We start from the raw sequence: 72089 nt of genomic DNA on the forward strand, positions 1-72089 counted from the left end.
GGGGGTACAGTACCAGTAGTGAGGGAGGAGTTAATTATGTTGGTGATCATGGGGGAGATGGACGGAAGACATGCTTTGACAAGGGAGGTGGGAAGAGGATCGAGCTGACAGGTGGTGGTTTTGGCTTTGCGGATGAGTTCTGAAACGGTCTGTTCTGTTACTAGGGTGAAGTCAGAGAGGGAGCTGATGAGAGGTTGGCCAGAGGTGATCATCCAGGGTGGGTCATCAGAGGGGGTGCGAGATGAGGCCAGTTGTTGGTGAATGGTGTTGATTTTAGAGCTGAAGAAGTCAAGGAACGCAGTGCATTGGGTGGTGGAAAAGTCTGGAGGGAGAGATTTAGGAGGCTGAAGTAAGTGGCTGACTGTTGAGAAGAGGACTCTGCTGTTGCCTGTACCAGTGTTGATGAGGTTGGAGTAGTATGAGGTTTTGGCAGTAGTGAGGGCATTCTTGTAGTGATGGAGGTGGTCCGAATACATTTGGCGGTGTACAGTGAGTTGAGTCTTTTTGTAGAGTCGCTCCAGTCGACGACCAGTGGCTTTGAGCTGGCGCAGATGAGGAGTGAACCAGGGAGCAGTGTGGGTGAATGAGACTGAACGGGTTTTCAGGGGGGCCAGGGTGGTGAGGGAGGAGGAGAGGCAGTTATTGTAGTGAGACACCAGGTCAGTCAGGGAGGAAGCTGGGGGAGGGTTGGGGTAGGAGCTGATCATGGTGGAGAGGTCTGTGGTGTTGATAAGTTTGATGTTTCTGAAGGAGATGGTCCGTTGTTCCTTGGTTTTGTGTAGTTGGGTATGAATGTCAAAAAGTACAGCTTTGTGGTCGGAGATGGGGAAATCAATGACATCAAGGTTAGTGGGAGTGATGTCAGTTAACCCCCCCATCTCCAGAAATGTCATTTAACAATGAGATGGAAATTCAGCCTGACCCATTGCCACTGCAATGTAGCACACCAAAAAATCCTACTGCAGCACAAAACCAGGAAAGCCCATCGGTTTCACCACTACCAAGCCCTTCTAGAGCTGAGATAGAGAAGCTCAAGATTAAGTTAAGAAGGCAGAAAAACAAGAATAAGGTATTAATGAGAAAACTCAGCGAAGAAAAGCGGAAGGCAACAAATTATAAAAAACTGAGTCAACGGCAAAAAAATAAAAAGCAAAGAGATGAGAAACACCGTTTGCCACGAGGCAAAAGTGCTAAAAACGAGAAGAAAAATCAAGTTGAGTCCTTTCTGCTGTTGGACGAAAACAGCATTCTTCTCCCTGGAAAGAAGGACACCATAGGCAGGAAAGAAAAAAAACAAAGAAGGGTACTGACTAGCTCTCTTAAAGACCTCCACCAGGCCTACATGCAAAAATGTGCAAGAGAACACCGCCTGTCATACAGACAGTTCACAAGGTACAGACCTTTTTACGTGACAGAGGCAAAGCCAAGTGACCGCAACACATGTGCGTGTTACCAACATGAAAATATCTGTCTCCTGGTTGATAGTCTTGCAAAAAGAGGCTTGATAGGGGCAACCCTGGCTATGGAGTAGACGTGTTTGCGGGAAGCTCCGCCTCAACTTTTCTTTTTACCTCACTTATTGTTCTTAATTTAAATTTTGGCGAGTTTGAACTAACAAGAAAGACAAAATGACAAGAAAAGGCAAGGGGTATAAATCTGAAAAAAGCCAAGACGAAGAGGGTTGTTTCGACAACGATGCCGAGGCCACTGAAGAAGCTGGCGCTACTGCAGCTAGCCCTGTAGCTGCTAATGCTATAGTCCCGGCTACAAACGAAGACGTCTTGGCAGCAATAAATGCATTGAAAAGCGCTGTAGATGTGAGATTCGACGAGCTAAAAGGGTCCCTATCCACCCTCAAATCTGCTCTATCAGACGTTACTGAACGTGTGTCGTCAACCGAGGCTGCCGTGGAATCGCACGAGAAACGGCTAGAGGAGTTGGAGAGGCGACACGCTAGCCTTGAATCCCAGTACACGCTACAAGAAGCCAAGCTAGACGACCTTGAGGCCCGCTCCCGGAGGCAGAACATCCGCATCATCGGAATTAAGGAGAAAGCTGAAAACGGTAGGCCGACGGAGTTTGTTGCCAAGCTGTTACCGAAGCTTTTGGGAGAGGAGAATTTTGACCGGCCCGTGAATGTGGATCGTGCACATCGAAGCGCAGCGCCTGCTAAAGATGGTAAATCTAGGGCTATCATTGCAAAGCTACACCACTTTCAGGTGAAGGAGCTGGTGTTGAAGCTTGCCAGGGAGAAAACGCCGCTGCAGTACGACGGGCGCTCTGTGTTCATCTTTCCTGATCTAACGTCTGCTACCATGAAGAAACGGAAGGTGTTTCAGCACATTAAGGAGAAATGCAGAGTCAGGAAAATCAGGTGCGGTTTCAGGCACCCAGCAAACTTTGTGGTCACAGTGGATGGCAATACTGGCACGTTCAACACCCCGGACGAAGCCGAAAAATTCCTGAGTCGGGAGGTACGGGACTGGAACATGAATGTTGGGTCAAGCCGGCAAGTTGTCTAATTTATCTCTGTATTATCAGCAAAAAAAAAAAAAAAAAAAAGACCAAACTCGCATTGAGAATTGAGAGGACAAATGTTTTATTTGCAATTATTATCCACGGTTGAGGTGGAGTCTCTCCCTTGCTTGGAGAGAGGTGAGTAGTTGTTTGCTATCTTGGGCCTTTATTGGCCCCCTGAGTTTAGCTTTAACTTTAAGTCTGGGGCATGGAAGCGTTTTCCATGGGGTTGTCTCTCCCCTTTACTATATTCATGTGTTCTGTTCGATGTTCTTTTTTTGTCTGCACATCTTTTTTTTTCGGTTTACTGTATATTCCTTTTTGCCATGGTCATGTAACAAATTCCCTTATGTAGCATATTATGTCAGATAGACCTACATCTTGTAAACACAGTGAAGGTGGAATTACATTGGTCAGTTGGAATGTACGGGGGATTAATAGCCCTCTTAAGAGAAGAAAGGTTTATGCACATCTACGCACACTCAAGGCTGATATTTCCTTCCTTCAAGAAACGCATATAAAAACAACGGCAGCAAAAATATTGTGTCCTTCATGGGCATCTCATGTATTTCAATCTAATTTTTCTACAAAAACAAGAGGGGTAGCGATCCTTATTAAGAAAACAATAGCTTTTATCCACAAGCAAACTATTTCTGATCACAGGGGCAGATATTTAATAGTTAAAGGGGAACTTAACTCTGTACCAGTTACCCTAATTAACGTGTATGGGCCAAATTTTGATGACCCCATTTTCTTTCAGAATCTCTTCAACACTATACCCGATATGTCAAACTCAAATATAATTTTGGGTGGAGATTTAAATTCTGTTTTGGATCCTGTCTTAGACAGACAACACTCCCAAACCAGTTCATCTAAGAGCAGTGTTACTCTTAATAATTTAATGCAGTCATATAATCTAGTGGATATTTGGAGACTCCTCAACCCCACAGCAAAAGACTTTTCTTTCTTTTCAGCAGTTCACAAGTCTTATTCTAGGATTGATTATTTCATTCTGGATTCTAAACTTTTAACACAAATAGTTGACTGCAAGTATCATAATATTCTCATATCGGATCATGCCCCTGTTTCTGTGAAACTTAAATTGAATTACAAGAGGGGAGAATTTAGCTGGCGCCTAAATAATGCAACACTGAAAAATAAAGAATTTTGCTCTTATCTCTCAAACCAAATAGATCAATATGTACAAATGAATGACACTGGTGAAGTTGATGATTCCACACTTTGGGAGGCCATGAAGGCTGTTATTAGGGGCCACATTATATCCTATGAGGCAGCAGAAAAAAGAAAATCTAAAGAAAGGTTAACTGAAATTGATAATCAACTGGCTGATATGGAAGTGTTATATAGAGAAGGTAACAAACCTGAGTTACTCAAGAAGATCACTGCATTACGATATGAATACAATACTCTACTGTCAAAGAATGTGTCACGTTTACTGGTCCAAATTAGACAAAAATATTTTGAATTTGGCGACAAGCCCCATAGGTTGCTATCCCGTCAATTAAGGCAAACTCAGGCTTCTAGAGCCATACACTCTATTAAGTCAGATGATGGCACTCTCTGGACAGACCCTGAAAAAATTAATAAATGTTTTGCTGTTTTTTATGAACGTGTCTATCAGTCACAAGGAGAACCTGATCCTGACGAGATGGACATTTTTTTTGAAAATCTGGACCTACCTAAACTATCAGCAGAATCATCTCTTTCACTAGATAAAGAAATTCATTCAAAAGAAATAATGGAAGTGATCTCCTCCCTTCCCAACAATAAGGCAGCTGGGCCAGATGGCTTCAGTATAGAATTTTTCAAAGAATTTAGCTCTAAATTATCGCCTCTCTTATTACGTATGCTTAATCACTCAATGTTGAACTCAAGGTTACCTCCCACCTTATATAAAGCCAACATTTCACTCATACCCAAGCCAGGCCGTGACCCTAACTTGGTCTCATCATACCGCCCCATTTCACTGTTGCCTATAGAAACCAAAATCCTGGGTAAAGTCTTGGCTAACAGATTAAAGGAGCACATATGTTCCATTATTCATCCTGACCAATCAGGTTTCATGCCAGGGAGACATATGTATTTTAACTTGCGTCGTTTATTTCATGTGTTGTACACGGAGCACACAGAGGAGGCTGTAGTAATCTCTCTGGACGCACAACGTGCATTTGATCAGGTTGAGTGGCCTTATATGTTGATCACACTTGAAAAATTTGGTTTTGGACCCTCCTTTATGAAGTGGATTGAGATCATTTATTCACACCCAACTGCCTCTGTTATCACCAATCAAAACATTTCATGCCCTTTTGCAATCAACCGTGGGACCCGTCAGGGGTGCCCTCTCTCCCCTTTTTTATTTTCAATAATTATTGAGCCACTTGCTGCCAGTGTCAGACAATGTCAATTAATATCCCCCGTTGAGATACATGAGCAAGAGCATCATCTCTCGTTGTATGCAGATGACATTCTTTTGTTTATATCTCGTCCTGAAACATCAATACCTGCCCTCTTGACTCTAATTAGCAGTTTCGGCAAACTCTCTGGATTCTCTGTTAACTGGGACAAAAGTGAGTTAATGCCAGTGTCCAAGGAGGTTAATATGACGTATTTATTGTCCACTCCCTTTAAAAAGGCTTATGAGCATTTTTCATATCTTGGTGTTATTGTTACGAAAAAATCGGAGGACCTCTTACGAAAGAACTGGAACAGCAAAATTGAACAACTTAAGCAGGGAATTAATTTCTGGAAGACTCTTCCTATTTCTCTCGTAGGGAAGATTAATGCTATTAAGATGATTGTACTGCCGCGTTTCCTCCATCTTTTTCAATCCATTCCTTGCTTTATTGCTCAGTCTTACTTTAAGCAACTAGATTCCATTATTGTATCATTTATCTGGAACTACAAAGCCGTTAGAATTTCTAAAACACATTTATGTAAAGCAAAGAATGTTGGTGGCTTTGCTTTACCAAATTTTAAAATGTACTATTGGGCTACTCATCTATCTATGCTTGCTTGGTGGAGAAGGGGCCCCCCCTCTATTTCAGATTCATGCCCACGCATAGAACGGCTGCTTTGCAAAAAGTCTTCCTTGCTGGCACTGCTTAATAGCCCCACCACAGTCAAGAAGTCATGCTATAGTAACAGCCTTGTAATTCATGGCACTATACGCATATGGGAGCAGATCAAATCTTATATTAAGGCTCCAAAAATGTATACTGACACTCCCATTTGTAATAATCACTCTTTTATACCAGGCATTAACGATGCAGCTTTCTTTGACTGGAAACAAAAGGGTATTGTTAACATAAATGATTTGTATATTGAAGGAAGTTTTGCCACATTTAGACAGCTACAAACTGCTTATAATATTTCTACCTCAAGCTTTTTCAGATATTTACAAATTAGAGACTTTATTCGTAAAAATGTAACGAACTATCAGAGCCTGAATAAGCACGAAACTCTTGAGACAATGAATAAATTTGACCCTGCTACTCGCGGGGCGGTTTCCTTCTTTTACAAAATTCTTCATAAGGGAGCTTTGCTGGGTACCGAGGAGCGTAAGCAGGCATGGGCAGATGAGTTAAATTTGGAACTGAGTGATGATATTTGGGATGAATGTTTACGGAATGTGCACAGATGTTCAGTTAATGTTAGACACAATCTTATACAGTTTAAAACAGTCCACAGACTTTATTATTCCCTGGAGAAGCTAAACAAATTTTACCCTAATGTCTCACCTGTCTGTAATCAATGTAAGTCCATGATAGGTAATTTAGCACACTCATTTTGGTTATGTAGCAAACTCCATTCATATTGGAAAAGTATTTTTCAATGCTTCTCTGAGGCTTTTGGGAAATGTTTGGAACCTGACCCACTTGTGGCAATTCTGGGAGCTACAAGTCCCTTGTCTTTTATTAATAAATACGAGAAGAAGGCTATTGAATTTGGGATGGTGCTTGCCAAGAAATTGATATTACGTGTGTGGAAGTTGGACTCTGTGCCTACATACGACCTGTGGTTAGGAGAAATGTCTAACACACTGCATTTGGAGCGACTGAGATACTATAACGATGATAGAGGAGATGTGTTTGATAAGATTTGGGACCCTGTACTCGGATTCTTTAATGGGTAGGCCGCTCTATAGTGCTTTACTATGCATATGTATGTGTATTTTTCTTTTTTATTGTACTCTGACATTCACTTGACAAAACTTCTGATCCTTTTACTTAATATTTATGTTTTGACCATGGACCGCGGCTGCTAATTTTGATGTGCTTTGTTCTGTATGTTATATGTGTTTGTATGCACTGTCTGTTCTAAAAACTGAAAACTTCAATAAACATATTTAAAATAAAAAGAGGCTTGATAAAAAAGAGGCTTGATAAAAACAAAAAGCCTTTCGGCACTCCTTTCTAAAATCGTTTGCAATTTAGAGAGTGAACGATGCATGTATCGCATGTGCACACAATGCTGCTTTGACGAAGTGCAGCATAGCGATCACAATCCAATTGACACTGCAACATGGGAGCAATGGCAAAAGGAGGATGTTCCAGTTGGAGAGAGAACCTACAAAAATTGGGTTAAAAAAACTAAAACAGGGACACTTGAAGACCTGCAAAAAGTGTTCCAGAAGGGGCTGGAGGATATTGCCAGTCACCAGTTCAACTGGATTCATCAGGTGCGGCAATTCAGGAACATCAAAGAGAACCTTAAAAGCAATGAGATGGCACATTGATTTCTCAGAGAATTATGCCTGTAAACTGAACACTGAGATTCAGGCCTTTCACTTTGGTGGTAATAGGCAGCAGGCAACGATACACACTGGAGTTGCTTACTCAGTCAAAGGCTCCCAGTGCTATGCCACATTTTCGAAGTCCCTATGGCATGACGAAAGAGCAGTGTGGGCACACATGAAGCCAGTCGTAGATGATTTCCGGAAAAGACAAGACCATACAATCGACACTGCACGTCCTGAGTGATGGCCCAGCAACTCAGTATCGTAATCGATCAAACTGCTTCCTAATGAGTAGTGTTCCCTATACATGGGGATTCAAGCGGGTCACCTGGAACTTCTCGGAGCGTTCTCATGGCAAGGGTGCACCCGATGGTGTTGGAGGAGTGTTGAAGCGTAAGGCAGACATGCACGTCCGCGGAGGCAGTGACCTTCAAACCCCAAGCGATCTGTTTGACTATTTACAGCAGAGCACTGAAAATGTCACAGTCAAGTGGATCGAAGAAGAACACATATCTGCCATGGATGAAATGCTCCCTTCTTCAGTGCCTCCAGTGACTGGAATCAGCAGTACACATCAAGTTCTGTCTTTTTCCCCAGGAAACATATTTTACAGATGTCTAAGCTGTTTCTGCAAGTACCCAGTGATCTGCACTTGCCACAAGCCGAAAAAACTTGAGTTTGACCATGTCTCTCCTACCGAGGTGCCCCCTTCCCAGTCATTTGACCATGTCTCTCCTACTGATGTGCCCTGTGCCCAATCAAGCCACCATAGCTCACCCATTGATGAGTCCCAAGATGAAGAGGGAAAGGAAAAGTACATGGAGGGACAGTTTGTCATTGTTAAGTATGATGCCAAACCTTATGTAGGACAGATCATGGGGATAGGTGGGAAGCAGCTGCAGGTGAACTGCATGAAACAAGTTGGAAACAAAAATGCATTTGTTTGGCCAAACAAATCAGATTGCATTTTCTATCATCCCAGTGACATTGCCTGTGGAATATCAGAACCGAAACCATGCAGTCGATTTAACACACTCCTGAAGTACGACTGGCTTACTTATAATAAAGTGTGAACACAAACAGACATTAAGAGACAGACGTAATTAAATGTTTAGAATAAATTTCATTCAATGTTTGAAATTAATGTTAAAAACTGTTTTCAGTTGAATTTGTTAAATTCCTGTTATTTGCAAATGTGTCAAATGAAACGTTTATGAAATCAGAATTAACTTCACTGTTTATCAACCTCACTGTTCTGTCATTGTTTTAATATTCAATACACTTTTTCTCATTGCCAAGTTGTGTTTTGGTTCATCCTATCATTTGGTGTGACTATATCATTTGGTGTGACGTTTAGAAATTATGAGAATAAAAAGACTTAGTTAGTGATGATTCTTGAAAATCTCACTGAAACGCAAGGGAAATATTAAAAGCTTGAGTGACAAGAATTGTGTAAGATTTATAATAGGATTTCTTGGAATTAATGTAAAATATGTCAAAAGACTGAAGGCAGATGTCTTACATTGGGCGATGAAGAAAAAAAAGGAAGCAAAATATAATGTATTTGTGTGAGGTAGTGCTGAATCTGGATATATTAATGATGAAGAATTATGCTGAAGCCAGTATACTTAAGAAATGTATACCCCATTTTAATTTAAATAAAAAAATGTCGTGTCACACCATATGACAATATTGGGCACAAACTCAACTAATTGGTGAATAAATACAGCTTTCAATGATAAATATCAAAGAACACATACGTGTTGTGAAATATAAGAATCATTACAATTCAACTCAATAATTCACATGTCTTATATTTGAATATTTATTTTCAACAATTATTTCAGGCTTATATATGTCATCCACCCATATATATATATATATCTCAATTACTCCTGAAAGTTTTAAGAGACAATTACATTACAATCATTTATATTCTTTTCAGATATACGAAAACATGTGGCCCAACAAAGGCAAAAGAAGGCCTTTGAGCAAGCAAAGGGGAGGAAAAAGAGTTTCTCTTTCAAAAGGGGGGGATGAGATCATGAAGGCCAATATGCGGAAGCAGGGTCGGAAAGGGGGAAAACTAGAGGACAATTGGTCTGGGCCTTACATAATTTCCTCATTGTCCTCCAAGGGTGTGGCGACTCTGACCAGCAAGACAGGTGTTGAGCTTAAACAGAAGCAAAATGTTTCTCAGCTGAAGCCTTTCGTTAGGCCTACATTGAGAGATATTTTAATTCTTAATATTAGGACACTTTGAAACTCTATTCCAAATACACTTTCTTGCACAGTACATTATCCCTCTCAGTAGACTCCTGCAAGCCTGAGCATGCTGTCCCGACCCAATGTGTCACTGACCACAAGTATGCCTCCACTGGAGTTGTCTATTTAAAAACAAGACATCCTGTTCAGGACATGCTGGTATAGATGTCTACTTATTACATAATAATGGAGGGGATATTTTTTCAATGTTGTCTTTTCTGGTTTAAAGTATGTTTTGCAATCTTTCATTTGTAGCTGAACTATGCACTTGACATAAGCAGACCTGGAGGGGAAATGCTTGTCAAGGAGGGGGATGTCTGCCTGATCAGAAAATATTTTTGGAGCTTGGGCCTTCCGAGGAACATGGAGTCCAATGTAGGCATAGTGAATGTTTAACATGTAGGGAATTTTTGTTAGAAATTATTTCAAAAGTACATTTTGTTACTCTTTTTTTTCTGATTGGAAACGCATGTTTTAAACTTGTGGTGGAGGCCGCCCGAAGACATGTGAAACATTGTATTTTTTCTAGAGCTGTCAAGCGATTAAAATATTTAATCGTGATTAATCGCATTAATGTCATAGTTAACTCACGATTAATCGCGATTAATCACAAATAATTTTTCTATGCTAAATATCCCTTGATTTTTTTGTCCCATAATTCTTCTCATTTTAATTCTCTTATCAACATGGTGAAGTGCATCGGCTTGCCTTGTGCAAATGATTTTTTATTGATAACAACATTGGCATATACTGATCAAAACAGGACGATACAAAAAAAGAGCCTATAGTGCAATTAAACGACTGCTTTGAACAAATGTAATTTGAACATAGCAGTCAGGCTACTGCTTCTTCGTTTTGAGCCAAAAAAAATAAAATTCAATAAAATAATTGCGTTAATCGCGCGATAAAATTTTTAACGCCGTTAAAATTGGTTTGCGTTAACGCCGTTAATAACGCGTTTAACTGACAGCTCTAATTTTTTCCAAATCATTTTAATAGTTAGTATTGAGGTTTCCCCTTGGTGCTGCACTAATTACTAGGGCCCGACCGATATTGATTTATGAGTGCCGATGCCGATTATTTTCAGAGAAAAATTACGATTACGATTTAATCGGCCGATAAAAAAAAAAAAAAAAGGCTATAAAACGTAGTTTTTGATACCTTAAATATACTTTAAACACTTTAGACGAATATGTGAATTGAATGCAGAACCTTTGAGTGTTTTAGAATACATTTACAGTCAAAAATGAGTGTAATGTAAAATGTAAAATAAATAACTAACTCCCAATGTGCTGCGCTCGTGAGCAGTGACTAACACGTGCGTGCTGAGCAGTATGGTCTCACCGTTAGAGTCTAGAGTATAACAAATTAACATGGCCTGGGACCTAAAGAAAAACAGGCACAACATGCTCAAACAACGCGTCTTGTGTACATTGGTGAGGTGAGCGCGCAGCTGCCTGAGCGAGCATGCTTTCATGTTGTACGGTAAAATTCTATCTCCTCTTTTTTACTCCAGCTAAAGTTGTTAGTAAGCAAGGCGAGTAGGAGCGCAATCTGCAGGATACTAAGCGCAATAACATTTCTAAAAAAATAAATAAATAAATCGGTTGTAATCGGCGTCTTTTTGGCAGATGTCGATTATTTTCAAAAAGGCTATAAACGGCCGATTAAATCGGCAGGCCGATGAATCGGTCGGGCCCTACTAATTACTATGAATATTTCATCTCAATCAATACAGGGAAAAGACATCCACGTTGTGGATACCTATGTGGTTCCAACATGGAAATCCAAAACAGTGGACCCTTTGGCTGGTCTTCCAGGAAGTCATTATTTCCTGCAAGCTTCTGTGTTGCTTAAGACTGACAAACAGTAAATGCCCAAGAATGTGTTCAATTTGCTAGGGTGACCTGCCTCAGAAGGACCTAATCCTCCCCCCTGTCTTGAGCCGACAGCCAGGGAAAGCAGACCACTATCTGCTTTGCGTGAGTCTATTATAGATCTTCTCAACCGGTGAAGTAAAAATTAGCTGCAGTTTTGGTATATGTTTTCATTCCTAATTATGAACAGTTTGTGATTTGAGCTGTTTTGTGAATGGTTTACAGCTCATGAAACCAGCAGATAGGGAGCTAATTTTGCTGGACTCTCTCGAACCTGAAGTGTTTGGTGACAGTGGTTACCAGGACACTTTTAGGTTTTGTAACATAAGGACAGCTATCAGCCCTGTTCTGTGGCTTTTTATGGATATTGGACAGATTTCATAGTAACCGGATACTATTAAATATAATCAAGCCTCGTTCAAAGGCTATTTTCAAGGTTAGCCCTGTTCAGTGGCTATAAATGCTATTTTTGCTTGCAATGGTATTTCTGAATGTAAGGAAAACCTAAAAAGTGAAACTTATACCAGTATAATTATGATTGATCTTGACAGAGACCTAGCACAACGCATTGCCCCAGGCCAGTGGAGAACTACGCTTCGCAGAGACATCAAGGTACAGTTCTTGCATGCACATGCACTTGCATATGCATGTTTTTATTTCCTTTAGCCCATGTCACAGTGATATTGCCTATCTAACGCCTTGCCTATGTCTTACAGGGTTTCCCGTGCCAAACCACTGGCAATTACTGTGGTGTCCTCATGCTGATGGTAAATATCGTATGTAGTCTCTATTTAAGGTGTGTTGGTATCCTTTGACACTTTCATAACTTCATATGTTTCCCTTTTACAGTATGCATTCTGCATATGCATGGATGCTCCACTACTTTTCACGAGGTCAGTATTTTATTTATGGGAGAAAGGAGACATAAAACCAACACCACTGTGTTGTTTCTTTTTAACATTGAGTTATGGAGACTTTACTTGAAACAGTGACTTGCATGCAAAATGTTTAATGTTGAGCAGAGAAGTTATAAAGTACTGATTATTGGCTGAAAATGACAATTAGTACTCAACCTAATGCATACCCAGATAGCAAGCACACGTTGGCCCAACTGCGGCATTGGTGGGCGACTGGTTGGAAAGGTTGGCGGTGGAATTCCAACGTTGGGCCGCCCTACCTCGGCTTCCGCAGCAGCAAGCGTTGGCGTTTGGTCAGAAAGCCGACGTAAAAAAAAAACGAGTCAGAGGAATTTTTTTGTAAGTCACAGGCTCATCACTTTCTAAACATTTTAACTCAGCACTGTGGAATTGAACCTTTTTTTTAATCCATGGACTTCCAACTTCAACCCACTGTTGGTCCATCGTTGGCCCAACACCAAGCTTTTGGCGTCAAACAACTGACCTCAAGCTTGGCATGAATTATAACCCTCACAGTAGGGTAGGCCTACATGTTTTTCCTTTAGCCTACTTTGAACTCTTTATGCTGGCAAAACAGTTATGAACACCTTTAGGCACACACAGTGGTACACTTTCCAACAAGCTCTCAGGCTGCTTACATGTGTGATAGATGGATTGAGGTTGAATTTGACCTGGCTCAGTTGAATATAGAGCAGGCAATGCTCTATATCAGTGGTTTTCAAACTGTGGGGCGCGCCCCCCTTGGGGGGCGCCAGAGTACTTTAGGGGGGGCGCGACGTGAGAAAAAAATGAACCCGAAAAGAAACCTGAAAGTCGATGATTCAAATCATCAGTCGTACTTCAACTGTAGAAGTAACATAACTAAATACATTTTCAACCGTTTATCTTCGTGCAAACCATTTAACAAATCTACACACTTGTATCTTCAATAATATCTAAACAGAATTTCGATATCATTTAAAATTTCTTCAGAATCAGTTTTAGTTTCATACCGCTTCGTTTTCAGCTGTTTTCATTGAAGACGTCAGCCCATTCTGATACACCTATTTCTAGACATCGTAACTCATTCCTTTTTCAACCGTTTACCATCGTTCAAACCATTACGCAAATCTACACACTTGTATCTTCAATTCTATCGAAACGGAATTTTGATAGCATTTATACTTTTTTCAGAATCACAGTTTTAGTTTCAAACAGGCATCGTTTTCAGTTGCTTATAATAATTTAGGTCACCATAGCAACGCCGGTAAACAAACCCCGCCGAATAGTAGAATCTCTGGACTGAAAAGGCAGATCTGATTCGACTGGCAGTTTACACAGATTAAGATGTTCAAATGAATTTAAAAAAGGTTAAGCTAAAACATGCTTAGATAAAGTTGTTAAATTGTGTTAAGAAAACGCACAAAGATGTAATGTTTCAGAATAACGTTTAAAATGTTTAAAAAATATGTTTCAAATGTTTCAAAAATATGTTTCAAATGTTTGGGGGGGGGGCTCAGCTGAATTTTTTTCTCTGAGGGGGGGCTCACTCTCTCACACTTTGAAAAACCCTGCTCTATATTGTAACAGAAGCAATGATTGTAAACACAGCCTGAACCAATAGGTACAGCAGTTCCCAGAAAAAAAGCACATTTGTGTGAAACGTGTGAAAGCCCATTGGGAAACTCCAACTCCCATTGTCATTGTGACACAGCACTCCACAGCACACAAGTGAACACTGCACACAACGAAATTGCATTTATGCCTCTGGGATACAAGTCTGACACCCTAACCGCTTACCCATGACTGCCCGTTTGAGCTGTACCATTGTAGTTTTTTTTTTACTTTTCAGAAATGTTATACATTTTCATCTGAAAAAGAACATTTTCCCCTTTCCCTTTCATTTAGGCAGACGTGCAAGTTAATGAACATGGAGCAATTGATCTTAAAATCTTAAATATGTAAAACCCAATAGGTACAGCGTGCTGCCCCCCCCCCCCCCCCCCCAAAAAAAGCCATTTCAGCAATAGCATGCTGTATGTTGAGCACACATGATGCAAGACCCCCCCCCCCCCCCCCCCCCCCAAACACCTTTGTTTTTAATGCCTTCTTTATGTAGGCCTATTGTATGCTACAGTAGAACAGAAACCACCATCACAACAGTGTAGCTGAAGTTTGAGGGCTCAAAGCAGTCAGGCTGTTCACTTACCTGCAAAACCAATCTAACAATTTTAATTTAACAAATTGATACAAAAATTGATACATAATTGTCAAAAGAATTATAAACACCTTTGTTGGCCTTCTTCACAATGGGACCCTTTCCCCCAAGCATTAATCTCAGGTGTTTTCGTATGGATTTAAATGGTGAGGTTAATGGCTTATATGGAGAGATTGCATTTGACCTGGTTAGGAACAGTGGAATAAAGAGCAAAGAACCCCATTTAAACACAACGATTGATCGACCCTGCTCACTGCAGGCTAAGATGTTTCATTAGCAAGAAAAAAAGGCAAAACACTGATGTATAAAATTGTACAACGTAAGTTTTAATTGTCATGTGTATGTCAGTGCAAACAACTGATGAAAATGAAATGCAATATATAAATACAATCTTACCATTGCAATTTGACTGAACAGACAAAATAAATAAATGAGAAACTATGTGCAGAAAAGGAGTTTGGGTGTAAGGGAAGGTACCTCCGCAAGCCGGGTTACCGTTCTAGCCGCTACAAAATAAATCAAATATAGCCTACAACCTCTTACGACAGACAGCAAAATAAAAAAAATGCCTGACAGTAAAATAATTGTATCAGAGCGGTCGCTGCGAAGGCACGTTAAAGAGGAATCTTACCATTGCAATTTGACTGAACAGACAAAATAAATAAATGAGAAACTATGTACAGAAAAGGACTTTGGGTGTAAGGGAAGGTACCTCCGCAAGGGTGATTGCTTGAAGGATAACTTGTATTACCGCTTAAAGGGATATGCCCCCAGGTCAAATTGAGGGTCTCCCCGCAGTCGAGACTTAAGTGGGTGGAAGTGCTTTCCTGGCGACTCAGCCAATGCCCGACTCTATCTGACCAGTTTGGTTTCGCGTAGTAGCTGCAGTCTAGTCTGCAGCTACTACGCGGAACCAAATATGGTCAGTGCCGATAGAGTCGGACAATGGCTGGATCGTAGGAAACCGCTTCCACCCACTTATGGAAGTCTCAACTGTGGGGAGACCCTCAATTTGACCTGGGGGCATATCCCTTTAAGCGGTAAAAAGAGTTAATCTCAGGTAATTTCTGCTCAACCCCATGAACAAAGTTCACCCTCAATGACAATACTGCACTGATAGATTCACCCTGTCCACAAAGGATGGGAACAATGTCCTATCACGTGGTGGTGCCACTTTTAGTTCGGAACCTGGAGGACTACGTCAATTGGTGTTAAGACCTTGACTTTAAGATGGTGTGCCTAGGAGTGATAAGGGAGGGAAGGAGGGAAGGGAGGGAGGGAGAGAGAGACCACCTTCCAATGACACATTTAGGACAAAGTTGCAGTCATCCAAAGTGCTATGCCAGATGAGAGACAGACAAAAGTAGGATGTACCACTTTTCTCCCCTTAGGCTTTAAAAGCGGACAGTCCATTACAACACCTAGATGTAGGCTTGGTGACCCAATTTGTGCTGGACTTTGCACCTGGTGTGCCTAGGAGTGATAAGGGAGGGAGGGAGGGAAGGGAGGGAGGGAGAGAGGTGGGGAGGGAGAGAGGGAGACCACCTTACAATGACACATTTAGGTAGATGCGCTTCAAACAGCTGAGCCAGACGAGATCTTTTGTGGAGCTCAACCAGACATATGGTGATACCCTACCTGAGTAAAAACAGACACAGTACACAACATGGAATAAGGAGAGATTAATATCAATGCATGCTCATCAACAGTCAAACACAGTCATGGGCGCACATGAGGGCTTGACATTGGCACCTGCCAACCGGCAAAGCGCTGGTAAAACTTGGTTGTGGCTAGAAACAATTTCGGTCTCAGTGTTCACTTTGACAGGCAAGTCTTTGGAAAGAAAAGTCACAACAGTTGCTAAAAAGCTAATGTCAAACCCTGGAGCGCACATCATTCTCTCTCTACCTCACACACAAGCACACACACACACACACACACACACACACACACACACACTTCATGCTTACTATTAAGTGTGCTGCAACAAGCCTTCCTGTGCTCTTCACATGGACTGGACAGCATGGATTCCAACATCAGAGTTTGGATGGAGGATCAGGTAAGTCTGAGAGATGGGAACTGAAAAGTATTGGTAGATGGGGAGGTTAAGGGATTGGGGGAGTAGGGACAGATAAACCAGGGGGGGATAAACCACATATTAGGGAAATTAGTACAATATAGCACTGGTGCTACCCTGATAACACTACTTTATTGCTTTGCTTACAATATTGCTTCATCAGTACAGGACCCCTGATGTAGCATGTTTTCTTTTTAGAGAAACGGGTCCAAACTGATATGATATGCAACAATAACAGCAATAAGCTCGCGACCATATAACATCTAGCACGCGAGAAAATACAAAAAATAACCGTCAGCTGCCTACCAACAACCAAATTTGATGCCCACAACTTCACATCGTCCAGTAAACACGGCATTCAATGCCAAAAAAAACAAACAAGGAAACCGGTACACTTAGCCAAGGTAAGGCAAACCCCACCCGTTTGACAAAGTACCGGCTAAATTGCTAAATTGCTAGCGCTAGTCGTAATGTTGTAAACAAATTCGCTAACAACTGTAGCTAGCCAGCTAGCTAGCCGCCAGCCAGCTAGCCGCCAGCCAGCTAGCTAGCCGCCAGCCGGGTTACCGTCTAGCCGCTACAAAATAAATCAATTATAGCCTACCTCTTACGACAGCAAAATTACAAAAAATGGCAGAGAGTAAAATAATTTTATCAAAGAGGTCGCTGCGAAGGCATGTTAAAAGAGGAACGGATGCTGCGTTGGCAGCGCTTCATGCTAGCGGGCCCACTCACCTTAACCTGGCCGCTGGCGCAGACACATTAGATACACCACCAAGTGTCCCAGCTTACACCGAAATAGACAACGAAGACGCAATTGAAAGCGGAGATGGGGATTGGATAATGGCATCAGAGGAGAGCGCCTCCTCTGGCGAGGATGACTGGGAGTTCAATGATTTGTCGAGCTCTAGCAGTGGCTCAGATTCAGAGGAGGGGGGCAGTTTTCAAAGGGACTTAAGACATGAGCTCAAGGAATGGGCAATCACAACAAATACACCAATTTCCCACATTTCCAGCCTGCTCTCCGTGCTTCGCAAGCACTTCCCAGATTCCAAACTGCCAAAAGACGGCCGCACTCCTGTCAACCCCTACTTATGCGGAGATAGTACCAAAAGCTGGGGGGAACATGCACTATTTTGGTGTGGCAAAAGGGATCTTGGGCCGAATGCAAGAACAGGACTTAGCTAAAAACCAAACACTAAAACTACAAATAAATGTGGATGGCCTGCCCCTTTTTAAAAGCAGCAGCCAGCAATTTTGGCCAATTCTTGCACTAATTGAAGAGGACCCCATTAGATCCCCATTTCTAATTGGTTTATATTGTGGATACTCCAAGCCAACCGATGCAAGCGAGTACCTCTCTGACTTTGTGGCAGAGATGGGTGCGAAAGGTGCATGCAAGAGGGCTCATGGGCGAACCAATGCCTAAATTACTCCGAAACAGATGCGGTTTTCAGAACCGATGACAGTTTTGCCACAAAAGTCAACCAGGAACATCACAAAGAGGGCGACAGTCCATTACAACACCTAGATGTAGGCTTGGTGACCCAATTTGTGCTGGACTTTATGCACCTGGTGTGCCTAGGAGTGATGAGAAAGTTGATCTGGCTGTGGCAGAGAGGGCCCCTTCCAACCCGCATTGGGAGTCAATCCATCTGCATTATTTCGGAGAACTTAATCAAATTGGGCAAGAGGCTGCCAAAGGAGTTTGGACGCAAGGGAAGGTCCCTCCGTGAGGTTGATCGGTGGAAGGCCACTGAATTTAGGACTTTTTTACTATACACTGGCCCCATTGCATTAAAAAAAAAACTACCAAAACACATGTATCAACATTTTCTGTTACTCCACGTAGCAATAACAATTTTATGCTCCCCCCGTCTCCACCACCGTTATTGTGAGTATGCGGAAAATCTCCTGGTAGTGTTCGTTCAGAATTTTCACGCCATCTATGGGGACCTTCTGGTGTATAACGTCCACAGCTTGATCCACCTGGCAAGTGATGTTAGAAAATATGGCCCACTACCCCAAATTTCAGCCTTTCCCTTCGAAAATTTATTGTATAAATTAAAGAAACAAATTAGAAAGCCAAACCAGACATTACAACAAATTGTTAAACGATTAACGGAAAAATCAAGCATCAACCCAGTCTGTCCATCTTCCCATAACCAAAGTTCACCCTCAACAACACAGTACGCCAGGGCTATTCAACCTCCTTAACAAGTGGGCCGAAAAGGAAAACCACTGGGGGTTCATGGGCCACACAGAGTAGAACGATGTCAATGAATCGCTGCAAATAAATCGTACTTAAAGTAGTGTTAACTTAATATATATAGTACTACTACATGGAATAAACTTGTCAGACGCATTCCTTCCTTCTTCACTTTTAATCGTATCATTAGAAAATATTTTGTTCTCACATATTTTGGACACGTATTTAGAATTCAACAATGTTGTTTGAATCATCACAAAACAGAACTACTGTACATATGAGACATTTTGAGCCAGTGAGTCAGTGAGAAAGATTGCACTGCCTTTTTTGCCTAGTTTGAATCATCCTGAGACACTCATGCAGCTTCTCATAGGTCATGGAGCAGCGTGCCCTTGTTCTGATGGCATTCATATGAGAAAAGCTAGACTCAACGTATCGGTTGAGCCAAACATTGTCAGAATAAGTGATGCCAGTTCCTGATTGTGGGGTACTGCTACTGGCTAGTATCACCGGCTACACACGGAAACCTGATTTGCATGCAACTATGTTTCTCCTTTATTTTATTTATTTTTTGCATGCAACCTCTGGCCAGAAAAAATTAAGAGGGGCCGTATTTGGCCCACGGGCCGCTAGTTGAATAGGCCTGCAGTACGCCACTGATAGATTTACCCTGTCCACAAAGGATGGGAACAACACGGTTTCGTGTGGTGGTGCCACTTTTAAAATAGAGGCAATTAGCAGGACACTTGGTGGTACGTCTTTTGTGGCGAGGCAATATTTAGACCAACGTCCATTTTTCAACCACCCTGTTGATTCAACTGCACTGGGGACAGCTGTGGTTGGGAACCTGGCAGAAGAGACCACGTCAATTGCCGTTAAAGATATTGACTTTAAGATGGTCACGTTAGAATACAAGAACAAACTTGTGGCATTTCCACTCAACCACAACTAAATTAATTTAAAAATGATTCATATTTCAATCAATCGGTTATCTAAATTCAATGTGTTCAACTTTTTCAAAACTTCTTTTCTGTTTAGATCCGAGTCAAACGAGGTGGAGGTTGTGCCTTGCTCGTGGTTAAGTTTGGATGGCAAGGTGTCTTTTTGGCCACCGTATAAAGACACCAAGCGGACGAAAGTTGCAGTCATCCAAAGCGCTATGCCAGATGAGACCTGGGGAGAGTTTTTTGTGGAGGTGGTGAAAACCTTTGGTGAGACAGACAAAAGTAGGATGTACCACTTTTCTCCCCTTAGGCTTTAAAAGCTTTACTCACTTCATTGTTGTCTTCAACAGCCAATTATGATGCAGCGCGTATGAACCTGAAAAAAGCCCAAACCAGGAGCACCCTGACATCAGATGATGAAGGGGGTAAAAGAAGGAGAATGTAAGCACTGTGCAGTAATCTATGCTATGAAAACCATCAGCTACACAAAACAATGCATGCTTATTGAGTGATTTCTTTTCTAATGCAGCCCTTCCTCAAAGCTGAAAGAAACTGTGCCTGCAGATGAGGGGGAGAAGCATACAAGGTCTGATTACAGATGGCCATGCATTATCACTCACATGAAGACATTTTGTGATTGGCAAGTTTGCAGTCTTACAAAACTGTTGTTGTTCATACTCTTGTACTGTTCCAATGTAGGGCTAAGAAAAAAGAAAAAAAGGAGTCCTCCACAAGCCCCTGCTTTCCCCACCTGCTTTTAGATCATCACAGCAGGACATACATAAAGGTATAACACATCATTCCAAATCTGAATTCTATTTTTTTATTTTTTATTGAATCCTTGGGAAAGCAGTGCATTTTATCAGGTCCCATCCCCTCTCCCTTCAGGAGAAATGAACATTTCAGTCGTCTTTTTGGACTGCATCAGTGGCTCTGTCACTTTTGTCTAGCAGCTGGTTATAATTTTCTTTTTAACTTCGACTCTTTCTGGACTAGACATAACCTCTTTGATACAGACAGGCTCCATCTCAGCATAGAGGGAACCAGACAGCTCACCTCAAACTTGCTGAAGCATATAGCACATGGCATCTGACATAGGGCCCAGCCTGACCCTCCCCTGTTACCTTCGTGTACCACTCAACCCCATCAGTATGAGGGTCTTGCTGATCTCTCTCCTCCGAACATTGGAACAATTCCCGTTTTAGTGAGGCCTAGGATGACACGTGTGCACACTTTTCTCAGTGCTAACGTCTCAAACCAGACACCTGCTCCACCATTGGGCCCATCTTCACCTACTCCGGCCATCATGACAGCGCAGTCTCTCATCCCTGTAGTGATTGTAGTGACTGGCCAAACCTTGGCAAAAAGGGATTGTAAACGCTTCCCTCCCCGCGGGTCTGACCAATGCAACCTACAGCCTGTCCCCAAGCAATCTCAGTCTACCACAGTGATGGACAATCACTCACAAACAGTAAAGTTTGCGCTATGGAATGTTAGATCCCTTACCAAGAAGTCCTTTTTAATTAATGATCTTATTAGTACAAATAATCTTGACTTCCTGTTTTTAACTGAAACCTGGCTGGACTCAGTCAACCACTCTCATTGAATCCGCCCCACCAAATTATCTTTTCCTGAGCGTCAACCGTGAAAATAGGCGAGGTGGGGGGATAGCTACAATTTTTAAAGACTCCTTTTACTGTAAACTGTCAACCTATGGTCAGTATGATTCTTTTGAATATTTATGTGGTATTGTTAGGTGTTGTCCCAAGATTCTGCTGTTGACCATCTATAGACCTCCAAATCTATCAGTTGTTATGTTTCTAGAAGAATTCTGTGAATTATTATCTGAAATCTGTGTTCCTTTTGACAGCATTATTATATCTGGTGATTTCAATCTTCACATAGATAAATTTGACAATCCTCACTCAAGAGATTTTCTGGCTCTACTTGACACTTTTAATTTGACACAACATGTACAGGGCCCTACTCACTCTCAGGGTCACACACTCGACTTAGTCATCACTAAAGGTGTGACTGTCTCTTTAGACATTAAGGAACTGGGTGTCTCTGACCACAGATGTATTTTCTTTAATGCCTGTCTGCCTGCCTATAGCAAAACCACCTCTTTGGTCACTTCTAAAAGACTACTTAATGACAATACTAGTGCTCTTTTTGAGCAAGCACTCTTAAAGGTCACTAACCCATTAGAACAGACAGCAGATGGCCTACTAGATTATTTTAACTTGGTTATGACTCAGATAATGGATGAAATTGCTCCATATAAGGTCAAAGCATTATCTGGTAAACAGAAGGCACCGTGGATGAAGAACCCACTGGTCACTTCACAAAAAAGGGAATGTAGGAGAACAGAAAGGAAATGGCGCAAATCTCACCTCAATTGTGACTACAAAGTCCACAAAGAAATGCTCTATAAATACAACTCAGTAATTAAGACAGCAAGGCAATCCTACTTCTCTAACATTATCAACAGTAAAATAAACAATACAAGGGCTCTTTTCTCTACTATTGACAAGCTAACCAACCCCTCTTCTCAGCTTATACCCGAATTTTTCTCTATTGAAAAATGTAATGAATTCGCAACATTTTTCATTCAGAAAGTTAGCAACATAAGGAACCAAATAACCTCCAAACCATATGTTGCTATACGTGCTGAAATGCCAACTAGTAAGGATGATGCTACAACCCTGTCCCACTTCAACTCCATTAACTCTGACACTCTGGAGAAAACTGTGCAAAGTCTAAGTTCCTCTACATCTGAGTTAGATGTCTTGCCAACAAAGTTCTTCAAAACTATTTTCCACCTCATCTCAGCCGATATTCTTCAAATAATTAACACCTCCTTACAGACTGGAATCTTTCCCACGTCCCTGAAAACAGCTGTGGTGAAGCCTCTCCTTAAAAAGGCCAGTCTTGACGCATCAACACCCAGCAACTATAGGCCCATATCAAACTTACCCTTCATAGGTAAGGTATTAGAAAAGGTAGTTTTTACCCAAGTTTCTGCCTTTCTGACTGCGACTTGCTGCTTTGACCTCTACCAATCAGGTTTTAGAGAACATCACAGCACTGAAACAGCCCTCATAAAGGTAGTAAATGACATTCGCACAAACAACGATGCAGGTAAAACCACAGTCCTTATGCTTTTAGATCTTAGTGCAGCTTTCGATACTGTTGACCACCATATTCTCTTACATAGACTGGAACACTGGGTGGGCCTCTCTGGAACTGTTCTTAGCTGGTTGAGGTCTTATCTAGAAAATATAAGTTTTTACGTCGCTATTGGGAATTTTAAGTCAGAACCTATGCCCTTATCCTGTGGCGTCCCTCAGGGATCGATTCTCGGCCCTCTTCTGTTTAACTTATACATGCTCCCCCTTGGCGCGCTCATCAAACAGCATTCCATCTCTTATCACTCCTATGCTGATGATACCCAAATCTATCTGTCTTTATCTCCTGATGATCTCTCCCCCATGGACTCTCTCTATCAGTGTTTCACTGATATCAACACCTGGATGTCCCAAAATTTCTTACAACTAAACACTGAAAAAAACAGAGGTGATAACTTTTGGTAAGGAGAACCAAAGAAATAAGCTTGCTGCTCAACTTAATACAAAGGGTTTTAAGGCAGTTGATTCTGTTAGAAACCTAGGAGTGATTCTTGACAGTGACCTAACTTTTAGCAGCCACATCAAGTCAGTCACTAAATCTGCCTTCTATCACTTAAAAAATATTTCTAAACTGAAAAAATGTTTTTCATATGTCGACCAAGAAAAACGTATTCATGCCTTTATTACTAGTAGGGTCGACTACTGCAATGGTCTTTTCACCGGCCTACCTCAAAAAACAATTAAACACCTTCAAATTATTCAAAACGCTGCAGCCAGGTTACTTACACAAACAAAGAAAATAGATCACATAACACCTGTACTAAGGTTCCTACACTGGTTACCAGTATCATTTAGAATTGATTTTAAAGTTTTATTACTTGCTTTTAAATGTCTTCAAAACCAGGGACCCCTTTATCTTAAAAATATGCTCAGAATCTACTGCCCTACCAGATCTCTTAGATCTGGAGAGCTTCTTATGCTGGTTCAACCCTCTGCCCGTACTAAGCAGGGTGAGGCTGCTTTTAGTAACTATTCGGTCCGTTTGTGGAACCAACTACCTCTGGACATTAAAACAGCCCCCACTGTTGCCACTTTTAAAACCAAACTAAAAACTAAATTGTTCAGAGATGCCTTTAATTAACATGTTCTCCATGATTGTATGTTTTTACTTACATTACTACATTTTAATTTTAACTCTTATTATTCTTATCTACTTGCTACTATTATTGCTTTTGTAACTTCTATTTGTATGCAAGGACCATCCTTTTTTTGACTTGTGAAGCACATTGGGTTGCCTTGTTGTATGAAATGGGCTATACAAATAAACCTGCCTTGCCTTGCTATTCTACTCACTATCTTTTTTGAATGTCTCGAATCTGGGAAATTTGAATGTAATGAACTTCAATACACTGACTACTATATATACTGAAAATCTGTTTAAACTTAAGTCTGTTAATTTTAGCAAAGGGTCTTGACATGACAGTCATGATGTTTTTCTGTCCTGTAGAACGGGATCATGCACTCCTGCGTGCTGTGGAGGAGTTGAAGGCCTTGGTGAGGCAGAACAACCTCCTCCTCCAGGCCCTTACTAGGCAAAAAACTACAGCAGCAGCAGCAGCAGACACTCTATCTGAGGAATTTAAGTTCCCAATGAACTGCGAGGAAGACCTTCAAAGGGTGGAGGATCTTCTGAGGGAGAAATCCCAGGAAAAGGCCCTGGTATAGTCATGATCTATAATACTGATATATTTCAGTTCTTTGCTACAATGCATTACCAAAGATCAAAGTGCATGAAAGTCCTTGTGCACAACCCTTCAGCTTTCCAGGTGCAGGTGTTAGGCAGGGTTTCGAAACGCGTTGTTCGAAACGCGTTGTTCGCTCCTAAAAATAAAGAGAAAAAAGAACAGTATCCAGTGTGCGGTGTTTAATGAACTTTTCGCATTACCAAAGATGTTCATTTTGAACGGTATGCTGACTATAAGCCATAATAAATTATTCTAAAACATTACTTTCCATTCTTACCTGCAGGCAGCACACCTTAGTGCGCTTGGGGGCTACAATCCTGGTGACGCGGTTCGAAGAATCCTTCGCCACATCCTCACCAACCACTTCGCGCTGCAATTCAACTGGCTTGGCAGAGGAGGGAAGAAGCTGGCTTTTGCCTCCTACAAGGTGTGCAATGCAGTAAGAGGTATGTAAACAAATCACTCATTGAGCTATGAATTATGAAATGGATTCATTTCTTTTGAATAACCATGGAGTGTACTGCATGCATCTTGTCATTAAACACTTTGTACCATTGTATTATTGGCCAGGACATGAAAAACGGATTACTAATCTCAAAGGATCTTTCCACCTCAATAAATCAATGTTAAATAAACTAAATAAATACACTTTCTCTGTTTAGGTGCATCGGCTAGCCAGAACATTTCGGCCAGCGACTGCGAGGCAGTTATTAAAAACTGGCTGAAGTGCAGCGGTGACCGGAGTGGAGGAAGAAAGAGGAGAGAAAGCAGAGTGCATGAAGGTATGCATGAACAGCAAACCATCAAATACTGGAAATGAGACTTACATAGCTTTCTCTTGAAGCGTTTGAGGGGCAAGAGGGATGTGCTGAACCTTTTACAGTTCGATGGAGCTTTACCTAACATGGAATTTAAAAGTTATTCTTCAAGGTGTTTGATTTCCTGTTGAACCAGACCCTGAAATCCACCATCCTAGTGCACTAGGGGTGTGACGAGATCTCGTGCCACGAGATCTCGCGAGATTAAACTCGACGATATTACCCGTCGCGTCAAAAATCGGTCTCGCAAGATTTGTGATTCATCCAAACTTCTATTTGTCGCCTGTGGGGGCAGTAATGCGCCTTTGCTACATCTAGCCTGCCAGAACCTAAAGAAGGAGAAGGAAAAGAAGAGGAGGAGAAGGAGGGGAAGCAGGGGAAGCATCGAAAGCAGCCATAAGCTGTGTTCAAAATCGTTCCCTATCACGGATATAGTGTACTATATAGGGTGCTCGCCATTTTGTAGTGGTGTTCAAATTCTCAGTGGTTAATTTCATGCACTATATAGTGCACTTAAAATATCCAAAATTTGAGTGTACATACGATGTAGCCTACATATTACTCCCGTATACCACAATGCAATGCGGTCGTGTTTTTCCGGAGGCGAAGAAGAGGCTGAATAACCGCGAAAACGAATACATTTAATCAAAGTACATTTTGGGTACTTTGATTTGGTTTTGCACATAATATTGTTTGCACTTGAAAAAAGAGAATTATTTAATTTAATTTATTTTAATTTAACTTTTATAAATTTTTGTTTTAGTTTCAATATCATGGATGTTAAGAGTTATAATAAAACATTTCAAAATGCATGCGCGACTTGGTTAAATAAAAGTCTGTTGGTGCAGTCATATATTTTGTCATTGTAGTTTTCTTAAAATCTCGTCTCGTCTCATTCTCATGAACCCAATATCGTGTCTCGTCTCGTGAGCTGAGTGTATCGTCACACCCCTATAGTGCACCTTTAAGTAATTTACTAGTAAATAAATCCAGATAGACTATTTACAACACCATGGAGAATCAAATTACTCCAACAGAGTCAAAAATCTGTGTATATTCTGAAGGTGGCCAGTTTCAACTTTACAGCTCTTAATAGGTTACACAATAAGTACATTTAACTCTGAGAATGTTACTGACCAAAGAGTACAATTAACACTATTTTGAGTGGGATGTGAGCATGTGGCATGTGAGAACAAAGAGAGGAGGTGAAACTACTTTAAGAAAAGTATGTGAAAGTTTTAGAGGTGGACTTCAGCGTGTGGTTCAATAGGCAATTGTAGTAGAGTATCATTTTGGAGTCAATGGTGGGTACATGTACTATATGACTTGTATTTCTTTAACATTTGCCCTCTAATATAAGCCCATATAGCCATATTCCTTGCATCTTATGGAAAGACGAGACATAAAGTCAATTCTAAACGTAATGACAAAAAAAAATAAACTCCCCAAACGGCAAATTGGCACAATATCCTATCCACCCATTTTTTACATTTCCCACTTACAATTGGTAACTTTAATCGTAGTTCTTAAAATCGGTAAGTAATGTTTGGATTTCACCATAAAATGTAGAAAGCACGTTTCCCGTTATCGCCAAAAGCATGGTTGCAAAATAGCATAACTAGGCTACTGTACGACGTCGGTCTCAGGGATGTTATTTTCCCCTCAAACTTGCCTTCTTTGCTCAACACTATTTCTTTAATTTTAGAACGAATTTGAACGAATTTAGTAAGAAAGTGGGAAAGTCTCCCACTAACTCTTGGCAAACAGCTAACTAGCACTAGAGATTAAAAAAAGCTAGTTAGCACATCAATCAGTAGCCACGTGTTGAGAGAAAATGCTGCTAAAACTATCACAGGGCTTCATCATTGATATTGAACAGAATAATATTCAAGTCAATGGCATCAATACAAAAAGCTTGATTTAGAAAGCAAGAAAGCCAAACATTACCCATGTCACCAAATTGTACGCTTAACGATGATCTTCTACATTCCAGGTCCCCAGCAGTTCAGTCTTCCTCCTCCGAGTCCTTCACCGGTCATCCTGGATGATACAACTAGCAGTTCTAGCAGCGACAGTGACGACGACTGCAGCAGCCTGGAGTGACCCGCCTTCCGCCTGCACACCGACTCGGATTTTAATTAATTTTTAATTAATTTATTCTTCTTCTTATTATTATTATTATCATTACAAGTATTTAATAAATGTTAACACTTTCCGGTTTAATTCCATGATGTTTGAATGTTTTTTGAACTCAAAACTCTTGTTGCTAGGTTTAATTAAAAGGAAATTCAAATTATTTGGTAAAGGCAAATTAATACAATTTGGCTACCTTAATTATAAGTTGGCAATTGGCTATAAGCCAACGGTGGCCATCGGGGGATAATGCACGTTGGTCAAACGGTGGCCCTACGGCCGAAATGACGTGGTTACGTCGCTATGCCAACGGTGTGCCAACGTTAGGCCAGCGGCCAAAATGTCGTAGGGCCAGCGTTGGCTCACACCGTCAGGCCAACGATATGCACCGTTGGCTCACAACGTTTTGCCAACGTAGGGCCAACGTATGCTTGCTATCTGGGTATATTCTTCTATTACTTTTAGCTGGACTCTCTCTCTCTCTCTCGATCTCTCTCTCTCTCTCGATCTCTCTCTTTGTATTAATACTGTACTTGACTTGGGAAGCCCTGCACAAGAATTCCAATGTGTTTGAACTGTCTGGTTTATGCACAAATGGCGAATAAAAACCTTTGAACTTTTGAACTTTGACATGGCAGACATCAGGAAATGGTGGTGCATTTCCCTGATGGAACATTTCCAGATCAATGGGTATGACAGAACTTTGAAAGTAATTTCTTAAATACATATTTTTTATAAATAGGTGTAACTATTATGTTACTATCTCACTCAAAAGCCACGGACGGAGGCTTGCATACTGGACCAAGGAGGCCCGAGCATTGCTCGCTGGGTTGCTGGAGCCAGTGTTTAGGGTCCCAAAGGCCAGAAAGACTGAACATAAGGTGACATGCTTGAAGAAATGCAGTTTTGATCATACATGCATATATATATTTATATCAATCTGTCTGTACATCGTTTATCCATACTAAGCTTTTTTTTTTATGTAATTGAACAATAAGAGTTTATTTATCCTTCAAAGGTTCGGTCTGAGAAGTCAGACCGAACCAGAAGTCAGGTGCTTCATTTCGGAGGTAATTGTTTTTACTTCACTGGTGCTGCAATTATTATTAACTCATCGACTGCTTTCTTTAGCTCTTTAAAGGACATTGATAAAGAATTAAACACTTTACATCCCATATGTTTTTGTGGTAGTGTAAACCAAATGGGCACATATGGGGTTGTGTTATAATCAATTTACATATAATTTTCGATATTGAAATTGCTGTAGCCTTATGCAAAAAAGCTTTAAACGCCCCATTGCAATTGAAACTGTGTTGTTGTTGTATTATCTATGAAATCTTCTTGATCTTGCCTGACATATATTTTACAGTTGCCAAAGTCAGTGCTGTCTGACATCCTCACTGAGGTGGTACTCCAAGAGGGAGATAAAGCTTACTCAACTCTGGCTCTGGTGTGTTCCACCCTCAGGAACATAGTGTCCACTGACAGGTTCAAAAGAGAGGCACATTTTCTGTGGCTCAACAGTAAGTGCATCAGTGAAGGGTGAATCAGTGTACAATATCCTAATTTAATATAATAATGTAATGTCCTGTGGGGTCTATACATGTTTTTACTGCTCTATAAAAAATAAATGTGCTCTTTCATCTTACACTTTGCTTGTCACAGGCGTCACTACATGGGGTAGAGTATCCGCCAACTACAGAGCAGAGTTCTACACCATGTACAGTATTGGGACCCGCATGGCCCTTTGTAGAGCCGACCTATGCGGTCGGCTCTACAAAGTCTGCACAGGTTCTTACCTTCGATAATAGGGTCTTTAAGCAGCAACATTTTATGGGAGGCAACGGCATCGGGTTGCCGTAATATAACTCAAGTATCACTTAGCCACTCTCTACTTGCTTGGCAAAACACCCATTCCTCCTTATAAACAGACGGAATATTGGAACCGGAGGTGATAACATAAATTCCAGAATGCCATAAGTTGTTCTCGAGGTAGCCCTCCACTCAACTGTTGCTGCTCCAAGTCCCTAATCTTATGTGTCAGTACATGAAGTGTTGAGGTCATACCTGTATAGACCGCATGCAAAGTGTGTGGTTAGACTATGATTTCATAATTTTTTTCTGTTATAGGATATATTGGTACAGGGAAAAGAGGCAAACTGGAAGGAATATATTCCGACAGCTACGACGGGGGGTACTGTGATGACATCTGCCGCCCAAGATTATAGGTACATTTTAAATGACTCGTATTTGTGTGATGATTTGGAGACTTTACAAAAAATGACTGTAGCTCTGGACAATATGACACATACAATTGAACTGTGCAAGAGAGAATGGACTGATGCTTAATAAACCGGATGACATTGTTATGTTGAAAAAAGATGATCTTCGGGCACTGCCAGTTCGAAAGCACAAGTCAAAACTGTCCAGAAAACGAAAATGGACCCAAGGTACAGTATGTTATGTTTTTGCTTACAATATTTGCTTATAATATTAGTTAAAATGCAAAACATGTCAAAACGGCAATGACTCTGTTCTCCACCATACCCTGCCCCCTGCATGCTTCATACTTGCCTTCCACTCCAGGGTTCCTTCTGCGCATTATAATTTACTGTCCTCTTTTACATGTTTTATTGGTACAGCTCCCTTGTCGCCCCTAATCCAACATTGCGAGGAGGAGACACTGGGCCCCAGCTATTCTGCTGTCCTGCACCCAAAATCCTGAGGATGCCATGGAGCTCGGCAGTGGGGTGCACAGTGTGTACTGTTCTCTGTACTTCGAAAAAAATCCCTAGCTAACCCTAACTATTTCTATTAAACTCTGAACCATTTTGCATCAGGCAACTGTGTGTTGGTGTGTCTTATTGCTTCCCACATCTGCGTCTGCATCTTTCACACTCCTGGCTAATAGTTTCAGCTTTTGTGCTGTATATCAGAAATGATCACCCTGTACCACACTGCTGACTTGTTGATGTTTTGTGAGCACTCACACATTTCTGTAGGTATCTTAAGTTTCCTACTGGAGTCACTTTGGACTTTGTGTTATTGTAAGAAATATTGTGTTGCAAAAACACTTACCGTTACCCTAACCTTAAACCCAGTAACATTTCTTCATCATAAACTGCAAGTTAGGCTGGTGCAATTATCAGTATATGCTATTTGTACCCTGGTGTTTACCCTAAGGCTACAATGTATGAAGCCTACAATGTAAACACATAAGAGAAGTTGATACACTTGCAAAATGGCATACAAACATCCAGTCCAATATGAAAGAAAGAAGCTAGCTTCATTAAGGAATCTAACCCCTTATCCCCGCGTTAATGAGTTGTTCTCTGACCACTAAACCATCACGTCTTAGTACATGTGATTCAAGAGTTAACCACTTGACAATCTTTAAACTTCGGTTTCCTAGAAATTGTAAAGACAGTGATGTGTGTACGCTCATCCGTCACTCGCGATGTGTGTGCAGTCCAAAATGAAAGAAAAAACCTTGCATCACTAGGGAATCTAACCCCCAATCATCAGTCTTTAAATGTTGGTCGTTGGTAACTGCAAACAAAGAGATCGCATTTTGTTTAACTGCTAACTAACAAACGGGTTTATGCGTTCACTGAACAAAGATTATGGAAATAAAAGACCACTTTTCCATCAGAAAAATCATTACAACCGTTATTACCAACCCATAGCCAAAACCTTTCTCACATGCACACCCATCGCGAGCGTTGCATATTCTTGAAGAAAGTTGTCCAATCCCGGATTGCTTTTAAGAGACTTTATTTGTTATAAAGTATTTTGGTATGGTAAACTACGGAGCAAAAGGAGGGAATTGTATCTAACGCGTGGAGAGGAAAATACCGTGATCTACTTCAAGCCCCCGGGCTTAGGCCCGGTGGCTCTCTGCCGTCTACCTATTGATCTCTGGCCTCTTCACTTCGAATCACCCGCTAGAGGACGTCAAGTGGGCGTGGCCTATGCAGTGGGCGTGGCCGGGGTGACGTAATGGCTTCGGCTTCTTCACCTATCTAAAGGTGCTGCCTTCTGTGGATGGAGCAGCCTTCAATAAGGTCTTGCTCCCCTTGTGGCTATGTCTAGTATTTACGGCTTATATGTTTGGTCCTGCTTCCTAGAGGCTATGTGGAGGCAGCTCAGGTTCTTAAAATACGTAACACGAGTGACGGCTACGCGCACACATGCACACCCATAGCGAGTGACGTAGGATGTAAAGTCCCGCCCCGGGCGAAGTGGCGTCGATTAAGGCCCCGTCCACACGAAGCCGAAACGGGCGAAACCGTTACGGTTTCGATCTATCCGGTTTCTAAGTATCTCCGTAAAGACGAAGCCAAGCGAAACCGGATAGATCTGTAGAAACGCTGTAGTAAACATTCCAGGCCCATAAGGGGCGCTGCTTCTGGTACACAAATCCAGAAGAAGAAGAGGCGAGCATGCGCATAAAGGCTGCCCCCCGAACCACTAACAACACAAACAAACAGCTCTTCTACGATGGCGAACTAGATTCTCAATAAATAATGGCTTAGCAACCCAACAAGGGACATGATATGCTGCAGAACGATTACAAGCTTGTAGTCCGCCATCATCTTTTTTGTTGTGATTTCTGAGACTCCGCGGGCTTAAGAGCCATTGGCTAGGAGGTCGAGGGGTGGGGCGATGATGTCATGGTTTGCGGTTTCAGTCGGTTTCAGGCGTCCACACGAAACCAAAACGAAACCGGATAGATTTGAAACCACCTCCGAGGGTGGTTTCAGAAGTTTGCGGTTTCGGTCAGCGGATTCGCTGGCTTCGTGTGGACGGAAGGCCGAACCGTACAAGACCTTTGCGGTTTCGCCATGAAATCGGCTTCGTGTGGACGGGGCCTTAGAGAGTCCCAAAATGGATTGAGCACCGTTTATAAACAACACTTCCGGGTTTTGTCTGTTGGCTTGTGTCGATACATCAAGTGTCGATACGTCATCAGTAAGCGCATTTTTTTTATGTTGTGTTTTAACATAAAACACAACTATATATATACAACTATGCTCACGCAACTATTTTCAGGGGTCACCACTGTCCAGGTGCCAGACTGTGTTGTCGCCCAGATGGGGCAGAAGCAGGTCGGGTCAGTGACCTCAGCGGAGAGGCGGACCCTGGTCACAGTTGCCCTGGCAGGCAATGCGCAGGGCGAACTTGTTCCACCATTCTTCATCTTCCCCCGTAAGCGGTTCAAAGACCACTTCCTGAGGGTTGGACCCGTTGCCTGTCCTGGCAGCGGCAACCCAACTGGCTGGAGGAAGGAGCCAGACTTCCTCCTGTACCTGGCCCACTTCACCAGTCACACCCGTGTGTCCAAGGAGTCGAAGCTGCTCCTCCTGCTGGACAATCACCCGTCCCACCTGTCAATTGCAGCAATTGATTACTGCAGAGCCAATGGCATAGAGCTGCTGCCAATGGCAGGTTGCAGCCAATGGACATTAGTGTCTTCGGCCCCCTAAAGGGGTACGTAAACAGTGCGGCGGACAGGTGGATGAGGAGCCACCCAGGGTTCAACATCTCAATTTATGATGTGCCCTCCATCGTTGCTGAAGCCTTACCAAAGGCTGCAACAGTGAACAACATTACCTCCGGGTTCTCAAGTCCAGGGATCTGGCCTTTTAACCCCTCTGCATTTGAGGAAAAGGACTTTGCCGGAGCCTATTCCACAGACCGCATCCTCCCCAGGCTTTGGGTGACGAGGTCAGCGCTTCTCCAGGTGCCACTTCAGGTAGGAACAGTTCATCAGAACAGTAATTAAGAACAGAGTTCATAAATAAATATTCCCATTAGTCCAAGTTCATAAAAAAAAGTCCATAGTGTAGTGGACGGCAGAGAAGCTGCTAGACCACCGGGCTACAACTCTCACATCAGGGTATTTAACAAGGATCAGGAGGGTGGGTTTATAAACATTTTTTAAATGTGTCCTTTGGCAGGCATGGATGTACCTGAACGAGCTGCCGGGCCTGACGAAGCTGCCAGGCCTGACGAAGCTGCCGGGCCTGACAAAGCTGTCCGGCCTTACCCTAAGGCCGGACCTAGAAAGATAACAAAGTAATTCAAAGTAATTCAATTAGCATTAAACTGCTAATTAACTGCTATACTTACGGACACCCCGGTGAGGGGCTGCTTTAGAGGCGGAAAAGCAGGGAACTCTGAAGCAGCGTCGTCCCGCCAAGCAGCCTCCCTCCTCTCGGGCTCCCAAGAAGAGGCTCTTCTCGCCCGCTCCTGATGCCGCCCCCCTTGGTGCCACCTCAGCTGCTCCTCCCACCATCACCTGGCCCGCTGATGGAGTCAGCCCCACCTTACGCCTAATTTGTCCTGTTCCGGATGCAGTAGAGTTCACCACTATTGCTGTCTCTACTTCTCCAACTTAAGTAGGCCTATCCAGCGAGGACTTCAGCTGCCTCGTGTGCTGCGAGCTCTTCAGCGCCTCGATGCCTGGGGAAGAGTGGGTCCAATGTGTTTTTTGCTACAAGTGGTCGCATGAGGCTTGCACCGACGGGAGTACACACTACCTGTGTCACCTGTCTGACAAAGAATACAAATATTTAGCCTACTATACTGTCCATGTGTCTTCACTAGTTTGCAGTGGAAATACTGTAAATGTAGGCCTACAGCACAATTTACTTAACATTATAGACTGATTAACTATTAGGCCTGGGTTAGGCTATGAGTGGGGGGGTGGGCTATTAAATATTTTGCAGGGTAGGCCTACTTTTCGTCCATCATTGTAACGCATCCAAAATAACAATGGCTACATTAAATTATGACAATAATTTAATTTAGTGGACACGCACTTAAAAACTGCTGGGTATAAGCTATAGGGGGAGCGTGTCTATGTTCCCCGGGTCCTATGTTCCCCGGGTCCTATGTTCCCTCCTTTGTATGAGACAGGGGAACATAGGACCCTTTTTTTAAAAGAGGGTCCTATGTTCCCCGCTTTTCCTAAAAAAGGGTCCTATGTTTCCCGGTCTGTTACTTTCTCCAACATTACTGGAAGAGGACGTCTGGTTACACTACGTACGGGAAACGCATTTGTGTGGCTTGTGAGCGTGTGCATGGGTTGAATTGCGTGTGTCTCACGCCGAATGCGTGAGACTTGAGAGCCCTGCAATAGCGATCTTTTTCACGAAATTGGACCTGCACAAACTATATATTGTATGAAAGCTGGCCGCCACTGATTCCGACAATCCAAACCATATTTCCTGGGACTAAATCTCGCAAATAAAAACTGAAGAAGAAACTTCCCCCTTTCTTTGGTAAAAAATGAAATTTTACCTTTGTGATTTTTGTCCACAGAGCTTCTGTGTGAAGTCACTGTTAGTTTTTAATGTTCCATTGTCGAAGCAATTAGTAGAGAAATACAAAAGTTCAAGAGAAAACAGCAATAGTAGGCCTATACTGAGTAAAAAAAAAAGATCACTAGGGGGCACTATTTCAGTTTGTGTATTTGAGACCGGTCACTCACAGGTCACGAGCAAGGCACTGTTATTTAAAGATGGAGCAACGGCGAACGGTTGTAACGGTGAACTCTAAGTTTAACAGCTATTCAAAAACAAGAGAAAATGTATTTGCTGTTGACTTTTATTGAGGCTGCCGTGCCTGCAGTTTACTTTAAATGGCAACCCTTGTAAATCCTGTTTTGTTTAAATAAAGATGCATTTATTTGTATCTTTTTTGGGGGGAGGGGCTTGCGTAGTCCGCGTGCCCAGGGGCCGATATCTCAAAATCCGTCGGTAGCCTATCTAACCTCTGAAAATACTCATTAATTATATATAATATTATATATAATCATATCAACCTAGCAGAGAAAAATAATAGGTCTATGCAAAACCCATGCCATTAAGGCTATAAAATCACTATACTGGTGTGGGCATATCTTTTTAGATTTTTTTTCGGCTCCTCGTGCTGGACCGGTTAGCCACCCCCGTCATAGGCCCGAGCTAGTTTATTACCAAGGAGGGGACCATGGCGAAGTTAATGACGGAGAGAGACCAGGGAGGAAAAGTTTTGGTTCTGGACGAATTCAGATACCACAGGCACCGCACCAACCAGCAAAATATTAGATGGAGATGCTGGAGAGAGAACTGCAGGGCAGTACTCCGGACCAACATCTTTGATGTTGAGGAAGAGTATCTTAACATCGTTGTGTATGAGGTCGGTGAACATGTGCATGCCCCTGACAGAGTAAGGGTGCGCAATGCAGATTTCCGCCAAGAGGCAATTGGAGAAGTCGAGAGGGAACCCACAGTACCTATCAGAAGGGTCTACAATGCCCGGCGAGTAGCTCTGCAGCGGCAACGTACACTCCAGGGTGGAGGAGACAGAGCACCACCACAAGACTTCCCGTCAGTGAGGTCAGTTATGGCCAGAGCACGTAAACATGTGATGCCTCCCATCCCACCTACCATTGAGGACGTAAGAAGAGAAGGTCCATGGGCAGAGACATGGCGCAGTGATAAATTCCTGTTGCATCAAGATGAGGATTGGGGTGTCGCAGTCTTTGCCACTAAGGACAACTTGCGGAAGCTGCGACGCTGTGGGACCGTTTACATGGATGGAACATTTAAGTCCTGCCCACGCCCCTACAATCAGGTGTTTACGGTGCTCGGGGACATGCATGGCTTCGTTGTTCCACTTGTCCATGTTCTTATGGGCCAACGCACAATTGGACACTATCGCCAGGTGTTCCAATGTGTCAAACGTGAAACAAGGAGCATCACGTGTAGCGGTTGCGTACTCTCTCGTTGCGTTGTGTGATTGAGACCACGATGGAACCATTGGCAGCCAGCCGTTTATTCTGGTTACATTTTCAACAGGGGAAAATCATGGGTGAGAATCCTTAAAATAGCAGCCTCTCCCAGCCGGGGTGCACGTTGACGGACCATTTGCATGAAAATAAATGCATCACACAAAACACTAAACATTAAACGACCCACTAAAAATATATATCAATGAGCATGGTGGCATACCTGGTTACATTTTCAACAGGGGAAAATCATGGGTGAGAATCCTTAAAATAGCAGCCTCTCCCAGCCGGGGTGCACGTTGACTGAGGAGAGGAGGCAGCAATGCAAAATACTACCCCCACATTCCGCTAGAGGGAGCTCTAGCACTCCCACCACCACAGCCAGCGCAAGGATCTCGCTGGCAATGGCAAATGGGAAGCACCAACCCCGCTACACACGCACCACCACTGGATCCCTGTAAAAGTAATCTGTGACTTTGAACAGGCACTGATCACTGCGCTGGAAACAGAGCTTCCAAGGGCACGAGTGTGTGGATGCTACTTCCACTTTAACCAGGCCTTGTGGAAGAGGGTGCAGGGACTCGGACTGGCTGCTGCATTCTGGCATGACCATCGGTTAGCAGCAATCATCCGTAAGGTGATGGCACTAGGCCACCTGCCAATGCCCCTAGTCCAAAATAACTTTCACCTGCAGCTTCACCATCGGAACACCAGGCGCGCCCAGCAGGACCACCCAGAGCTGCAGGACTTTCTTCAGTATGTTGGCAATACGTATGTCCACAATGGTGCAGCATTCCCACCGGCGATGTGGAATGTATACGGGCGCAACATGGAACAAAGGACCAACAACCATGTTGAATGTAAGTGATTAAAACAGATTTTCTGATTAATTGAATAATCGCCAAGGACACATTATTTTTGACGTGTAGGCCTAAGCCACTGTCAACATTTTTATTTAAAACCAATAGCCTTTATGATGATATCATTATGTTTGTGATTTTTGTTGCTGGTATTATTAATATTATTATTTCAAAGCATTACACAGCCTACATTAAGCGTGTAGGCCTACGTGTTTCCCATAGAAGACCAAGACCAATGTGTGGCGCGGCGCCACAGAATCAACACCGAGCGCCACAAATTGATTCATTCATGATTGCATTATTTATTTTTTAAGTGACTTTTAAATATAAATATCGTTCCGTTCATTCATCTCCGCATAGCACTCTTTCTCCCTGTGATTCTCGTTCACACACGCACACAGAGACAAGCATAGCAATGGTGCGCGGGTACACCACTTATTGGATAAACCCGCGTGTCATACATGCACACGCACTGACAGCGGATTCGCCCACTCCTCCTCTCAACGCGCCTACAAAGGCAAACCCGAAGCAGCTGCATAGATAAGGGATAATGTAGAACTCCGGTCATTGTCGGTAAAATAAGCTTATTTTCGAAAATGACCGGTGATGTTGCATACATTATCCCGCTTATTACACGGCTAATTGCCAAAACAAAAAAAATAACTTGTCTTTTTACAATTTATTTGTTACCAGCATTCGTAGTGTTCATCATCAGAGAAATAGTCCGCCAAAGACGTTGACGTCGCTTAGCAACCGAAGACGCTGGGGTTTGACAAGGTATCCGTGCTTGCGGAGTGATACCAAAGTCAAAGTCATTAGAGGCAAAGAATCCTTTATTTTCCTTGACAGCGGTCAATTATACTCATGATTATACTTAGCAACGGTGAATTATCAAATATTATTACACGGGTCTTTTCAACGTTCCGTTCACTTGCATGGGCACTTCACAACTTCCGGCGGTCAATTATTTTTGGATAATTGACCGTTGCCAATGAATAATGACCGCTGTCAAGGTAAACAAAAGGACTTTTTGCCTTTGGTATCACTCCGCACGTAGTCCGGTAACTTGTCAATGTAATAAGTGGGATATGTATCAACCCAAGCGCTGTCGGTTGCTAAGCGACGACGTCAATGTCTTGGGCGGACTATTTCTCTGCTGATCAACACTATGAATGCTGGTAACAAATACATTGTAAATAAATTGTTTTGTTGTGGGAAGTAGCCGTGTAATAAGCGGGATAATGTATAGAACTTCGCCGGTCATTATCGAAAAATAAGCCCCTTCATGGCGAAGCAAGACACCTCCGCTGTGCGTCGGTGTCCTATTCGGTGTTTATTCCCGTTTTTTTTTAGAGAATAAAGTTTTCCGTTTTGGGCCGTTTTGTTACTCCAATTCGTCACTGCCGGATTCAGATATATAATTTTTTTAATGTTACCTGTAGGCCTATTATTATTTTTGGTTGTTTATGTTGTTATTTTAATTAATATTATTAGCATTTTATTTATTTATTTATTTTTGTTATCTTGCAAGGTGTAGTAAATGTTCAGACCTTTCTCTGGCTGCATGGGTTGCTTGGTATTTTATTTATTTTATTTTTTGTTATCTTGCAAGCTGTAGTAAATGTTCAGACCTTTTTCTGGATGGGTTGCTTGCCTATTAGGAGCCCCATCTGCCTTCTTGAGATACATATGTTGCGTTGTTTGTGTTCCCCTCCTGAAGTCCAATGCAAGTCTAAGCTGACAATTAAATACATATTTTGTAAATAAAGTTTGCCAGTGATTATTCAATAGATCAGTGACTTAATAGTTTCCGTTCTTTAGCCTACTAACATACATGGTTGTTGGTCGTTTCTTTCTAATGAAGGTAGTTGGGTTCTTGTTCTGCCTTGATGTAGCCTATTATATATATTTATATTTGTGTAGCACTTTATATCTGAAACAGATATCGTACAGCACTCATATCTGAAACAGATCTAATTAAACAAATTAAATGAAACATTATTAGAGGTGAATTTATAATGACAATTAGTTTTAAACTCTCCATAAGGGTGCACAATACAATGGAGAACAGGTAGGATAATAAAAGGAAAAAGTTAAGTCTCAATGCAAGACAATATGATTAGGGTTGGGAATATACAAACATGAGTAATTCTAGATTTAAAAAGCAAAATGAATTTAAGGTGGGCCTTGCGACGGTAGGCCTGCTGGCCATGATGAAGGCAGAGCAGGGGACCGGAAATTCTAAATGTCTCCAGTCAGAATGACCAATGTAAATAAGTCTCTCTGCACAATTTGATTAGCTAAACATGTAAAACAATGAGGGTTTTGATTGACCGATATTTCCCCACTATCCTCGAGCCGGGTCGGACCGGGCCTTTGATCGAGCGTTTGTGTTTTTTTTTAATCATTGCTTTATTGGCCTAATCTGAGGAGAAATCTATGCCATAAACAGAAATATTTTAGGCCTTTATTGCACGGGTCTTCTCAATGCCGTGGAACGCTCCGTTCACTTGCATGCGTAGCCTAGTCCGGTAACTTGTCAACCCCAGCGTCTTCGGTTGCTATGCGATGTCAACGTCTTTGGAAGACTACTTCACTGCTGATCAACACTACGAATGCTAGTGGGGCCTGCCCGTAATTCCGACACCTCATTAGCCGCGTTTACATGGCAGATCTATGCCGCATAGATTTCTATGCGGCATAGATCTGTTCCGAAATGTGATCCGAATGAACTGTATACATGGCAGTGACAAAAATGTCCGTTATGTCCCTCGCGCACACCTGACACATCTCTGGACCGGCGGCGAGATAATGGACGTGTTATCACTATCGGGGATTTTAAATTTAATTTTAATGAAAGCACAGCAGGAGAGAGCTTTTCTCTTCCTGCTCCTTCAAGAAAGAAGGAGGAGGACGGCGCAGCAACGTCAATTTCTTTTAAGATCTTTATATTTACCCCCAGCTCCGCCGCAAACAAAACGAATTTGGATGCGAGTCCGCAGCCAAGACTGGTGGGAGAGAGTGGTCTTGAGAGAATTTAGTGACCAGGAATGGCGAGAGAATTTTAGGATGAGTCGGCAGTCGTTCATGAAATTATGCGAGCTGATGAAGACTATTTCGCCGGAGGAGGTAACTGTGCGAAGAGCAATACCGTTGGCAATGAGGGTTGCCATGGTACTCTACAAGTTGGGCAGCAGCGCCAAATATAGGCTGATCGCTAATCAGTTCGGGGTGCATAAAAGCACCGTTAAGAAGTTTGTTCTGCAAAAGTATGGTGCAAGGACCTATAAAAGACCTCATAAGGGTACCAACGGAGGAGGAAGCCCTCTACATCGCATCCAGATTCGAGGCCAGCTACCACTTGCCAAATGTGATGGCACACACATCCCCATGTTGCCCCCTTCAGATGGGTACAAAGACTTTGTCAATCGAAAAGGCTGGCCGTCCTATGTGCTCCAGGCAGTTGTCGACCACCAATTTTGGTAAGCACTCTTTTGCTCTTTTTCTCACTCTATTTTCTGTCTATAATATAAAGGCTGGTTCACAGTGATATGCAAGTTATTTAACGGCTGTGTTTATCTTTGGCACTCTGCCTATACGGCCTCGTAACTGCGACCGAATCACAACCGCGCTGATATTCAGCAGCCAACAGCACTCCCTCTCGCGTTTTATATTGATTTCAGCTCTACAACAGTAATAAGCAACAACCGATTATGATTTGTTTTTTATTATTTAATGATTTATTTGGCTCTTCCAACACAAATAGAAGATTGTTACAAAGTAAGCTACATAAAGACCGTAAATAACATTAACGGTTATTAGAACACCTGCAAAAAAAGGTCCCAGTGCTGTTATAGGCTACTCTATATCAGAACTCATGGAATACCTCTTGTCAAATCAAATTAGGCCTACTTGGTCGGAACTAACTGTTGTATGCCTAATTAAAAATAATAATAAAATAAATCTTGTTTCCAGCTTCTGGAACATCAGCTGTAAGATGCCCGGTAGCGCACACGACGCCAGTGTTCTCCGCAACTCGGATCTCTTCCAAAAAGCCCATCTACTGCCTAAGGTGAGACCCAAAAGGGGCCAATGCAACCCCAGTGGTGCGATGAACACCTGCAGCTCGACTTGAGAGACTTGGTTTGGGTTTACCAAGCATATTATAACCCTATAACCCTAACCCATTAAGTAATGTTTTACTTCCGTCTTTCTTTATTTTAGGGTGATAAAATCATCGAGGGAGAGAGCATCAGGCTAGTCATTGTTGGGGATCCTGCATATCCGCTCCTTCCGTGGCTGGTTAAAGGACATCTCAGCTCCCCACGGCTAACTCCAGAGCAGGAATCTTTCAACGTGTATCTAAGTTCGCTCCGTGTTGGGGTGGAAAATACATTTGGGATTCTAAAGGCAAGATGGCGTGTTCTGTTGAAACGTAGTGACTATCACTTCACATTCACACCGACTGTCATCGCAACCTGCTGTGCTTTGCACAATTTTTGCCAGCTTCAGAGGGAACATGTAAACTGGTTGGAAGAGGCTGCAACTCCAGACGGAATCTATCCTCAGCCTGCCCAGCCAGCAAATGTTAATGAACATGGTAACCACGAAAGGGCCGTGGTTACAGGATATATGGCCACTCACTTTCCCCTTCGCAGTGGTCATCTCTATTAATTGAAACACGTAGGTTAAGGGAACATAATGGTGGAATAAATATTTAATAAATAACAATAAATACAATAAATAACAATATTTTCACATCAATATCTGCTCATCTTATTAATTTATTTATTCATTGATGGGGAACAACCGGTTGTTGTTTTTTAATGTAGCCTACCCCATATCAAATTGTATAAAGCTATATATAAATAGATATAGATTGTATTATATTTATAAATTATTAAACATGCTACCAAACTAGATATATAGATTGTAGAAATTACAAAAATAAATAAATAATATATAGTCTATTAAATGGTATTTATGTATGGCTTGAAATGATATATAATTCTAAACAAATTGTATATAGATGGATTGTAACACAACATATTTAAGAAATAATTTCAACATGTTCATTGTTTTTCGTTCTTTTCATGTTCTTTTGTATTTTTGCTATGTTAGATTTTTATTGATGTCTGAAATAAATGTAATCAATGACTTTGCACATCAACAACTTGTTCTTTTACTTATATTACTGGTTCCCAGTTAATTTAGAATGCTAGCCTAGGTCATGAAGACAGTAATCTGAATCATGTGTGTCACTTTCATTTGATCTAGGCCTACTCTGTGTGTAGCTATAGGGTGGTGAATAAGACTGGTGAGCACTTGCTGGATCTGAATCATGTGTGGCACTTTCATTTGATCTAGGCCTACTCTGTGTGTAGCTATAGGGTGGTGAATAAGACTGGTGGGCACTTGACTGATCTGAATCATGTGTCGCACTTTCGTTCGATCTAGGCCTATCCAGTGGGTAGTTGTAGGTGTGTGGATAAGACTGGTGGGCAGAAAATGGGCTGAATTTTGGAGCCTGGTGAGTTGGTTGTGGAAGCAATGACCTGAGGCCCGCAAATATCTGCCCTGCCAAACGCTCGGTTGAACGAGCACTTTCTTCTAAAAATCGGGACATGGCCCTCTCCTCACGCTCTTCATTCAGCCTCTGTGTTCGCTCCATTCTGTCCATTGCAGCCTTTTGTTCATCCGTCCAGCTTTGGAGAAATCGGCCATAACCAGATGCCTGTTTTCCTACAAAAAGAGTGAAATAAGGTTTTGGAAATTATTATTGTTTTCTTTTTAAATATAGGCTACCCCATGATTTGTCTATAAACCATACAGGTCTATATCAGGCATGATGTGGAAGACAGTGGGACAAAGCAGATGACTCGTAGCCTAGCTCACAATGTCAACTTTATCTAAACCCCACATTTAACAGGCTTATTATTTTTCTACCGAGGCAGTGGCTTACTCTTTTTTTTTGAAGCAGGAAGGGCAACGTTGGAGGTCTCCTCTGCTATTGACTCCAGAGCGTTGCCAACAGCGTCATTGCCATCACTATCATCATCATCTACCACAGAATACATAGGCCTACGTGTTAAGAACTAACATGGGATGTATGTGATAGCCTACTTGAAATAACATTAAGTAGGCTACTCTCATGTATTATCAGCCAACCTCAAACCATCGCTAAAAAGCAAGCAATAAGTCATGGGTACCCATGAATTTATCCTAAACCTTATAACAACAGTGACAACTTACCAGAGGATGTTACATTCACGTCCTCGTCCGTTCTAAAACCAATATCAACTCCATTTTCCTCCACGTTGAATATTGGCCGTCCTCCGATGAAACTGTTAATTTTTTCGAAGAATGGAAAATTGGTTGGAGCCGCACCACTCCTGTCAACTGCCTGTTTGGCCTTGTGGTAGGATGCCTTCAAAACTTTCCAACGGTTTTTCATCTGCTCAATTGAGCGACTATAGCCCGCATCCTTAAACTTTTGATGCACATCTTTTAAAAGGTCGCTATGTCGAACCTTTCTCTGGTCCATCCTTCGGAAGATATCTTGTTCCTTGAGAATTTCCAAGAGGACATTTGTCTCCTCGAAGGTCCAATTACGAACTACCACAGCTGCCATCTCTCTAAATTAAGAATTATTTTAACGTTAGCCTGCAAACGTACTAGTAGCCTACTAATTTACAGTTATCTCGGACGCGAGCGGACACTACGATACGTGAACACGTCATTAATAAACACCCATGTCCCGGCTCTTAGCAACCGGACACGCTTACCGGACTACTTTTACGGAGTGATAACAAAGACGTGAATCAGGCAATAAATCCACTTTCCTTGACAGCGGTGAAGTTCGGTGTGCTTAAAAGTACCGACGGAGCTCAGTGGACCAATTGCGAACTACTGCGGCTGCTCTAAGTTAAACCCCAATCTATGCAGAATAAGTGTATACATGGCGATTTAAAACGGACTACACCACCTATTCTATGCGGCATAGAATCTATGCCGCACAGATAATTGTATTCCGAATGAGGCGTATACATGACCATTTTCTATGCCGCATAGAAATCTATGCGGCATAGATGTGTCCATGTAAACGCGGCTATTGTTCCGACGTCTCAATGTTCCGAAATATTTCCCATTAGATCGACATGCCACTATGCCGACGGTTCAATGTTCCGAAAACGGAACCCATTGGTCCGAAGGTCCGTTTGTCCGACTTTTCAAAAAGGAGGCGCATTAGGCTGACGGTTCAATATGCCGAATAGGCCTACATATAAAGAGTTTTATACCTCGCTCGCGCTCTCGCTCTCTCTCCAAAATACAACATAGGCCTACATATCACGTTCACGATGAATATTGGAGAGCAAAGTGACAACGCTTCACTTCATTTCGACACGTGTTTCAGCCCCATGGACAGAGAGCGTAGGTTTAATTCTCCACACGGGCACGAACACACACACACACACACACACACACACACACACACACACACACACACACGACTAAGTACACGGTATGAGGTATAAGTTTGACTAAATCAATACCAGCGAAATTATTTAGGCTAAAAGCTCACTGTAAGCACAGTAAACAACACATATAGGCCCACACACAGCTACTAAAGATAAAAATTGTATTTGTTTTTCACTCACAGTTTGATTTCTTTACGGGAAAAGTATTAGTCCTTGTATAACGTGTGCTTCATAAATTCACCTCTTGTGACTTTGTTCAAGCCCACAGCAACAGTCTGGCTTGGTGAAGTGCACTGCTGGTACTTAGCCTATCGTCTTTTATTTTTGGTTTCATAATCACACGTGGAATTGTGCCTTGGCCTATTCGGCATATTGAACCGTCGGCCTAATGCGCCTCCTTTTTGAAAAGTCGGACAAACGGACCTTCGCACCAATGGGTTCCGTTTTCGGAACATTGAATCGTCGGCATAGTGGCATGTCGATCTAATGGAAAATATTTCGGACCATTGAGACGTCGGAATTACGGCATGGCACCATGCTGGTAACGAATACTTTGTAAAAAGACACACCATGTGAAGTTATTTTTTCGTTTTGGCAAGTAGCTGTGTAATAAGCGGGATAATGTATCGAACGTCGCCGGTCATTATCGAAAATAAGCCCATTCAGGGCGAAGCAAGACACCTCCGCTGCACGTCGGTGTCCTGTTCGCCCTGTCGGGGATTATTTTCCCAATAATGACCGGCGTTATTCATTGCATAGGCTATATATTTAGCAGAGTAGGCCTAAGTAACAAATGTGTACAAAGTTAAACATGTATTAAAAAAATGTCGGGTTGAAATCGGGCTCGGCCGGGTCGGGCTCGGACAGAACGTGCTCGGGTCGGGTCGGGCTTGATTTTCTGGCGGAAACACTGGCTGAGAGTCTACCGTAAAGATTGATAGATTGCGGCGTCAAAATTCTGGTTATTATGATTTCAACATAATGTTCATGGAAATGTGCAGACCATTACACAATATTTATCAGATCAAATAAGTTTAGCCACTTATCTGTCCACAGAGACTCCGGATGCTTCTGTGCGCCGGGCTGAGCGCGTCGAAAATAAATTAACCCTGTGCGGCGCTTGGATACATTTCAGCTCTAACAGGTCTCGTGATTTATGTTGACCTGGTAGTTTTTGTTTAAAATAAATAAAAGGATGTTCAACTGTGTATCCCTAAACATGACTTAGGTCAGGGAAATAAGTAAATTTAATGCAAATTTAGTCGTCCAAAAGAAAGGTGAGTTTTAATTGAAATGTGCATCTTGACAATTACGCGCGGGCCAAAAATATATCTTGACCTATTTATATTATGCGGAATTATGTGCAATTTTAGCAATGACGAGTACACTAGTAGGCCTATGTTGTCTGGTATGTTGCATAAAAACAAGAGTAAGGACAATAGTTTATTTTTAAAATATGCTGTTTCGTCCCGCACGTGTGTTTCAAACGTCCCGACTAGGCGGGGCGTTTTATTTAACGTTAAAAGTTAAAAAAACAGCTCGATCCTCCAACATATGTATTAAATTTCACTTCTAACTAAGAGAACACACCTGTGAGTTGTTGATCACATGTTAAAATTATTTGTATGCGTAACGTCATCTTTGAAAAAGACGTTTAACTGAAAAGTGTTTCAATCGACCCGCCTCTCCCCTACTATACAATAATCGGAGGTCTCCGATTGGAGTTCTCCCTGCGTCTCCCTTCATTCTCTAAAGGTCCGCAGAGAGAAGTCCACCGAGTGGTCAGGAGTTCTTACACACTGAGATTGGCTTATTGAGGGCAGCTGTCAAACCAAAAGCTTTTGTTAACCAGATGGTAATCGATCGATTGAAGTTCCTTAAGATGTCATAAACAACCCATAAGGGGTTGAGGCCGTTCCTTATCACATGCACCTCTGCGCTCCCCTGGGGATCAAGAAAACAGACCCACACCAACATAAAATAACAAAGGAACAGATTGCATCACGAGGTTTACATTTTAAACGACCCTGCAGAATAACGGTTGACAAGAACATACAAGGAATTATATACAAAACCTAAATTCATAAAGAAAAACGTGTCATGTAGATTAACCATCACACTCAGGATGGATTATGGATAACACTTTATCCTACTTATTTAGTCTAATGTAAGTATTGCCGATTATTAACCCTAGATTATGTGATCACTTTTAATATTTTTTTTGGTATTAGTTACCCCTCAGGAAATATCTAATTTGTGTTGGTATTTACACCTCATCAGGTCTGAACTCCAATCTCACTGCCGCGCTGGAGTGGGCGTGGCCTATCTGAAGTAGGCGTGGCCGGTGTGACGTATTGGCTCCGCTTTCCTCACCTATCTAAAGGTGCTGCCACCTGTGGCTGGAGTAGTTATTGCAGCTTATGTGTTCGATCCTGCTTCCTAGTGGCTATGTAAGGGATAATGCCCGACGAGGTGTCCATTATCAGGAATTAATGGACGACGTGGAGGCGTGAACCGTCCGACGCGAAGCGGAGTACGGTTGCCTCCGGAACCACCATTACACGCCCGTTGAAACGTTGTTCACTCCTCCAGTAATTAGGACGGACCATAGCTACGACTTTCATGAGGCTTGCAATCATAATTCATGCCATTTTTCATGCTGACTGGATGTAGGCATATCGTGCTTTTTCATGTTGTAGTCATGGCTGTCAAACAATGTCATTTTAAATAATTAAAAACCATAGGTAGTACGTTTTTATTTAAAAGAAACATGTCAACAATTAGCATTAATAACCTGGAAATCACATTGGCCTAAATAGAAAAAAACGTAGGCCTAATTAACGGGGGCTTAATCAACTTAAAACTGGGCCCTATGTGTTACAGACTAACCGTTTTATTTTAAATTAAATTTGACGTTTCCATTTATGGTGAAATTTGATGGCGTTATAGGCAAGTCCGGCATAGCGGCCTGTGAAGGAGGGTGTTTGACAGCATGGGCACTGTTTCTCGGGACATTTGATGACAAGACGTGGCTCCATTCTCGTCTCTCCTGCACTGACGGAGCCCAGTAAGCACGCAGGCTGCTCTCGCATCGATGGCCAGGCTGTCACCGACATTATTTGACGACTGGCGTCTGAGAACTGACCTACAGCGGTGCTTCGGAGGCTGTGGTTTGTGTAGATCTGTGAAAGACCCACCTGAAATATAGAATGACAGGATATTTATTATATTATGGGGATGGAGGGAAACTATTTAGAAGCTATGGCCTAATACAAAATTATAGCCATAATCACCTCTTCGCTGATCCTTTTTAACATGTTCCCGAGGTAGTGGACACCCATCGGCTCCCGGGTGTACCACACGCCGGAGGCCAGGGTGTGTTTTGGGTGGAGGTAGAACGAATTGGCATCTGATGGACATTTTGCAATATATTTTTTGAAACTTTCCACCGGACACAGCGGATCCTCAGGCCTGGCAAACCGAATGAACCCGAATGAACCTTTTCAGGTTCATTCGGGTCTTTGTGATTCTTGCTTTGAGGATTGTGCGCCAGGCTGACATATTCAACCCCATCCTCGTCTCTCTGGAGGATGAAAGATGACATGGATAGCTCCCGGGTCCCCTCCCTGCCACGCCGAGCCAAACATATTTGGATGTCGAACCAGACTTTTCTGACCAGGCCGACGGGCGAATCAGGAGACAGTGCAGTTGAATATTTAATACGTTCGAGGTCCGCCTCGGAGATACAGGGATGGTGGAGGCTGGTATCTATACCACTTTTCCTGTACCGTTTAAGTACGGATTTAATCACGGCATTGCTGGTCCTGAATCTGGTGTCAGTTATAATATTATATATATAACGCTTAATTCCGGCTCTCAGGACTCCTTAGGCTGGCTATGCTGTACTCCCCTCCTGTCTTGGTGGACTGGACAGCGGCATAAAACTCCCGCAGTCTCATTAAGAGCATCAGAGGTGTAGTTTACGAAGTTGGAGTCCATTCGTTTTTGTTCAAGAAAGTCTCAGTATATTAACTGCCCATTTTGTTGTTTTTTTGGTGTTGATCTCGTCTTTGTCATCTTCTATTTGATTTAATTCTCCCGGCGTTAACTCCTTGTGCCGTTGCTTTCTTTTCTTCTTTTCCATTTATTTTTCTTCTGCTGCATCCCAGTCATCCTAGTTGTCATATTCTCCAAATAACTTAAAAGAAATGTTGAAATCACTCATTGTTACTTTGTTGCGGTGTTGCAATAAATTGTAAACGGCTTTGACTGCGGTCCCGTTGCTATGGTTACTAACTTTAGAGACATACGCCAGCTAGCGCATTAATTGAGAACGGTAAACAGACAATTTGACGGAACTACTTGTCCAGGTGTCCGTATATCAGGACTTAATGCACACCCTGCAGCCAATCAGAATCGAGTATTCCCGCAGACCGTGGTTTAAGTGCAGGGTAGTGAGGGTAATGCAGCATGTGTGTTCGACACGTGTGTGCAGGGTCGGACTGGGAACGATTTTCGGCCCTGGCATTTTTCCATCTACACCGGCCCCTTATGGACCGACCGACCGACCCCCCCTTTAGCGCAAATGAGCCGAACCAACTTCAGCGAACCTACTTAAGAAAGACCTGTGAGCCGAAGTCAACATGTCGCGGTGGGCACAATTAAAAACCAAACGGCCTACCTTGACGCATTACCACTAGTGGTCAGTATATGGGGACTGTGCACTGCAAATAACAGCGTTAGCCACTTACTTACTTATGAATAGACTTGGAGGGGCGAGCCCTCCCGGAAGCCATAGAGAATGCATTGAGAGCTCTGTTTTGTGAAGTAAACACATTTAACATGGGAGTCAATGGGAGAGGTCTGGGGCGATTTTCATTTCGCCCCTGGAGCCCAATGACCAAAATACTATGACTAGCGCATCATTTCCCACGCCCTGCTCACTGGACAGGGAATCCTCCAATTCCGACCCAACATAGACATCATCATCAATTGGCTTGGAGCCTGGACTAACCTCTCCAGTAAAGTCCTCAGTTTCGTCGGTTGAAGTTGCATTTTCGCCGGTTGTAGCAGCAGGGACGTCGGGGGCACTAGCAGCAACGGTTGAAGCACTGGCCACAGCAAACAAGCGATCTATTTTAAAACATCCAGACGCCTCAGCTTGTAGAGATTTCTGCCTTTTGTCCCGAATCTTCTCCGCTCCCCCTTTCTTCTTTTTGCCAACTCTTTCCATGATTTTTAGCCCATCCACTGAAATTAAAATATAAGCGAAGCAACATCCGCAGCATCCATGGACCGTTAACGTTCGCTGTTAGATGTATAATCCCATCGTGCACCGCAACATATTTTTGCAAAATATTCGAACATAAATTCGCCAAATATAAGAAGAAAATCGTAGTTTAGTTTAAAGAAAGCATTTTAGTTTTATTTTAATTTAGTTTGTTGCAATGATTGTACAGTTTGAAGAAACAGGATTTTACAGTTTGAAGAAATAGAAAATTATACCATATACCAACCGTCACATAGATGTGCATGACAAGGAAGCGCTATATATACTGGATGCACCATTGCAACAATTTGACGTTAGGTTCTTTCTTGGGCTCTTTGAGTTATCCGTATTGTCAGGTAAGTAAGGCGGTCGTATAATCAGTATTGGGGCCGGTATGATTGAAGGAGGGCCGGCCCTCGCACGCCGAAATGTGGACCGGCCCTTCTGGCAAATGCCCGGCATCACAGATTACCAGTCCGAGCCTGCGTGTGTGTGTGTGTTTCAATCGTCCCGACAGCGACTACTGACACTTAAACCTTTTTTACCTCTAAACTTCAAAACTCTGACATGGCACACTTTAACACAGGTTTAAGTACTAATTAATCTGTTACATTATTATGGCATGAAACAAAAAACACAACTATTTATTACAAAAAAACTACTGCAGGAAGGATTTTAGTTAGCTCTCTCGAAAACAGGTTTGGGGGATAACATTTGAACGGTGCGACGTCATTACACGAAATTTCGTGGGGTTGGTCAGTCTTGCGTGCTGAACGTAGTGACGAAATTTGACATGAAAGATTTGGTTTTCGAGGAAATCGCTGTGTTTCAATCGTCCGGTGTTTCAATCGACCCGGCTCTCCCCTAACTAAAAGAGCCATCTTTGACTGTCTTAAAAAAACAACTAAAAAGTAGTAGTACTTTTCTAAGTTAAGACAGTCAAAGATGTCTCTTTTAGTTCTTCAGTTGTGACAACTGCAGTTGGTCAAGGACTTTAGTTTACATGCAAGTTTCTTAATAAATACATTTGAAATCAATTCTTAACTTTAGTTTTCATTCTTACATTAGAGTAATGGCATGTAATGTTTTAATGGTATGATGTCATGTTTGTAAATATTACTGTACATTGTGAATATTGCACTGAAGCTTGATTTGAAGGAAATCGTGATGAAAATCGAAATCGCAATGTCTGCCAGAAAAATCGCAATTCGATCTTTTCCTGAAATCGTTCAGCCCTAGAACTTCCACAAATGCCCGAAGGCGCTTGATTTTAAATACATTACATAGGGAAATACAGACTTATGAACTATAAAAGATTACAAGCCAATCGCCAGGACCACAACACTGCAATTGTTTGTGTTAGCCAGATCCATATGCTAACGGCTAGATCTGTTGCATATTCTTGAAGAAAGTTGTCCAATCCCGGGTTGCTTTTAACTCACTTCATTCGTTATAAAGTCGGCATGTTTCGGTATGGTAACTGAGGGAATTGTATCTAACGCGTGTGAGAGGAAAATACCGTGATCTACTTCAAGCCCCCGGGCCTCTCTGCCATCTACCTATTGATCTCTGCCTCTGGAGTTCGAAATCACCCGCTAGAGAGGACGTCAAGTGGGCGTGGCCGGGGTGACGTAACGGCTTCGGCTTCTTCACCTAACTAAAGGTGATGCCTTCTGTGGTGGAGCAGCCTTCAATAAGGTCTTGCTCCCCTTGTGGCTATGTGAGGGTAATGCAGCTTCTTAAAATACTTAACAGATCCCATAAAGACACGTTAGCCTTGTGGTTTTACTGTCGTGTAAATGACAAAAATACTCCATGACATGTAATAATTCAGCAATTACCGGCTTCTCACCTGTCCAGCAGGAAAAATGCCACACAAGCATCGGCTTTTAGACCTTTCTCATCCTTCAGTTGCCGCCAACATTGGAAAGCAGCTCCTAGGATTACTCTTGATTTCTGTTTTTCTCTTTCAGTGTTTTTATTATCAATTGCTTCTCAAAAATAGTTTTTCTTCCGTTTGCTGGTGGTGGTAGTGCTGGTGGCGGCGTCTTGTCTACCATGGAAATTGTCTTCAAGTGCTAGGTCCAAATGTGGATTAGCTATTCAGCTAGCTCCAGTAGCTACCGCAGGATAACAACAAACAGAAGCTTGCTCTGGGTCACGAGCTTTGAGTACGTGCACGAAGGGGTCACGCGTGCAGTATGACCGTTTGATTTACGTACTTACTGTCCAATACCACTCGGTGGGTCTGGAAGTCATTGGCTAGATTTTCTCGAGCCCTGCCCGACCGTTCCACAGATGATTGACTTGTTTAATTTTCATGTCAGTACTTCTAACTCAGTGGCTGTAAGTGGTTTATGATAAGGATTTCATGTAATTTTGCAAAAATGGCCAAAAAAGAGAATTCCATACCCCACCTTTAAAGGAGATATTCAAAAATGTTTGAAATTACTTCTGTGTAAAATAGACTTGGCTATGCTATTGCCTATAGGCTCTCTAGGAAAATGACCCAGAACTTGTTGGCCCATTAGTTTTGGTCCCTTCTCTCAAACAATAGTCTGATAATTTAGCTGTATTGTATTTTGTTTGCATGGCACGGCAAGATAATGCATTTCTCTAGAAATATTTAACTAGCCTACACTGCAGCATCTAACCTTACATTTACATTTTCAGGTTTAATTAACAATCACAAGCAAATAAAAAGGTGAACTTAATGTATCACGTTTCATTCCATGTATTTAGGTTGTATCCCTGTTCTATAAAGTAAATCAATTCGATTGTAGGATAATTATCTCATTACCTTTTGCTCAAAACTTGCTGAGGGACAATTTATGTGAGCACGCACGCACATGCACACACACTCAATGTCTTAATCTCACATATATTTGCGCAAAAAGGGCATCCAAATATTAACAGGTTCCCATATTAACCTAGGAGTGACGGCTATACTTATAAATTGAAATAAATTGATGACAGTCTAATAACGTTTGGAAATTCAATGTCTTCGTTAATTGTTTATTTAGCATATTGCCTAATGTTGAGAAAGTACCACATTATAAAGGGCCATGCCATGGAGCAGAATCCTTTCATAAAATCATATCATGCATCATATTATTAGCAGCGCGGACGAGACATCTCTATATATATCTATGGCTGCATGCAGGACTCTTATTTTGATATCACTAAACCGGATGTAAGAATGCGAATCTGGAGTACAGTCCTTTTCTTCTCCATGTCGCTGTTCATGGACTTCAGAAAGTCAATGCCAAAGTTCCTTACCCCCATTTCTTCTCAACCATGGCCGAGATTTCCCCCACTACGAGTCTTTACTTGTGGAAGTACCAGAGATGTCAGACACGGTCTTTATTATTCATAATATCATCCGAGGCGCACATAGCTTTTGGCTGTGATATTAGATAAGATTATATAAATACCCGTATGTATGTAGATATAGAGCTCCAGGAGTCAGCAAACGGCAACAATCCCTTCTCCTCCATGGTTCAGAAACAGCGCATTCTGAAGGGACTGAAACAGGGATATAGCGGTAGACGATATTTTTTTCCCTAAAAGCTATTTCCAGCAAACAGCTTAAAAAACATGATTTCTGGAACTCAAATACTATTTTTACTTTTTGGGAAAACATCATAATATGTCACCTTTATAATAGGTCCCTGGTACGCAGCAAGAAAGATAGCCAGTCACAATACTCCCGTGCCATCTGTTTGTATAATTTAATTAACAGCGTGGGCTCCCGCTAGCTTAACAGAGTATTACCATTACTCTTGCATTAACAAGAGCATAAAGCTAAGGCCACACTGCACGCGTTACTCGGGTTAAAAAATGCGCATAACGTGCCTAACTTGACGCTTGAATATTCTGTATCACAAAAACGGTTAAACGCGCCTAACGCGGCTGTGGCTGCGCTGGATTTAGGAGTCCGAGGTAGGAAACCCAAACGCCTCCGTGTTTGGGTGCATGATAGAGTTTAGATCGGGTTAGATTAAATAATCTCGGATATAAATAACTAATCGGGTTAAATAACTTCACATGGTGTGTCTGGTGTGTTTCCAGCATTCGTAGTGTTGATCAGCAGAGATATAGTCCGCCAAGACGTTGAGGTTGCTTAGCAACCAGAGACGCTGTCCATGCAAGTGAATGGAGCTTCCCTCTTCGTCATAACTATCAAACCAAACATCCTTCACATTCACCGAGCGAACATTATGAAAGTAAAATGCACATTTCTCGCTAAAAATGTTTACATAAACGCTTTTAATGGCGTAACTATGTTACTATTTCCATCCAGAATAAAGAAAGATGTCCACCATATGCTTCTGTGCAAGCGTCACTACTCTCTGCCAGTGACGTCGGGTCAAGCTCCACGCTGGTTGGCTATCGCGGCTAAGCGTCACGCGTAGGTAGGGTTGCCAACCGTCCCGTAAAATACGGATTTGTCCCTTATTTGGCAATTAAATGTTGCTTCCCGTATTGAACCAATACGGGACGCAATTTGTTCCGTATTTCCATAAATGTCCAATACACATGTTTGTCACACACACAAAAACTAAATCTAACAATAATGATCAAAACAAAACACAGGGAATACTACGGTCAGCAAAATTGTCGCGGCGGGATCTACGCAAGACCCGCTCCGGTCATCTGTGTGTCTGCGCATGCGTGTGGTGGTCACGGTTGCCTAGCGACAGACACCACACACCGGCGCTGCTCACAAAACCTGCGCCTTTTAAAAATGTCCGCTACACCCGATACTCCACCACGTCCTCAAAAGCGTAAACGCTTGCAGAAGTACGGACGTGAGTGGGAAGACGCACATCCTTGGCTGGACAGCGTCAGTGGAGATGTTTACAAGGCAAGTTGTAAAATATGTCGGCGAGTGTTTTCAGTGGCGCACGGTGGGCTGTCTGACATCAGACAGCATGCAACAGGACAGCATGCAACCTTCTTCTCTGCAATAATATCCTCTCTCTTTGAGGAAGTTGTAAAGAAGCTGGAGAGTGATGAAACCACCTGTGTTGAGTTATATTCCATCATGGAAAACTTCAAGCAAAAGCTCACAGAGACGAGATTAACAGTTCTATGGCTACTTAACTAAATTGAAGCTGCAGCGTCTCCGTCCACTTGATGCTGACATGGCAAGGGCAGATTTTACTGCATTCCTCAACACAGCACTCTCATATGTTGAGAAATGGTTCAACTTTTCGGAAGACTACTGGTTGTTCTCACTGCAACCTCTCTCTCTGCACCATGGCACCATGACCTTTACTGACATTGAGAGGGTGACCACCAAGCTCAACCTCATCCATAAAGTCAACATGGATGAACTTTATGATGAATGCTCCACAGCAAAACCCATTCTGAAGAGGCTCAAAGAAGATGCTGAAGATGAATGGAAGTCCAAAGGTGTGGCTGCCAGGTGGGTGGCTCTCTTTCGAGTAGCTGACCTGCCAAACATGCTGTCTATCACCAGACACATCCTGAGCATCCCAGCATCCACTGGATGTGTGGAAAGGATCTTCTCCAGAATGGCCAACAAATGGAGTGACTGCAGGAACAGGTGCTCCACAGAGCTCATGAGAAGTGAGCTCCTGATCACTTTGAGCAGTCCTGTTCAGAGTTTTACAACAGCGCTTTGAAAGACAAAGAGTTACTCAGTGCTGCAAGGAGTAACAAGAAGTACACCTGGAAAAATAAGTAACAGTTTTGAGGGGAGGAGTAATGTTGAGGGAAGGAGTAATGTTTTGCACTTTCTTTTTTAACATAAGTTTATAAGTGTTTTTGTTTATTTGTACTGGTTTTTTTTGTACAAATTTTCAAAGAGAGTCCCTATAGTTATGCACTTAAAAAGTAACATGAAGTTCCCCGTTCATTTAGTTTATATTTTAAAAGTTCATTGCTGCACACGCCACACAAAGAGATTTCATTCAAGATTTAATTGACTGCACTTTATAAGAGAATGTTATGTGGTAATAAAGCATTTCAAGATTTAAGTATGACTAATTCCTTTCTTGATCAACCCTTTACTAAAAACACCAGCACAAAATAAAACATACCACTGCTGCGGGCGCCCCCGCCCCACAGGAGTCGGGCCCGTGGTGGGCGTCCATAATTTTAATTTCTGAAAGTTGGCAACCCTACGCGTAGGCTCGTCATTACGTGCGTATGACACGTCTAACGCCACTAACGTGCCGCTTTAACGCGTCTACGCGCCTACACCAATGGTTCCCTATGCAAAAATGCTGATTATCAACGCCAACGCGCGTGCAGTGTGGCCTTACCTTTAGCCTACGGCGGCAGCGGAAATCTGCTCAATCCTCAATGTGGACTGAGTGCCCGCCCCTCAATGTGGACTGAGTGCACGCCCCTCAATGTGGGCTCCGTCTGCGGGCTGCAGTCAGGGGCTTCTCGCTTTTACACCAAAGAGTATTACTAGCTTAGTTTAGATCTAATAACACTCAATGGTTTCTCTCTCCCTCATCAATCTGAGGAGGAAGCAACAGCCCATCTCTTGTGTCTTGTGATTATAAGTATATGCGCAGCCTTTTAAGTGCAGACATATATGTGCGGACTACGGACGTGATTAAGGCCCACGCTGTTGGTGGGCGGGGATTACACATTTTTCAGTGCTACGGCTCGCGCCTAGGGAAAACCCAATAGCGATAGCCTTAAAAGGCGAAGCCTATACTATAGCATCTATCGTTTTATGCATGCTGAAAATTGTATAACTTTGTCACATATAACCAGAAGTATTAGTTTGGATCTTTGTCGTCAAGTCCCGAGTCAAGACAGGCAAGTCCCGAGTCAAGTCACAAGTCAAGGCCGACAAGTCTCAAGTCGAGTCCCAAGTCCTATCGTTTGAGTTTCGAGTCCTTTCGAGTCCTTTCAACAACAGAGAAATAATATTTAAGATTTGTATTTATTAAGCCTTTTTTTGGAAGAACATTGTTCAAACACTCATTTCAAAAGCATGTCACCACTTTATAAAAGATATCCTCACTCTCAAAAATAAAATAAAATAATCTACATGTAATAGTAGCGTGTGCAGTGACGTTGAAAGGACTTTCTGTTGCTGGTGCTAAGCAATGGAACATAAGCAAAGGAACCTAAGCAATGGAACCTAAACAATGGAATGTCGTGGAGATGAGTTCCACGTAAGCAGCGCTTTGCAAATCTACAGTAGCCGCGTTTACATGGCACATCTGATCCACATAGATTCCTATGTTGCGGCATAGATCTGTTCCTAAAATGTGTTCCGAATGTACTGTATACATGGCAGTAACAAAAGTGTCCGTTATGTCTCTCGCGCACACCTGACACATCTCTGGACCGGCGGCGACATAATGGATGTCTTCTCACTATCGGGGATTTTAAATTGGATTTTAATGAAAGCACAGCTGGAGAGAGCTTTTCTCTGCCTGCTCCTTCAATTAAGAAGGAGCAGGACAGCGCAGCAACGTCAATTTCTCGTCAGATCTTTATATTTACCCTAAGCTCCGCCGCAAACAAGAGGAATTTGGATGCGAGTCCGCAGCCAAGACTGGAGGGAGAGAGTGGTCTTACGGGAATTTAGTGACCAGGAATCCTCGAAGGTCCAATTGCGCACTACTGCAGATGCCATCTCTCTAAGTTAAGAAGTATTTTAACGTTCAGCCTGCAAAAGTACTAGTAGTAGCCTACTCATTTACAGTTATTTCGGACGCTCGCGGACACGCCATTAATAAACACCCATGTCCTGTCGCTAAGCAACCGGACACGCTTACCGGACTACTTTTACGGAGTGATAACAAAGACGTGAATCAGGCAATAAATCCACTTTTCCACTTTTTGCCTACTGGCGCGCGGGTGTGTGTGTCATGTATGTATCATATAGAAACAACGTGGATCTAATTTGATTGGATGTCGTGCCGCACACAGGTCACGTGCAAAGGGAGATAGAGCGGTCAGTGTCGTGTAAACATACATTTTAATCTTTAGGTTCGAGGAAAGTAGCAAGTCTTTTCAAGTCAAAAGGGTCAAGTCCAAGTGAAGTCACAAGTCATTGATGTTAAAGTCCAAGTCGAGTTGCAAGTCTTTTTAGATTTAGTCAAGTCAAGTCTAAAGTCATCAAAATCATGACTCGAGTCTGACTCGAGTCCAAGTCATGTGACTCGAGTCCACAACTCTGGAGTTCAGAGATAGGTGGACCCGCAGAGAGACCCGGGCCTAAGCCTGGGGCTCGACGTAGCTCTACGGTATTTTCTCTCACACGTGTGTTAGATACAATTCCCTCCCTTTTGCTTCATAGTTACCATACCGAAATAAAGTGAGTTAAAAGCGACCAAGGATTGGACTACCCTCTTCAAAAACGCGACAATACCTGAAAAACTGGCGCCTCAAGCTCAGTTGTGACAAGACCGTATCAATAATGTTCCATCTCTACAATGAAGAAGCGTCCCGTAAAATGAACATCATGGTTGACAACAGTTCCAGCCCTTCCCCACATACCTTGGCGTGAAACTTGACGCTGATACGGCTTCTATCCGGCACCACATGGGGTGCCTCCACACAGATGCTGCGCATTTCCACCGAGGCCGTGGTGTTCTCAAGCGCAGAATACTGTGCCCCGGTGTGGTGCCATAGGCCCCACGTCCACAAACTGGACACTGCGCTAAACACCGCCCTACGGACTGTACAGATGCCTACGAGACACTCTAACCAACCATCTGCCCGTCCTCGGAGGAATCGCCCCTGCAGAAGCCAGGCGAGAAGGAGCCATGCTGGCTCTTGCCGGAAAGGCGCAGGCGAGTGAATCGCACCTTCTCCACAAAACCACCACGAGACACCTCAGCAAATGCACCTCAAGTCCCGGCACCCCTTTGCCATAGACGCCCAAGAAAATACCAGGAGGCGACATGGAGGGAGCAGTGGAGGTCAGCGGAACCTTCTCGCCTACAACATTACATCAAAGATCCCACAGACGTTCCTGTCCAGCACCTACCCCGAACGCAGTGGACACCCCTCAACCGCCTGAGGACATGTGTGGGACGCTTCGGGGTAGCAATGCTGAAGTGGGGCAACACAGACAGTGCCTAATGCGAGTCTGGAGACCCAATACAAACTGTAGAACACATCCTAACCAACACCGGCCCCCGAAGGGCGAGCGTGGTCTAAGGACATACGACAGAAGAAGAAGATGATCACTGTCTGGTTCTGGCCACACAATTCGTTCTATTATCATCTGAAACTTGAATTATAAAATCATGACCATGCAACTCCTGTACATGGTCTGGAGGCACGACAGCTTACCTCTGGGTCCAGCTCTGCCTCTGCAGATCTGGGGAACAGGACAGATGCCAGTTCAGGCCGCTCTTTTAACACTTTCAGGATGAGAGTGTCCTTTAGCCGCAACTGCACCATTTGCCTCTCACGTCTGACAATTACCTTTAGAAAGGAGATGGCACCAGAAACAATATTTAGCCGCATACTCTATCCAAGAACACATTTACTGTACGTGTAAATAGCTGATTGGGCATTCTCATACCCCATGATGGAGGATTTGTTGTGACAACAACCTCCTTTTGTTCTCTGTAAGAGTGGGAAGGTCCCAGCTGAGGGCCAAGTTGTTCACCTGGTCTACATTTTCGGAGGTCAGGATAGTCTGGATTTCAAGCTGTTAGAAAGCAGTTCTAATTGTATACAACACCGGTCAACAATTACCAAACACATGGGCAGATGAAAAGAGGCAGCACAAATTGAATTGTTAGACTTGCAAGGCTGACAATCTCCACAATGTCCAAAGCTGGGCAAACTTCTAACTGCAAGACTGCAGCATCTATGCCCCCCATGTCCTTGCTGGCCAGCAGAGGGAAAAGGCACTGGCCCATCCCTGTCAAAAGTGGACCCCGATTTAGGAAAGGATGTCCGATTATTCTCCCTGCCAGGCGGAACAGATCCCCCTGGAGCAATGGCAAGGAGGTGGATGGACCAAGTGGTCTGCCGCTCCAGTGAACAGGATTGTTTTCCCACCACTGTAGTCTTAAGGAGATAAACCAATAACTGAGCTATCAGCACATCCTTATAGCTGCATATATTGAGAAACGTTACATAAAACTTAACATTGACTTACCAAGGTGTAAATGTAGGCCTGTTTGGACCTTATTCAGGCATAGCGAAAATAAATATTTCTTCAGGCCATCCCAAATTGCACAGTCTCCTGTCATATATAAAACAATGCAAAATTCTTGAGTGCACCTTTTAGGTGTGTTACTAGTTGTAGTAGATGTACCATAATGTACATGTTTTGCTCATTAAGGAGAGGGAAGGAGGGGCTAACTTGTGGTAAACAGGTGGTATATAGGAAAAAGTTCATTTGTTTTACCAAGTTCTACTGAGTAAGGTAGTCGCATGTGAGGATGCATACATGTTTTTTACACACTGTGGCGACCCGGCCCCAGGAATGTCTCTCTCACGCCGAAATCAACACACGCCAAGTCGTTCAAAGCCCGGTAGGGCGTTTATTCATTGAATAAAAAAACCTGCGTGGTCGGTGCCCAACGCGGGAAAACCAAAAATCATACGTGCGACTCCGTGAGCCATGGTGGTGTCCAGGGGAATTGTCTCTCAGGCGGGCCGGTCTCGTCCCTGGAGGGGGAGGTCACTCTCGTCGGTGAGGCCGTCCTTGTGGTGCGCGCCGTGTCGCCGTGCGTCGTCCTGGCGTTATATCCACGAGTCCGCCCGTCCGTAACGGGTCCTGGAGGTAATCCGCTCCGCTTGGTCTCCCGGTGTCCTTCCCTGGGAGAGCAACAAACAGCCTTTTAAAGGGTACCTGATCTTCTGCCGCAGGTGTTCTCCATTACCTTGATTGAGGTTACGCAAGGGCTGCTCTTTGGCTCCGGCTGGTGGATATCCGCGGTATACGCCATCCAGCTCTCCCTCTGGCCGCCTGGCGTGAGGGTTTGGGGCCGGGTTGCCACAATACCCTTGAGGTGGACTTCAAAAGGACGGGTCCAATCAACATTAGGCTGCTTATAGAAGCCGATAATTGCTCTTCTTCTGTGACGAGCATGTCCAAAGTCAACCTTAGGGTTGGCTTCTGGTCGGCATCTTTGAGCAATAAAGGTACGGCCACACTGAACGCGTTACGCGCATTAGAGGCGTAGAAAATCTTCATTTTTGCACAGGGAACCATTGGTTTAGGCGCGTAGATGCGTTACACATGCTAAAGCAGCATTTTAGGCACCTCAATAATAGAATAACCTAAATAAAATAATAAATAACTGCATTCACACCAAACGCAACAGGGCGACAAGGTCCCACACAAAGTGAACGTAGAGATGGGCGGTCGAGCGGTCCCCCTCCCAGTCGTATTCATTTGGGTTTTCTTTTTATTTGCTACAGGTAATCAACATGAGATTAAAGGTTGGAGCCTAGGCCATTGCAAATCATAGGCTAGATTCACCTGAAATTATTCAAATGGATGCTTACAACTTACCACATTGAATAATATTTGTATATATATTTTTGACTTGACCCCATGTTCGTAGGAGCTTGCTGGCACCACATCTATGGGGGTAAAAGGCATGATGATACATGATATTTTTTATACAATATGCAGAATCTGTCCACTTACGAATTAACACGGACGGCTATTTTTTGCCAGCACGCCACCCTAGCCATATTATGAGCAACCGTGTTCCCCTAGGCTGTGATTTGAACTTTGAATCCATCGTAGGAGTTCATAATAATACACTGCTTGCCTTGGGTGAAATACACCGCTCTCGCTCGATTCATTTTGCATAAGGGTGATTCAAATGACGCGATAAACGCCCCTTTTATGTGAACGCGCATTGAACCTAAAGCGGAAAACCTGGTTCAACTAATTGAATCTAAAGTGAGCGTTGTGGTACCATTTAACTCTGATTGCGAGTTGCGTCTCTGTTGAGCCAGGCTTTCCCAAGAAAGCCTGGGTATGTTCAGCGGTATACCCCCCTGGCCTCGCTGTGGTAGCCCCTCGCGGGCTAAAAAAAAGATTGAATGGCCAGCTCCAAAACAGTCTGCGCAGTCATATTTGACCTAAGCACATAAGTTGGGGTCCTTTTCAATGCCGCCAGCTTGCTTATGGCTTCTGTATGGAAATTAGATTTTTCATGCTCCCGAAACTTTTCACCTGCCTTCCGCCAATTGCCAAACCCTCCTTTAATGAAGTTGCCCGCATAAATTATCCCGCCTGCCCTGAATAGCTTTTTCTCTATTGCAGAGCAGCACACGAAGCATAACGCGGTGTCGGTTTCCCTCACGTAGTGTAGCCACGTCCACTGGCCAAACCAACCAACCTTAAATGACCGGCTAAATATCTCACTTGACCGATGGAAGTGAAACTCCTTTGGCTGGCATGGCTCTTCACCAACAGAATTACGAGTTGTTGCGACTGCCGGCAGTTGCACGTTAGCCAAAGCAAAGATATTAGGATTGACCGGACGGGGGTTAGCATCATTGTTGCCGGCGCATTCGATATTAGACTCGACCGGAGGGCACCATTAGCACCATTGTTGCCGGCACCGTCTTGCAGCAATAGCGTCTGTGAACATGAACTCTCTTCCTCAGGGGTGCTGGGGAGACAGCGGGCTGCTGACAGGGAATCGGATGACAAAAATCTGAAATACATCTTTTCGGCGACATGTTGCACGACATGTTGCACACAAGCTTGACTTTTTGAATTTTCCCGCCACGCATAGCATTGTTCTGCGTTGTGCGTCATAGCCTACGTCAGCCTACAGACAATGTTCTAAATAAAATTAAATGATAATATGATAAATATCAGAAAGAGGGTGGATTTCAATAATTTAATGAAAAATCATGTTGTATGATTAGTAGAAATGTGAATATTTTGTTGGCATGTTGATTAACGGTAAGTGCCCCTAAAATGTCTGGTTGCGCCCCTAAAAGTTGCAGTTAGGGGCTACAGTGCTCCTACAGAAAAAAGTTAGTCTGGAGCAGGGCTTGAAAACAAAATAATTGTTCAATCGTTCCGCTCCGAACGGAACCGGTATATTTAACGTTCTCGTTCTTGCGTTCCGCCACCAACATACCGTTCCTGAACCGGTTTGGAACGTAAAATAACGTTTGTTCTTAACGTTCCGGCAGTGTTATTGGGCATAGTCTATTTTAGTGGTCGATAAAAGGGTGACCAGATGTGTCGCTTTGTGCGGGACAGTCCCGCATTTCCATTACTTTGTACACGTCCCGCAAATTGAGACGTTGTCCCGCATTGTTATTAGGGCTGGCCCGAATTATTCGAATATTCAAATACTCGTTGGGAAAATTAGTATTTAAAGCTTAAATCAGTATTCGGAGCTTCGTTGTTTCACGTAGGGCCTACGTGACGTTACTTTACTTTATAACAACATTAGCGGGATCTCGGGAGGAAAATAAATGCTTAGTGAAATGCTAACCTTAGCTTAGTTGTTTGTTTACGTTCGCTGTACAGCGCCGGCGCCGCGCGAATCAACTGTGACTGGCTTGCTGCAGAGCGTGAGCGTCTTGCGAATACCCGGTCAATATAATGGATATAATATGGACACATAAGACAATCAATATTCGGTATTTGTTATGGATTTATTGTACAAATTCCCTGAAAAGATGCACGTTCCAGAATGAATTGAAAAGCTCCCGCAAGGGCAGAGATGGCAGAGGACAGCTGATTTGGCACGGAACAACAGCTGTTCGCTTCCAAGGGGAAAACTAAGTAACTCCAACTTACTTAGGCCTACTAATTAACGTTCAAAAGCTATTAAATCTTCAACAAAATATGCAGATACTGTCAAAATCGGTTCCAGGGAGTATATAGGGATTATTAATGTTGTTTTTGAAGGTGTGTTTTTCTGGAATGAGTATTCGAATATTCGCTCGGAAAAACCAACGAGTATTCGAAGCCTGAAAAATGGCATTCGGGCCAGCCCTAATTGTTATTGACAGTCAGACTCGATTTTTGAAATAAGTGTTTTATAATCTGGCATTTATCAAATAGCTGTGTGTAGACAGCAGTGAGGGCTGTCATCAGGGAGCGGGCGGTCTGTCTGATCATGTCAATAAAATTTGGACGCGGACGCAGGTTAAGGGCACGCCCACCAACAAGAAACAATGCAAAGGCGATATAGTGGACTCGGTTAATTTAGCTCACGTTACCTTTGTCGAAGATAGAGCTCAGTGCAACTGTTGCTTCCAAATCGCCTCTCGCCAGGGTGGTGGTGGGAATTTGTGACAACTGAGCTTAGCGGGCGGCGAAGTGCAACCGGAAATATTTTTATTTTTTCATGAAATAGGCTATGCTTTTGTGAAATTTTATAGGCTATATAGAGAACGAAAAAAACCGTTATTAACCGGTTTTGGGGATTTCAGAATAACGTTTCTGTTCCGGAACAGTTGAAGACCATTTGGTTTTCGTTTCCGTTTCCGTTCCTTGTAAAATTCCGTTCGTTTTCGGTTTTCGTTCCTTGAACCGGTTCGGAGCCCTGGTCTGGAGTCCTGTAGGACTAAGACCTGTGCCACAAAAATTGATAGTATCACTATCAGCCTGAGGGGAAAAACGGTCTGTCTAGTTACTGGACCAGATGAAATGAGACGGAGAGGTAATAAAGTCTGTCGGCACGAGGACCTTGGATTTATTAAGTAAAGTGGCAACGGTTATACAGAGTCATAAAGCGTGAGAGATCGAATATGTCTAAGTCCCTAATCAGCGCTGATGGTTCGTCCAGAGCTTCGCCTCCGTGGAAGGTCAGAAGAAGATGATGAGTCCCTGTGTGATACAGTCTTAAGCTGTATCCTCCTCTCGATGAGGTGTGTGCGTTTGAGGTGTGTGTGGTTCTGTGTGTTTTTGCTGGACCTTGGCTCCCAGGCCCTGGATCTTCTTGTGTTCCTCCTAACGTGGGAGAGCTCTCAAAATGTCTCCTGTGTGATAAATTAAAACGGGGGAGTGTCCCCCCGAAGTGTCTCGTGTGTGATAATTTAATGTGGCTCTCAGGCCCTGGTATGGGCAGGTGTATCTCTTGGTTCCTCCTAACGAGGGAGAGCTCTCAAAATGTATCCTGTGTGATAAATTAATGTGGCTCTCCCGTTCTTGAGGATGACTGGTGCATTGTCTGAGTGTCTACCATTTGCCTGGGAAATGGGGCCTTCGGCTCTGGCCTTGACCTGACTATATTATCATGTTTGTGTTATGTGTTCGTTGGGTTTAGAGCAAGAGTCGACTATATATTAATGTGCCTGCCATGTGATGTGCTCATCAGGTTATTTTTCCCAACAAGCCCAAATGTAGTTGGTAGCCCGTTAAGAACTACTGAGTAGCAATTTAATTTTGACTGTTTATTTAAGACGCTACACTGTCATAAATGTGCAGACTTATTTTAGCCAGCTAGTAGCCTATCCTAGCCCTACAGCCAGCTAGTAGGGCTACAGGATGAAAAAGGCTGCGTCTTTAAATTTAAACTTTATTTTGGTGTAATTTTATTTGAAGAGGCTTGCATAAACTCTATTGACCGTTGCTATGAACAAGAAACATGTTTCCTAAATGTTTCAATCAGGTCACGATGCTATCTTTAATGTGGTGTGTGATGGCTACCTTGCATAAATGACTGAGATGTTCTTTGATGAAGACAGCCTATTCAAGAGTCTACCACACTATTTTCCACTCCTATGTGTGCACAGAACCATATGGTAATATACTGGTACCTGCAAAAACAAAGATATAATTTATGTATTTGGAAGCATCAACAAAACTTTGAGAGGGCAGATTGTGTTGTCAGCTACCATAGGAGGTCATAACAAAAATATGTTATTGAGTAATTTTATGTCACGCTAATGTGTCAGTTTCATTGTGGAGTTCTGTTTCCACGGCTGTACTAAAAGTGTTGCTGGAAGTATGGCATCATACCCTCTCTCTGTGGGACCTGCAGCTGGTGGTACGGCCCAGCGCCGCCGGCGGATGCTGCCATCATTTCTGAATTGCATAATAAGAAATGTAAAAGTCAGTGAATGAAATTATTTTACAAAAGACATACGGCGGCTTATATGACTACTGACCATCATTTGAGAGCTTACCATGGTGAAATTGCTCACGTGCTGTTTGTTTTGCTGCACTGGCACCTGCAAACATATCTGCAAAAGGGGCATACAATACATGTGACTTACCATTTCTTGCCAGTTGTGAGGACCATGCTACTGGAGCTCTCACATCAGGCGGGCGTGAAAGACGTAGATTCTTAGGTTCACCAGATGGCTCATCAGAGTCCGAGTCCATATACAGTGGATTTTGCCTGAATAAAAATCAATCCATTTTATATCAGGCCAAAGTCAAAATAAAATAATGCTGCTGTGACCTCCTTATTCTTAATTATGATGAATAATAATAGATAACTAGTACAATTGTGAGGGGACGGAAGTAACTTTCAGTGCACATCACTTACTTTGTTTTTCTTTTTTCACGTTCTTTTTCCTCCTCAGATTCGATTTCAGTGGTTGCACACATGGTTGAGTTGTGCTTGTGTTCTCCTCGTCTAGCTTCTTCATACGTTTCTGGAGAATGCAGAAGAAAGCAACAGCATTTTCCCATCTAGCTCTTAAGTCACTAGTACTTGAGAAGTTTCCAGTCAGCAAGCCCATTTCTCATTTCTGTCACACATCTGTCATACATATAGTATACATCATATACATACATTTTGGCTGATGCAAAACCTATACATCTTATACTCTACCTAAATGTATGTATATTATGTATGACAGAAATGAAAAATGGGCTACTTTCAAGAGTAAATTGTAGTGTGTATCATACAAGTTTTCCGTTAATTTTCATATGGGTTGTACTATACTCACGACATGTAATCAGTCACGCCGCTGTAGGTGATCCATGTGTTATCTGGCTCCATCCTTTGTTGAAGAGCTTTTGCAATTGTCAAACAGATCTGGATGCGCTACGAGGTTGCGCAAATGGATCTGTTTGCGTCAGCAGAGACGACCCACTGCCCAGAGTGGTACTCACTCAGGGGGCAGGGGGGGAGTTTGGGCCTGGATGCTCTATCACAAGAGTGGCCGACGGGCTTGTTGTATGCTTTTCCTCCGATCCCTCTCATCCCTCAGGTTCTGCAGAGGACCAAGGAGGGCCAACACACAGTCCTGCTGGTTGCCCCACGTTGGCCAGCGAGACCCTGGTTTTCAGATCTGCTCCAGCTACTGCAGTTGCCGAGCAGGGCAGACCTGCTGGCACAAGCAGGTGGGCAGATATGGCATCCGAACCCTGTCGCCCTGCGCCTTTGGGTTTGGCCAGTACAGAGCCCGTCACTCAGCGTTTAGATGCGTCTGTTCTGGAGTCACTCAACAACGTTAGGGCTTCATCTACAAGCAGGCCTGCCTTAACCTGCCATTGGGCCCTGGGGCTGAGCGGTTTCGTAGGCCCCCTGAGAGGGGGTCTTACAATGAAAATGTGCAAATGCCATGTGTCTAAAGTGCAAAATGTATTAGTGACCCTCTCTGAGCCACATAACATCACAATATTTATATTAGTAGATTATAGATGACCAAATAATTGAAGGATAGACAAGGTAAAGCCATGTTCCATGAAAGTTTGATTTAACTCCATATTACAGAAACAGCAGAAACACAAACACGCCTAATAACAGCATATTAACAAGTAAGAGGTTCCTCTTTGTCCTCGGCGGGACTTGGGAATCCATCTCACACACACACACACACACTGGTTTTCATAACTCATGAGGACGACCTTTATAATCATCACTTGTGAGGACCACCCTTTCCAGAGGTTGTAGAGAGCTGAAAAAAATTCAGTAAACTTGCCATAGCTTAGTTAAACTATACACGCCTTCAAAACTCTGAAATTATGAAGTGATGGTTTAACCAGGCTTTATGGGGACGTAAAAACCAGTATACATGCTTTCAGGGGACATCATTTACATAAATTAGAATATTTCACACAGATTATTTGGTGACTAATAGGGACCTGCATGTACATAAGACAATGAAAATTGTATAGTATAGCCCGAGGGACAAAGGTGTTTTAACCTCTCAAGTCCGAGAGCCCCTGGAACCAGGGGCGGCCATGCCCTCTGCAAATGTTCCTCTTTGCCATCCACCATCTATATGTGGCGTGATACCATCTTATTTCATGATATTACCGTGCACTATGTGTGTGTATGGGTTTTTATTTTACCAACACCATCGATGCCACCCTCACACATGGGAGGGATCTCCCAAACAGGTGTGGGTCCACAGTAAATAGCACCAGAGACGGTGGAGAATTAGATGCATTGATACTTTATTTTTAAAAGTATACCAGCACATACACACATTAGCATAGACACACATCACGCACAGACTCGAGCCATCAGAGTGTGGTTAATACATGTTAGAACCTGCTGGTGTATCCTTGTTGGCCAGGAAGAGGCATCAAGATACAGAATAGTCACAATATAAATGGAAGTCACATAGACCTCTGAAGAATAAGTTCCACCTCTGAGGCTCCGGTTCCCTCTGTAAAATGTCTATATTAAATAACATGGCGTGTTTGAATAATCGTACATAACAAAGTCTGTAGGTTGCGAAGAAAAAAAGGGAAGCTGCATCACGTTTTGATCTATACACTTTTTCCATCTAGTGTCGACTGGGTTTTTGGATTGTCTATGCCGTTAAAGTAGCATTAATAATCGTTACGATTATTACGACGATTATTAATGCTACTTTAATGGCACCGACAATCCAAAAACCCAGTCGACACTAGATGGAAAAAGTGTTGAGTTCAAAGCGTGACGCAGCTTTAACTTCTTCGCCACCTACAGATTTTGTTTAGTTAGACATTTTTGGCACAGTGCAAGCATGTATTAATGCCTTTATGTGCCTCTCGACGGCCTTTATCTCCGCTGGCTGCCATGGTTTCCTTTTGAGTGGAGCCTTTCCTGTAAATGGGAAGGAGGAGGAAGGAGAAGGGAAGGAAGGAGATACAGTTTCTATAAGTTTCATGTCCTGCATCAACAATCCTCAGTGATCTGCTCATTAGTACACCTTATTGTAAAGTGTCAACTAAAAACTTTTTATTAACTTTTTATTGTATTACATGCCACACACTTTCATTTAGAGACTATAATATTAATTCCTTATTTTTGTTTTTTAGTAACAGTAGCATTATGTCTTCGATATTATGGCAGCTTTCTTCTTCTTATTTAACATTTTAATTTTCTTGTCATAATTCTTTTGTCTGCAATCTTTCTTTCATCTTCAATTAATATATGTCCTATTATCTGTTTTCTCAGCCATCTGTGAAGCACTTTGAACTGCACTAACTGTATGAAAGGGGCTATATAAAAAAAAGATTGATTGGAGTGTCCCGCTCTCAGTCTGTTGGTTGACTCCTGCATTAACATGCATCCAAGTAGCCATGAAAATTAACGTCATCACAGGGACAAACAAATAGGTTAGTTGAACTACGCAAGAGGAACTACGCCTCACCTAGAAAGCAGACGAGACCAGGCGGTGGTGCAGAAAAGCTGCAATCGAGTCAGTTTACAAAGAAAAGAAACAGACCGTTTCCTGCAGCCTTCAAAAGAATATACAGGAAAACTTAAGTCTTAAGTCAAGAGATATCTACATCCTGTTAGATCCACTATAAAAGCAGCAGTAAATAAGTTTGCAATTATTATCAAGCGCACAAGATGTTTAACAAATTGAACCTTCATTGAACAACATGAGACTAATATTATGACATAACATTTGTATTTTCTAGATCACATGGTGTTTGTTGTCCAAACTAAGAGTGAATCAGCATCTACTGAGCATCAGCAGAGTGAGGTGTCTGCACAACGCCCAAAGATACTATCTACCCCAGTCACAGTCTGTTCACCCTAATGCCACCTGGCAAATTCCTGAGAAGGAATTCTACTGTCATATTTTGTCCTGCTTTGTCAACCTCTGTCTGCTGTCAAAGAGACAGAGTATGCCTAGTGGGGACATTTCACTCATCTTGAATAAACCCTGCTGAGTGGGGACATTTCACACACCTGTACGTTCTCCGTTATCAGATACTTAACGTAACATTACACTGAAACCAAACCATAAAAGGTGCATTGTGGGGACGTCGTGAATGTCCCAGACTACAGCGACATTTTGCCCCGGGAAAATTACTCATCAAGGTTTAGATGTGTCCTACATATCCCTTAATCATTAGCCTTATACAAGCATTAGAGAAAACAGTTTGGCAGACCTGATGCATAATAGATTCCCCTCATAATTATCAGATTATTTTCATTTACCTGCTTAAAGTAAACAACAGAAGACGTCAAAGGTGACTAGAAGACAGCAGTGGGCGGCACTACTGGGCGGCACTAGCTCAGGAGGTAGAGAGGGTTGGCTGGTAACCGCAAGGTTGCTAGTTCGATCCCCGGCTCCTCCTAGCGTGTGTCGAGGTGTCCCTGAGCAAGGCACCTAACCCTAACTGCTCCCGACGAGCTGGCTGTCGCCTTGCATGGCTGACTCCGCTGTCGGTGTATGAATGTGTGTATGAATGGGTGATTGTGTGGCAATATTGTAAAGCGCTTTGGGTGGCCACTGGTTACAGATAAAGCGCTATATAAATGCAGACCATTTACCATTTACTAGAGGAAAACATTAAGTGATGGACATGAATTACCTGTTGACCAGTGTCCTCTAACCAGGCAGCTTCATCCCATTGTGGCTCTGACATGAGCACAGACTGGGAGCTCACACAGGGCGTGTCAGGTTCACATGTAGTCATCTGCAATTTGATACAAAAAGTGAATCAGTCAATTTCATGCAAACACTGCATAATATTATATTATTTTAATACATTTTCTAAAGGACATGTCTCTTGGGTTAAATACATGCCAACACAGCAGACTAGTGAGAAAGAATTCTAGCGTCATATTTTGTCCTGCTTTGTCAACCTCTGTCTGCTGTCAAATAGACTATGCGTAGTGGGGACATTTCACACATCTTGAATAAACCCTGCTGAGTGGGGACATTTCACACACCTGTACGTTCTCGGTTATCAGACACTTAACATAACATTACACTGAAACAAAACCATAAAAGGTGCATTGTGGGGACGTCGTGAATGTCCCACACTACAGCGACATTTTGCCCCGGGAAAATTACTCAACACAGTTAAGATGTGTCCTACATATCCCTTAATCATTAGCCTTATGCAAGCATTACTGAAACTGTTTGGCAGACCTCATGCATAATAGATTCCCCTCATTATTATCATATTCTTTTCATTTACCTGCTTAAAGTAAACAACAGAAGACGTGAAAGGTGACTAGAAGACACTAGAGGAAAATATTAAGTGATGGACATGAATTACCTGGTGACCAGTGTCCTCTAACCAGACAGCTTCATCCCACTGTGGCTCTGACATGAGCACAGACTGGGAGCTCACACAGTGCGTGTCAGGTTCACATGTAGTCATCTGCAATTTCATACAAAAAGTAAATCAGTCAATTTCATGTAAACACTGCATACTATTATATTATTTTAATTCATTTTCTAAAGGACATGTCTCTTGGGTCAAATACATCCCCACACACGAAACTAGCGAGAAAGGATTCTATGGTCATATTTTGTCCTGCTTTGTCAACCTGTCAACCGGACATTTCACACATGTTGAATTAACTGTGTTGAGTGGGGACATTTCGCACACCTGTACGTTCTCCTTTATCAGATACTTAACATAAAGTTTCACTGAAACAAAACCATACAAGATGTATTGTGGGGACGTCGGGAACGTCCCAGACTACAGTGACATTTGGCCCTGATTCAGATGCCTCCTGAATATCCAATGTTTTAATATACAATAGAAAAAATGATCATTTATTGAAATTGATTTATATAGTTTCAAACAAAGATACCATCAATCATTAAGTTATTCCAAGACATTCTTGAATTGTATATACCTTAACACTAGTTGTAACACGTACCTGCTTTCGCCATGGGCAGTCCTCTCCATAATTATATGCAATTTCTTCACCTTCTTTTATGTCTTTGAGACATAAAAGACACAGAGGTGTGTGCTTCCTGCAATGTCTATTCTCTTCATCATGCAATTGGGATGTCT

The 72089-nt window shown here is 42.7% G+C and overlaps 4 long non-coding RNA genes across 5 annotated transcripts; 2 read left to right on the top strand and 2 right to left on the bottom strand.

Moving 5' to 3' along the window:
• Positions 1 to 16008: 16008 nt before the first annotated feature.
• On the bottom strand, positions 16009 to 24724 carry LOC132461280 (uncharacterized). 2 transcript variants are annotated; one of them, XR_009526592.1, is made up of 4 exons: positions 24663 to 24724; positions 20090 to 20162; positions 16500 to 16608; positions 16009 to 16167 (listed from the first exon to the last, which is right to left on the bottom strand). It is a non-coding gene; the product is annotated as an uncharacterized LOC132461280 (long non-coding RNA). The 2 variants fall into 2 exon arrangements; XR_009526591.1 differs by lacking the exon at positions 24663 to 24724 and having other exon boundaries at positions 16010 to 16167; positions 20090 to 20295.
• A 3345-nt stretch (positions 24725 to 28069) lies between these two features.
• On the top strand, positions 28070 to 30328 carry LOC132460785 (uncharacterized). Its single transcript, XR_009526441.1, has 2 exons — positions 28070 to 30033; positions 30226 to 30328. It is a non-coding gene; the product is annotated as an uncharacterized LOC132460785 (long non-coding RNA).
• Positions 30329 to 39871: 9543 nt separating this feature from the next.
• LOC132460782 (uncharacterized) lies at positions 39872 to 41791 on the top strand. Its single transcript, XR_009526438.1, has 2 exons — positions 39872 to 41291; positions 41444 to 41791. It is a non-coding gene; the product is annotated as an uncharacterized LOC132460782 (long non-coding RNA).
• Positions 41792 to 68260: 26469 nt separating this feature from the next.
• On the bottom strand, positions 68261 to 69884 carry LOC132460783 (uncharacterized). The gene is made up of 2 exons (XR_009526439.1): positions 69470 to 69884; positions 68261 to 68919 (listed from the first exon to the last, which is right to left on the bottom strand). It is a non-coding gene; the product is annotated as an uncharacterized LOC132460783 (long non-coding RNA).
• Positions 69885 to 72089: the final 2205 nt, after the last annotated feature.

Source organism: Gadus macrocephalus, chromosome 7 (genome assembly GCF_031168955.1).
Source record: "Gadus macrocephalus chromosome 7, ASM3116895v1".
Lineage (NCBI taxonomy): Eukaryota > Metazoa > Chordata > Actinopteri > Gadiformes > Gadidae > Gadus > Gadus macrocephalus.